The 72089-nt window shown below is 44.9% G+C and overlaps 1 long non-coding RNA gene across 2 annotated transcripts; it reads left to right on the top strand.

The window, feature by feature from the left end:
• Window positions 1-9916: 9916 nt before the first annotated feature.
• LOC311598192 lies at window positions 9917-39575 on the top strand. 2 transcript variants are annotated; one of them, XR_014779513.1, is made up of 4 exons: window positions 9917-10021; window positions 17587-17677; window positions 37970-38052; window positions 39362-39575. It is a non-coding gene; the product is annotated as an uncharacterized lncRNA (long non-coding RNA). The 2 variants fall into 2 exon arrangements; XR_014779514.1 differs by lacking the exon at window positions 37970-38052.
• Window positions 39576-72089: the final 32514 nt, after the last annotated feature.

Here is a 72089-nt window from a genome sequence, read left to right on the forward strand (position 1 = left end):
GTCTCTGAGTGAGGACTGGCATTCTGATGGCAGAAACCCTGGAACTATTGAACCCTAACATGGAGGGGCTGGGATTGCATTCCACGACAAAGCGACACGGACAATCTGGCTGTGGGTATAAGCATAGATGGTAGAACAGAGGGTGAGAAATGGATTTGTTGTCTTCCTAGGGAAATACTTATATCAAGACCTTATTTTTCAGGAGAAGCAATCATAATTCTGCCTTTGGATCCAGTGGGACTCACTGTATCCTCCTAATTGTCCCTCTTATTTTTGAGCTGCTTTGGAGAACTTGCCTTTCTTTGCAATGATATGATTCCTCTCCAGACAGTGTCTTGAAGTTTCATCGCTTGGTCCCTTATTTCCACTCTAAAACACGGCTTGTGGAATAAAATCAATACCCTGTGTCTGTATTTTCAGCAAGATGGATTTTTGCAACACGAGATTGGCCAATGTGTATGAAACTATTGCTATCCTGAGGTAACCCTTAATAATGCAGTCATTTCTGGGGGATCCTATGTACAAGAATAGAGTGCAGAACAACTCTGTCATAGCAAAGCTTAAGACTATGGAAAAAGACTGGAGATGTAGCTCAGTTGGTGGACAGTCTGACTCATGTGCACAGATCCCTGGGTTTGAAGACAGCGCTGCATAAACTGGGTCAAAGATTAAGGCTTGGAATCTCAGCACTTGGAAGAGGCAGGCTGGAGGACCAGAATTTCAAGGTCTGAGGCCAATGTGTGATACAGAGGATCCTTCAAAAATAAACAAAACAAAACAAAGCACAGGGCTCAGTCTGTTGAGTGCTTGCCTTGAAAGAATGAGGCCTTGAGTTCAGTCTCCAGAACCCATTAGAAACAGCCCAGAAAGCCAGGGGTGCTGGCATGGGCGTGGAATCACAGCACAGCAGCACAGGTGGAGACAAACGATCCTTGGGGCTTGCAGGTCACTCAGCCTTGCCAAGTTCCAGATCAGTGACAGGTCTTGTTTCAAAAAACAACCAAGGTACATGGAGTTCCAAGGAGTAACAGCCAACTTGTCAGCCCTCCACACAAGCCTGTGCACATGTACACACACACACACACACACACACACACACACACACACACACACACACACACACACATTTTGAGCACATATACACACCAAAGAAAAGAAAATTGAAATATGTTTTTTTGAGAAAAGATTTATTTTATTTTTACTTTTGTGCATATGTGTGTGTCGGTGTGTATATTGTATATGCATGTGTAAGGACCTTTGGAACCCAGAAGATGGCACCCAATCTCTGGACCTGGAGTTACAGGCAGTTCTGAGCCTCTGCATACTTGTCTGGGAACCAAACTATTTTTTGTTTTATGTTTTCAGGACAGGGTTTCTCTATGTAGCCCTAGCTGTCCTGAAACTTGCTTTGTAAACCAGGCTGGCCTTGGACTTAGAGATCTGCCTGCTTCTGCCTCCTGAGTGAAGAAAGCACTCTTAACCACCAAGGCATCTATGTCTTCAGTCCCTGCTGTTACACTAAATAAATATGTTATTTGTGTCATATTTGTGACATAAATTTGCATCCCTTAAGATACGTTTCTGAAACTGGACCCTTGCTAATTGTGTATCTTTTGTGATATCACTAGTGCTTTCTCTGGAGGGGAATTGCTTTGAGTTTCCCTTTATTTAATTTGATGTTGGCCATAGGCCTGCGGTAATTTGCCTTTACTATGAGATATGTCCCCTGTATCCCCAAATTCTCCAGGACTTTTTGACATGAAGGAGTGTTGGATTTTGTCAAAGGCCTTTTCTGCATCTGATAAGATAATCATGTGATTTTTTTCTTTCAGTTTGTATATGGTAGATTATATTTACTGCTTTTCATATATTGAACTATCCCTGCATTTCTGGGATGAAGCCTACTTGATGAGTTTTTGGATTCAGTTTGCAAATATTTTATTGCTGTTTTGCATTTATTTTCATAAGGGAAATTGGTATGTAATTCTTTCCTTTTTTCTTTGAGTCTTTACATTGTTTGAATATCAGGTTGACTATAGCCACATAAAATGAATTGGGTAATGTTTCTTCTCTTTCTATTTTATGGAATAATTTGATGAATATTGGTGTCAGCTCTTTTGAAGGTCTGGTAGAATTCTAGGGTAAAACCATCTGGCTCTGGGCTTTTTTGATTGAGAAACTTTTGTTTTGTTTTGAGACAGGGTTTCTCTAATTCCCTTGGCTGTTCTGGAACTTGCTTTACAAAGGCTGGCATCAAACTCACAGAGATTCCCCCAAGTCTGGGACCTGAAGGCATGTAGGACCACACCTGGCTTGATTGGGAAACTTTTAATGAGCGCTTCTATTTCCTTAGGGGTTATAGGCCTATTAGGAGTGTTTATCTGATCCTGATTTAACTTTGGTAAATGGTATGTAATGAGAAAATTACCCATTTCTTTTAGATTTTTCAATTGGTGAAGCACAGGGTTTTAAACTATGTCCTTATGATTTTCTGGATTTCTTCAGTCTGTTGTTATATTCTTTTTATTTCTGATTTTGTTAATTTAGATCTTCTCGCTCCCTAGATATTTAGTTAGTTTGATAAGGGTTTGTCTATCTTGCTGATTTTCTCAAAGAACCATCTCTTCATTTCATTGATTCTTTGAAGTTTTCTTTTTGTTTCTACTTTATTGATTTCAGCTCTCAGCTTGATTATTTCTTGCTACCCTTTTGTGTGTGCTTACTTCTCTTTATTCTGGAGCTTTAGATGAGCTGTTAAGTTGCTAGTAGGAGATCTCTCCAATTTTTTTTTTTTGTTGTTGTTAATGTAGGCACTTAGTGCTATGAACTTTCCTCTTAGCACTGCTTTGGTTGTGTTCCATAAGTTTAGGTATGCTGTGCATTCATTTTCGTTGAATTCTAGAAAGTCTTTAAATTTTTTTATTTCTGTCCTGACCCAGTTTTCATTCAGTAGAGAGTTGTTCAGTTTTCATGCCTGGTGTAAGCTTTCTGTTGCTTCTGTTGTTGTTGTTGTTGTTGACATCTGGCTTTAATCCATGCTTGTGAGGTAGGATGCAGGGATAGTTTCACTTCCCTTGGATCTGTGGAGACTTGTTCTGTGTTCAAGTATGTGGTAAATTTTGGAAAAGGTTTCACAAGGTTCTTAGAAAAAAGGGTCTATTCTTTTGTGTTTATGTGAAATGCTCTATAGATGTCTGTTAGGCTCATTTGGTTCATAGCACTGATTAGCTTCAGTATTTCTTGGTTTAGTTTTTGTCTGGGTGATCTGCTCGCCGGTGAGAGTGTGGGATTTGGGTGGCCCTCATCAGTGTGCGAGGGCCAATATATGATCTAAGCTGTGGCATCATTTCTTTTATAAACTTGGGTGCCTTTGTATTTGGGCATAGACGCAAAGAATTGAAATATCATCTTGGTGGGTCTTTTCTTTGGTGAATACCAATGTCCTCCATCCCTTTGATTAGTTTTGAGGTCCATTTTGTTAGATATTATGGCTAGACGGGCTTGCTTCTTGTGTTCATTTGCTTGGAATATCTCTTTTTCAACCCTTTTTTCTGAGGTGATGTCTGTCCTGAGGTTGAGGTGTGTTTCTTGGATGTAGCATAGGAGTGCATCCTGTTTTCACATCCATTCTGTTAGTCTGTGCCTTTTTTATAGAGAAACTGAGATCATTCATATTGAGAGATATCAATGACAAATGACTGTTGATTCCTGCTATGTTGTTGTTGCTGCTGCTTCTACTTCTGTTGGTGGTGGTGGAGGGGTGTGTGTATGTGTGTGTGTGTGTGTGTGTGTGTGTGTGTGTGTATGTGTGTGAATATGCACTTCCTTCTTTAGGTTTTGCTTTTATGAGATTATTCATTTTCTTTGTTTTCATGGGTATAGTTAACCTTTGTAGATTGTGTTTTTTCTTCTAGCACCTTCTGTAGCCCTTGATTTGTAGATAGATATTGATTAAATTTGACTTTATCATGGAATATCTTACTTTCTCCATCTGTTCTGACTAAAAGTTTTGCTATTTATAATAGTCTGGCCTGGCATCTGTGATCTCTTAGAGACTACAGCACATCTGTCCAGGCCCTTCTGGATTTTAGAGTTACCATTGAGAAGTCAGGTATAATTCTATTGAGTATGCCATTATACATTACTTGGTATTTTTCCCTTACAGGATTTAATATTCTTTCTTTGTTCTGTATGCTTATTGTTTTGATTATTATGTATTTGAATTTATTTGGTGTTCTGTATGCTTCTTGTACATTTCTAGGCATCACCTCCTGTAGGTTAAGGAAATTTTCTTCTGTGATTTTGCTGATAATGCTTCTTGCCCTCTGAGTTGGAGTTCCTCTCCTTCTTCTATTCTGATTATTTTTAGTTTTGGTCTTTTTATACTGTACCAGATTTCCTTGTTATTTTGTGTCATGAATTTTTTAGATTTAACATTTCTGACAGGTGTATTAATTTACTCTACTGTATTTTCTACACCTGAGATTCTCTGTTGCATCTCTTATATTTTGCTAGTGAAGCTTGCTTCTGTAGTTCCTGTTTAAACTCCTTAAATTTTCATTTATAGTTTTTTTAATTTATAAAAACATTTCTTTATGACAAAAACATGTCACAATGTTTTCTTTATTGCTTCTATTTCCATTTTTAGGTCTTTAACACTATTATTTGTTTCCTTCACCTGTTTGTATTTTATTAGCTTTCTTTAAGGGATTTATTAATTTCCTCCTTAGGAATCTCTATCATCTTTGTACAGGTGGTTTTAAGGTCTTTCTTGTGCTTCAGCTATGTTGGAACATCATCCAGGGCCTTCTGGAGCAGGATAGCTAGGCTCTACTGCAAACACATTGCCCTGCATGTTACTGATTGTGTTCTTACCCTGGCATCTAGGCATCTGGGATTGGGATGATTGTAGGTCTTGGGGATGATCTTTGGGCTTCTGTTTCCTCTCTGGAGTTTCAGAGAGTGTGATGGCTGAGTGTTGCCTGTTTTATTGGCTTGCTTAGTTGGTGTGCTCACAGAGAATGCTTGCTGGTGTTGGAGGATGGGGTGCAGGGGTAAAGGAAGGGAGAGAATTTAGGAAGGGATGGTCTGTGGGAGGCACAGGGGATGTGGGCAGGCAGGGGAGGGAAGCTGAAGCTGGCGATCTGCTGCAGTGCTAGAGACAAGGCTAGGCCAGCGGCTCTCAACCTTCCCAATGCTGTGAACCTTTAATAGAGATCCTCATGCTATAATGATCCCAGCTATGAATTAATTTGTTGCTACTTCATAACTGCAATTTTGCTATTGTTATAAATTGTAATGTAAATATGTATTATACAGTGAAAAGGATGTTAAACCCCCAAAGAAATTTTGACTCATAAGGTTGAGAACCACTGGTCTAGGGGAAGAGAGAGAGGGGGAAGAGGAGGAGAAGGAAGGGGTGGAGGATGAGGAGGTACCTGCTGGAGATGGGGTCTGGGATACAGTGACAAATGAAGGAAGGACCTTAGAAGGAGATGTTTAGTGGGATCCACAGGAGATGTGGGCAGGAAGAAGAGAGGATACAGCTGGTGATCTGGTGCAATGCTCAAGTAAACTATTTTTTTCATTAACTAATTAATTTATTTATTTTACATCCTGATAAAAACTTCCCCTCCATCATCTCATCCCAATCCCTTCCTCTCCCCTCCCCTCATCCTATGTCCCTTCCCCTTCTTCTCAGAAAAGGGGGGACCTCCACGGATATCAACCAGCCCTTGGCATATCAAGTAGGACTGAGAGCATCTTCTATTGAGGCTAGACAAGGTGATCCAGTTAGGGGAAAGGGATCAAAGGCAGGCAGCAGAGTCAGAGACAGCTCCTGTTAGAGGTCCCACATGGGGACCAAGCTGTCCCATGGATGCTTTCTGGTCAGTGCGTCAGTCTTTGTGAGCCCCTTCAGGTCCAGGTTAGTTGAAATAACCCTGTTCCAAGAAGATGAATTTCCAGCCTCAAAACAAACAAACAAACAAAAACTGTAATATAGTTCTAGCCATTTAGAATGTCTCTGGACTTCTTATTACATTCATAAATCATAAATATTTCAGACATAGCTGAGAAAATGACACCTGCCATTAACCCCAGCACTAAGGAGGCAGACTCAGGTAAAGCTTAAGGCCAGCCTGGTCTATACAGAGAGTTCCAGGTCAGCCAGGGCTATGTAGTAAGACCTTATCTCAAACAAACAAACAAACCAAAAAGAAGAAGAAGAAGAAGAAGAAGAAGAAGAAGAAGAAGAAGAAGAAGAAGAAGAAGAAGAAAAAGAAGAAGAAGAAATAAAGAAACCATAATTTGAAGTGCCTTAAAACACGTTGAACACTCAATATACAGTTAAAAGTAAGCGAAATAAAAGCATGAAGAGAAAAACAAGAAGTACCCTGATCTCAGGAAGGAAATCTGCGCAGTATCCAGCGGGAGGAAACGACCCCATGAGCTGCAAGTGTGCAGCGCCGCAACAACTTTCTTCCTGACCATGGTGGAGCAAATGCCATTGAGAAAGGCCGCTGATGGTGATCTTCCAGGGAAACAGCTCTGATGTGCACCTCGGCATAGTTGAGGTTAGTGTTCTGAGCCAGTCCTTGGCAGGTGAAGATGCTCATGATCCAGTGCTGCCATTGGAATTGTAAAGGTTTTACTTGCTGGCTCAATAATGACATGATTTGGGCCTCTGGGATTATGCCTTGCCAGCTTCATTTGTGAATTTAATTTTAGTTCAGAGATGAGTGGAATAAAAACTGATGCTTAGGCAGTCAGTGCTAAGAAAGCATATGGACTCCCACACACAGAACACACACAGTGTTCAAGTGTTCACTAGGAAGACATTGCTACATTTTTTGGCAAAGTTTACTTAAAATTACATTTTGTGTGCTAAAGGCCTTTTTCTACATACAAAATAATGTCCCGGGACACCCACTAGACAATTTCTCTAATTTTTACCTTCATATGTATTTTATCCTTATTTTATGTTTGGGGCAGGCAAATGAATACATCTGTACCACGTGCACATGGGTGTGTATGGTGGCAAGGCTTCGGATTCCACGGAACTGGAATCACAGGTATTTCTTTCTTTCTTTCTTTTTTTCTTTTCTTCAAGACAAGGTTTATCTGTGTAGCCTTGGCTGTCCTGGACTCCTTTTGTAGACCAGGCTGGCCTCGAACTCGCAGCGATCCACCTGCCTCTGCCTCCTGAGTGCTGAGATTAAAGGCGTGTGCCACCACACCTGGCTATTTTTTTTTTAAAGATTTATTTATTTTTTATCATGTATATAGTGCTCTGCTTGCATGTACACCTGCACTCCAGAAGAGGGCATCAGATCACATTATAGATGGTTGTGAGCCACCATGTGGTCCTGGGAATTGAACTCAGGACCTCTGGAAGCACAGTCAGTGTTTTTAACCTCTGAGCCACCTCTCCAGCCCAAGTTACAGGTATTTGTGAACCACTTGATGTAGGAGCTGGGAACTGATCCCAAATGCAAGAGCTGGAACAGCAAATGCTCTTAACCACTGAGTCATTTTCCCAGCCACTACTCTGTGTGTATGTGTATGTGTGTCTGTGTGTGTGTATCTGTGTGTGTGTGTGTGTGTGTGTGTGTGTGTGTGTGTGTGTCTGTGTGCACATGAGTGCAGGTTCCCTTGAAGGACAGAAGAAGGTGTTGGATCTCCTGGCACTGGAGTTTTAGGCAGTTGTGAGCTGTTCCATGTGGGAGCTCAGAAGTGAACCTGGGTCCACAGTCAGAGCAGCAAGTTCTCTTAAGCACCACGGCATCTCTCCAGCTCTTGTTTTTGTTTATGTCTTCAAGTTTTGAGAAAAATTTTGAGCTCTGGGCAGGGATGGCAAAAGCCCATTCAAATGGCTTATTTCTGAAGACTCAATGCGGCAGCTCAGTCCCTGCCCTGCTCAGATGCCCTGATTCTTGAGGTTGCTGTGTAGCTGTGTGGTTTTGGTGGTCTGAGGCTTGAAGAACACAGTGCTATTTGAAGTTTGGTAAAACATCAAAACTGTTTTGAACACTTCCTCAAATGTCTTTTCTGATCCTGTGGAACTTGAGTGTACCCCAAGAGACATTAACCCTTGTGTCTTTGACAAGGTTGTTCTTAAATCACGAAGTGGTTGCCCTGAAACAATTAATTAATGGTCAACAGTCGATTAATCAAGCCATTGCTTAGTCTTCTGAATCATTTAATAAGTCACTGTAAAGTCTTCCTTGCACCCAATTTTCTTTCGTCTGACCCAAATGGCAACAGCATTAAGTGAAAGCCAAAGTTTTGGCAGGTGTGGAATTCATACACATAGACAGACACACATACTCATAAACAAATATAATAAAAGCTAATCTTTAAAAAAAAAAGTACGGAGGCAGGACTTGTACCTCTGGTGAGCTCAGTATTAGCAAAGATGCTAAGCTTAATTTTAGATGGTTTTGTTCTCTTGGACCTCCTAATGGAAAGGCCCAGATATAAGCACATAGTTAAGAATGCAGTCCTAACATGTCTGAGAATTCTTAACACAGGAGAGGCTGTTGCCTACACTGTCATAGATAGCCTCCTCCTGGGAGAAGGCATGTGAAGTTGTGACAGCTAAGGACAGACCCTTATTTTTTACTTTAACACCTCTCACATCTGCTCCCATCTTACCTCCCCCATGGACAGTTCTCAGGCCCTGCAGACTTACAGGCTTAGATAGAATTATATTAACCAGCTTCTTGGCCTCTAGAATTATCTAAGCCAATTCTCATGATAAATTTTATACGCCCCCTCTCTACCTATCTACCTATATCTATCATCCATGTATCTATAAATCTATCATCATCGTAGACCACCTATTTTTTTATGAGTGATGGTTAATCTTTCTTTCTTTCTTTCTTTCTTTCTTTCTTTCTTTCTTTCTTTCTTTCTTCCTTCTTTGTATGTGTGGTTTGAGACAGGATTTCTCTGTATAGTCCTGGATGCTCTAGATTTTGCTCTGTAGAGCAAGCTGGCCTCAAATACAAAGATAACTAAACCTCACTCCTGAGTGATGGACTTGAAGATGTGCACCCCCAAGCCCAACTGAGTGATGGCTAAATTTTTTTTCTGATGAGTGTTTGTATTGAATACACAGCCTTATGCATCTGCTTATGTAGGGATAATTCTCTGTTATTCAATTCCCAGGTCTTTGGCTAGTTAATCTTGCCTGTTGGCTTCATTGGATTGAAAAATGTCTATATGGCAGTTCAGTACATCTCAATGTGTCTATGACAACACTGAGGGCATTTCCAGAAATGCCTGGATAATGAGGGCTCTCACCTGGTGAGTGGTTTCATCCACTGATGAACTCAAACATGAGTGGCCTATTAGCAGGGTGGAGCTGTGGAAGGTGGGCCTACCTGGATGAAGGGGTTGCTGAGGTATGACTTGGCCTTGCTTCTTGGTAGACTCTGTTTCCTGGGCACAATAACAGGAGAGCCTTTGTTCCTTTATGTTCTCTGTGTCATGGCTGCTCTCATCTCAGGCCAAAGGACCATGGGTGCAATCTGAAGCTGAGAGCTAAAAGTAACCTTTCCTTCCCATAAATAACTTCCCTCAGGTGTTTGCCCCAGCCACAAAAGGTTTCACAAACAATACATGATTGGTTCTTGTGACTGAGTTGATTAGTCCACTGCTGGCCTCAAGTAGTCTCAGAAGCCAAAGTAACATCCAAAGAGCCATGTGGTAAAAGAGGAAGAGTTTGGGGATCTAGGATACAGAACAAGGCACAGAGGTATCAGGGCGATATTTCTCAGGTGTGGTGTGGCTGCCTCATTTTCCTAGAAAAAGCCACAGCCTTTAGTGCATTGCTTTTAGAACACAGACAGTGGATACTACCAGCATGCCTGGGCATTGCTGCTGTGTGAATCACTCTCTCCTGTGTCTTGCAGGGGGTCAGGAGCCATGCTGCCTTGTCTTGGTGGTGTTTTCATTTAATCACTGTTCTGGAAAGCCTTAGCCTGCTTTTGCTTCAGCCTGTGTCTGATGGGAACTGGTGAGTTCAGCTCTGGCCAGTCACAAACACTTGATGTGTATGAGTGAAATCAAACTGCCTGTGAAGGCTGGTGTACACATGGGAACAAGGCCACAGCCCAAGTAGCAACTGTATTTACAGGGAAACAGTAACAACAGAACAAGTCTTCAAACAACACTCACACTCTCCGCTGCTCTCTGTCCTACCCAGCTTTCCGAGTCTTTGTGCTGAGCCCCATGATCTCTTTGTTCAGAGTTCAGTTTATCCTGGGAACTGTCACAGCAACTTGGAATTGAGAGCAAATTGATACAACTTGAGCCAGGAGTGTTAAGTTCCCTTTGTCTCTAATGGGAACAACTGTGTGGTGGGGACATAGGCACCATGGGGACAGAGGGATGATGTCATCATCTTGAGGCACTGGCTTGGCTTCCCTTTAAAACTGGGTCAGTCCCTCATCACACAGTTAAAGGTGAAAAAATCACTTTGGAGTTTTGCTGTTTCCCTCTGCAGCAGCCTTGATGTGTCAGCTGAGGACAGGGGAGGTCTTCCTAGGGTCCCCTCTGTTTTGTGGGTCTCCAGGTCGGAAGCGTTACATGGTGCTGGTTTACTAAACAGACAGTGCATGTTGACGCTGGAAGGAAGAGCAGAAGCTCCTTTCTGCCTGGGTTTGCTAGAATGCTCCATCTCCGCTGTGCTGTAGCGTGTGTGACGTCAGAGGGCTTTGGTCAGAGTGTGTGCTCCTTATTCCTGAGAGACAGATTGATAAAAGCTGGTCTAAACAGTTGCTGGCAATCAGGATTTAGTTGGCCATGGGCTTAGGTTTTTCTCCATATGGTTTAGGTTTTGCGGCCGTGTTTCTAGCTCTGAGCAATTGCAATAAAATGAAAGATTGAGAAAATAAAAATAAAATATGATTTGAGAATTCCATCCATCCAATTTCTGTAAGCAAACATTTTTTTTTAAAAGAAATTAAGAGTATGCCCGAGGCCATGTCAGTATTTGCAGGCTCATGCTGCTGCTAAAGGCCACACTGATCTGAGTGGCCTGTGCAGCCACCTGATGCCACAGTAGATGCCTGGCCTATGTTGCCACTGAAGGCCATGTCTGGGTCTCTTGTCCTCCTGCAGCCAAGGTCTTTGTTAATGTCCATGGCCCATGTCACTACTGAAGGTCACGTAGATGTCAGCGGGCTGTGCTAGAGCCTGAAGCCCATGCTGCTGCCAGGGCCATGTTGATGTGAGGAGCCCACACATGTTACTAGAGCCCATGGTGATGTGAGGAACCCACACATGTCACCAGAGCCCATGGTGATGTGAGGAGCCCACACATATCACCAGGTCCCATGGTGATGTGAGGAGCCCACACATGTCAACAGGGCCCATGGTGATGTGAGGAACCCATACATGTCACCAGGGCCCATTGTGATGTGAGGAGCCTACACATTTCACCAGAGGCCATGATGATGTCTGTGGTCAGGGAAGCCTCTGAGTACCTTGTCTGGGTCTATGGTCCTGCTGCAGCAGGGGGCCATGTTTGTGGTCTGTGCTGTCTCCAGAAACTGAGTGGAGACGCATGATCTACCCTCCCACTGACTGGGAAGCGCAAGGAGGTGTGATACTGATGACTGCTGATGCACAGTTGAGAAGGAGGGACACGGAAGGTTTCTGTGACAATCCCCACCTTCTCCAACAGCTCTCAAAGTACCAGCCTAGACAGGAAACCAACCAACAAAGAGAACTCTTAAAAAGTGACAGAGATACATGCAGAAGCTCTCCACAGTTGATGGCTTCTCCCAGAGGTGCGGGGCGGAGAGGACTCAGTTCTACTTAAAGGGCAGGGCACTGAAAGGTTGACAGTGCTCTAGTGAGTATGTAGATAGCACGAAGTTGGCTTCCTTCCTTCCTTCCTTCCTTCCTTCCTTCCTTCCTTCCTTCCTTCCTTCTTTCTCTTCTTTTTCTGGGGAGATGGGCTGAGGCCACAGCTGGGATAGACTGGAAGGACTGGGAAGGGTTGTGATTGGGGTGAATGATGTGAAACTCCAAGAGAATCAATAAAAATGTGCTATGAAAGAAAATAAATCAAGGGTAAAATATATTATTCTAGAAGGTACAATAAATGTTCAAACTCGTACAGAGGCACACAAGATGAACAAGCTCCATTTTTGAATGTATGTTCAGTAGAGAATAAAGATTGCTCCGGTTCCACTCGAGGGATACTCTGAAACAAGTAAACGAAAAGGAGCAGGACAGAGGGACAGAGGGGGGAGGGCAAGAGGAAGAGAGGTGAGGAGAGAGAAGGCAGGGGAGGGGTGGGGGAGGAGGGCGGGAAGGGATGGTAGAAGGGGGAGGGGAGAGAGGGAGAAAGAGATGGGAGGAGACAAAGAAGAAGATGAAGGAGAGGAGATGAAGGGAGACAGAGAAACAAAGGGAGAGGAGAGAGAAAGAAAGGGAGGGAGGGGAGAGAAAGAGAGACAGAGACAGAGAGACAGACAGACAGAGAGGAGGGGGAGAGAGACACACAGAGAGAGAGACAGAGAGAGACAGAGACAGAGAGACAGACAGACAGAGAGAGACAGACAGACAGACAAAGAGAGTCAGAGAAAGAGAGTCAGAGAAAGAGACAGACAGACAGACAGACAGACAGAGACAAAGAGAGAGAGACAGAGAAAGAGAGACAGAGAGACAGAGAGACAAACAGAGAGAGAGAGAGAGAGAGAGAGAGAGAGAGAGAGAGAGAGAGAGAGGGTGGGGGTGGGGGTGGGGGGGAGATAGAAAGACTAAAGAGAAGAGAGGAAGACAGAGATTTATCATAACTCAGACCACGGACTCCCCAGCTGAATTCTCCCTTCTCCAGTACTCAATTGTTGGTTTGTAATTACACCAACTTTTAAAATGTAGGCAGGTGCAGTTGCAAATACAATTTGATGCATAATTGCCATTATTATGCTTGGCATTTGCAAATTTAATTCTAATTACAAAATTAGCTGCTGTATTGTATCAGAAAGAAAAGAAAGTGTTTTAATTTAACATTTTAATAGGGAGTGTATGCATATTTACTAACTTCATTATAAAACTATCATCAAGCAATTTTTGACTATCTATGCCATGAAACACAATGAGATTTTTTTTGATGGAAGATGCTATAGTCTTATTTTAATAAAAGCATGTTTTAGTCACAGCAAGCATTCTTCATTTAGTCCTTGGGTGCCCTCTAGTGGGCTTGAGTACTAAGTGACTAGTAAAGTAGGTAAAAGCAACCTGGGCTTTAATTCCTTCTGAGACAAAAATGTAGATTTTTTTTCTTTACTAACTTAAAGCAATGAACACACAATATGTCATGCATATCATTTTCTTTTTCTTTCTTTCTTTCTTTCTTTCTTTCTTTCTTTCTTTCTTTCTTTCTTTCTTTCTTTCTTTCTTTCTTTCTCCCCTCCCCCACTTTCTCTCTTTATCGACACAGCGTCTCACTATGTAGCCTTAGGTCAGGATTACCTCGCAGAATCCACCTGCTTCTGCTTTCTGAATGTTGGAGCCACTGTAAGTCTGGCGCCACTGTGAAGAGAAAAATGTCACATAGTATTATAGATAAGAACCAGATAAGAGATATGATGAATGTATAACATACAAACATATATTTGTTATATCAGAGGGAGTAATAAGACATTGTGTACCCAGGATGCCCCTCAGGACAGGAAAAGCACCAGCTGTTCTTGCCGAGGTCCAGCGTCAGATCCCAACACGCAGGATGAGGGGCTCACAGCTGCCCGCAACCTCTGCTGTAGCATCTCTGGCGCCCTCTTCTGGCCTGAGGACGCTGTGCTCATGTGCGCGCATCTCACCTCCCTGTCATAATTAAAAACATATTTAAAAAGAAACATGAAAGAAAACAGAAGCATGGAAACAGAATAAAAACAAAGCTAGGTTTGTGTTTGAGTTAGTCTGTCATCCCCCCCCCCCCACACACAATGGCAAACTACTCTCCAAAAGTCAGAGTAAGAGAATTCAGCACCGTGGGAATGGAATCCAACCCTCAGGCTCCTAAGCAACCTGCCGGATCTAGTGCTGCTAGGGCCCCACACCAGCTGGTCAGGTTAGCAGGTCCCACCAAGGCAAAGCAAAGCAGCTTTCACAAGGCCTTGCCCGAACTGCACGCTCAATAAATATTTATGCTACAGTCGTCAACAATCCCCATGCGGCTTGAGCCTCTGGAGAGATATCCCGAGGAAAGATGAGCTCTGTGTGTCCGCAGTCAAAGGAAATTAGCCCAAAGCACTCCCAGAGAGAGCCACCTCCTTCTACCCTAAAAAGTAAAGGCAATCGTTTTCTCAAACCTCATTGGCTTAAAGATCTGCTTCTCCCAGCAACAGCAGCTTATACACAATTCTGAAGCATCTTGCTATTTTACTGGAGGTGATGTGTGACTCTTAAATTTGTGGAGGGTCATTCTGTATGTCAATGGCCTCAAATTCAAATCCGAATCACTAACTCGATCTAGTTCTGATGCTGTAAATGGAAAAAACTTTTAAAGTACTCAGAACAACACAGATGCAACAAGTTTCCCCCACAAGATGTCACTATGTTACCAAGGAAATGCAGTGACAGGTGCATTTCTCTGTCTGTGACCTTATTTTAAAAAAAATTGATGCAACGACTTTCACACATAGGGATATGATCTTGGACCTAAGGGCATCTATGACTTGATTTAATGTATAGGTATTCAATAACCCTTAATCCTGTATGCGAGCAAGTACCTGTTTAGCGATATGGCAAAAACCTTAATTGGATGAATCCAAAGGGAAATAGTAACCGGTCATGTATAAATACACAGAAGCCTGTGTCTGAGACTATTTGTCGGAAGCATTTTCTGAGGGTGGTGTCATGTTGCTGGCAGCATGGCCATCTCCCTGGGTATGTGGGATGCTCAGGCCGCGTCTGTAGTGGACTTAGCAGTCTAGCAAACCAGGATTGGCCACATTCTGAGGGATGTCTGATCAGAATAACACGATGTTTATTTGTTCTCTGTTTCTGCTTTTAAGTGAGCCCCAGGCAAAGAAGAAGACAGTAAGGAGATCAGAGCCCAGATTCCACCTCAGTGACTGCGGTAGTATCTGGCAGATGAATTAACCAGTGTGAGTGAGCTTGCCAGTTTGTAAGTGTGGATGCTGACCCCTTATGCTTTGTGCTGCAGCAAGCTAAGACCACAGATGTAAAGCAACTAGATGGAAGAGACTGGGCTAGAGGACCGACTCAAGGTGCTCTTCCAGAGGACTCGGGCTTAGTTCCCAGCGTCCACAGGCTGCTCAGAAGGGAGTAACTCCAGTCCCGGGGAACTGATGCCCTCTTCTGGCCGCTTTAGGCACTGCATGCATGTGATGTACAGACACACAGGCACACAAAACAGCCACAGAAAAGAAAAGATTTAGCAAACAGTGGTGCTTCTTGTTAATCAGGGGAGGGGACTGCAGATGAGAATCACATCTAATGTGTTGAATACAGTCATAAGCGTATGATAAGGCTTGAGTTGGCTTCACAGAGAATTCCCGCTTTAAAAGGTAATAGGTACAATGATTTAAGCATTAGGAATAACTGATAGTCCATAATGGCCTTGAATCAAGATTCTGTTTGTTAAGCTCAGCTACTTGCTTGAAGAATAAGCAGATGTGGCCCTGCTTTGGTGGCGATTCTCCTCAGCAAGTGATTGGAACTAAAACTTGCCTTAAGTCTGGCAGCAGCACCCAGTTAAGTAGCATTTGGCCAATTGTTGCCAAACTGGGATTTCCTCGCACCCACTGCTCCTAATCTGGCTGTGCTGCCTCGTACACTTCTCCTGTTTTTGAGCCCCCGCTAGCTCCCCAAAGCTCCCTGGATAAACTGAAACAGGGGTGACATCTGCAGCTTGCCCAGTGAGTCGAATCAGCCTGAAGTACAGAACCAGGGTGCTTTCCCACCAGCTCAGCTGCTGGTTTTCATGAAAGGAGGATCTGAGTGCCCAGAACCTGTTACAATTCCTCAACACAGCGCTTCTCCGGAGGTTCTGAGCCAGGGCCACAAGCTAGTCTCTTTGCTCAGTTCTGGGTCCGGTGGACTCTGGGCCACTTCCTTCCTCCCAAGTGCTCTGAAGACCGGACAGGCTTCACCGGAGAACCGCGGAGAGTTCAGGCACCCAAAGCGATCCGACTTGTGTCTGTACGATGATTCCACAAGGGTAGAGAAACTTTCATTTTTTTTTTTAATACTTTAAGACTAGCTTAGTTTTAACCTTTGCCAGCAGGGTCTAGACTGCAGCCGAGGCAGGCCTGAAACTCGCTATGTCACCAGCCTGGCCTTGACCTTAACTTTGATCCTATTGCCTTTTGCCTCCTGAGTTTTGGAACGGCAAATTTGCACTGCCATGACTGGCTTTTCTAGAATTCTGTAAAGCATGATGATTAAGTACAATAAAAGAGTTCAATGTTGTTAATAATTTTTACATGGCTCCTGGGCCCTGGGCCACTGCGAGGCCTCAGTCCTGTCAGCAGACAGGGACCAAGACCATGTTACACTAGCGTCTTGGTACTTCACAGTGCGCCCTGGAGCACGGCAAATATGTCCCACTGAGGATCTGGTTGGAAACACAGACTCTTAGGCCTTATCTGTCCAGACTTCCTCAGCTGGGACCTGCATTATACCAAGAGTCTCGTGGCTCTTGCATGAAGGGGCACTAAAGTTTGAGGAACAATTTTCCCTTGGTTGTGCTGGATCAAACCCGGGGCCTTGCATGTGGTAAGCAAATACTCCACTACTGAGGTTCCGTTGAACTCAGCTCCTTAGCACTGAGGAACACTTCCTGAAGCTGTGTGGCAGAGAGCCTTCTGGAAGCAGTATGCTGAGCTGGTCTTTGTTGATGATGCACAGCTCGGGCGCATTTCCCACACGGAGCTCTGAAAATGAAGATCTCCTATGCTTCTCTTGAAAGTGTGTCAGCTTGAGTTGGTTTGACAAGACCTTCCTTTTATAAAATGAGATGGACAAAGTTTCACTTGATTATTATTTTTAATTTAGGAATATATCCACTGGTGAAAATTCGAAGGACTCATTTAGCAACAAGGAAATATTTTGTCAATCGAGAGAGATTGACACTAGCTTACCATTTGGTCTGCTGCATTCTGGTTGTACACATGTGCACACATGAAAGTAATACATCCACTGGGTTAACAAAAAGAGAGGGATCTATGTAGAACACTTGGCCCAGGTGCACAGTGACATTTTCAAGCTCACTTACTAATTTTTCTGTTTCCTTTCACAGAAGTTTACATATTCTTTTAAGTATGAATATGTATAATTTCTCAATGTAAATCCAGTTTTGCACCTATGTTTATGTTTATGCAATATTAAAAGGTCCACAGCCATGATAGATTTTGTAAGTTGCTTTTTTTTTCTTTTTATTTGGCCCCAAGCTTTCAACCTGTTTTTTCAGAGTTTTTGTAAGTGACCAGAAATATTTGTACATCTTGATAATTATAAACTTAACAAGTAGGACTTATTTTTCAAATTTTAGCCCCTACATCCAATTACAGATATTCTTGTGATAGATTTTTTTTTTTGCAGAGAATCGCTGCCCAGTGGGTGCTGTATAGAACCTGGGAGGCATACTGAACAGACTTCGGACATGTCAGGGCACCCGACACTCTCTCCTTTAGTAAGCCTGGGCTTTCAGTTAATTTTCAATTTTGTCAAACCACTCTGTAATCTACTAATATAATCCCTTTTTGGAAACACTAAGGAGGCATTTATAGTTTGCAACAAATAAGACTTAATCACCACACACACACACACAAAATAAAACAATGAGAGAGAAAGAGAAGATGGCATTTCCATCTGCTTAGGCGACAGGTCTACATATGGTAGAAAGGAATGCAATCCTCTAATGAGGAAAGTAGAAGCAAAAAACACCACCTAAAACCAAGAAAATGACAAAGGTTTGCCTATGAGAAAAGAACACTGAAGTGAAGCTGGTTCTCACTGCCCGGGGTGGGGGTGGGGTGGGGGTGGGGGGGGCAGGGGGAAGCGGGGAGGGGGGAAGGGGAGGGAAGAGGAGGGAAGGAACGCATTCCAGAGAAAAGCTTCCAAAAGGCAACTGATTGAGGAAAAAAATTCATGGAGAGGAGCATTGGTCCACCTTCCATCTCCAAAGCAACAAGCTGTGAAAGAACCAAATAGAAGCATCTTGTTTTGATTTTCTTTGCTTTTCGAGACAGGGTTTCTCTATGTAACCTTGGCAGTTAAGGGTTAAGGACTCGCTTTGAAGACCAGGCTGGCCTTGAACTCACAGCCATCTGCCTGCCTCTGCCTCCTTCTGAATAGAAGCTTTCTTTATGAGACACACTTGGGGTTATATTCAAACCAGACAGACTCAGGTGTTGTGGCTTGACTGCAAACATGGCTGAGGGTAGGAGGAGGCCGGCCTCTGTAGTACAAGGAGTTGAGTAAGGATGACTCAGAATTACAGGAAACACAGAGAAAATTGAAACCCTGACACTGTAAAAGCAACTTTTATTCACCTGATGGAATTGTCATCTCAGAGGCTTACTCCCTCTGTCTGCTAACCTAGGCTTAGTCCTGGAAGCTTCTAGCCTCTGTATAATCTAAACTAGGCCTAGAATGTTTTTGGCCTTTGAGACCTACTGCTGAATAAGCTCATCCTTTCTAGTTTTTTCCCCCCTGAACTCTGGTTGGTTGGCTCAACTCAGCTGTCTGGCTCAAAACTCCTCTCTAAGCTAACTGGCTCAAACTAACTTTACCTTTATTGTTTGAGATTAAAGATATGCACTAAGCACATGTCTGCATTCCAACTGAATCACACGGATCTAGAAGGTCTTTGGATGTGATCAGTGTGTGTAATACAGTGTGTTACTGGATTGAAATCCCTCTCCATGACATACCTGAGGAAGGTCCTTTTTTGAGGTAAGGATTGGGTGAACAACACTGAATACTCCTTTCAAGCAAGGTAGAGCAATCAGTCTTTTTAAACTCAAAGTTAAATTCAGTTTCACGGAGTCAGTTCATCAAGGTTTCAATGAAAATTAAAGCCTTGATTATTTGTGATAGGCTCCAAAGTGAGGGGAGGACGCTCAGGAAAGATCTGGACATTGCTGGACTCGTGTCATGACATAGTTAGCAGCTAGCACACTGAAATGGCAGGACTTGGAGGGTACCATCAGAAAGAAGTTCAAGTGCTTTCTCACTATCTCACATGGGCCTGGATCTTCCGTTGCTGTGAGTGGGTGCTCACTCATTTTCAAAACATGTTCAAAGGTTCAACCTTTGTAGAGAAACCAGCTATCCTTTCAGACTTTGTATTCTCAGTCTTGTGAAATACAAGGGAGCCATCCCTCCAGCCCCCGAGTGCATTTTTATGTTAAAGCATTTGAGTGCTCTTGGAGATTTAAACCTTTAGCTTAGAAGTCTTCATTTTTTTCCAAAGGGCGGGGGGAAACTAGCCACACTGTTTCCTAGAGGAATCATGAAATGAAATGTCACAACTGAGGAGACAATTTAGCTGGAGATTTTGTATGTATGTGTACCTTTCTATGTGTCTGAGAGATAAATCTATAAGGGGAAATGCCATTTGGGGACTACATTTTTACGTTCTGGAAAAATGGTAGAAGTGAGATGAATAATTGACCCTGGCCATTTTCTGTTTTCCTTGCTTTCTCATGCTGCCAGGGACCAAAAGGCCTGAGGCCGACTCCCACCCATTCAGTATTTGCAGCAAACATCCTGCTGGGCCACTCATTAGGTATGCAAGGCATCCGGCTTAGTCCTGAGAAGACAGCGATCTGATCCTAAGATATTCACAGAGACATCCTGCTTTGTCTCACCTGAAAGACCCCTCCCCTTGCTAATGTTCCCGGGGCTCAACCCAGAAGATTTTGTACTTTTCCACTACTCTCCTTGCGTACCCCCGCCCTCACTAAAGCAGGTTTTAAAAAGCCTGCCCTTACCTTTAATAAACGAGCTCTTGACAAGCAATTGTTCGCTTGAGCTACTGTCTCTCTCCCGCCCATGTCTTTATGTACAGGTTGCGACCCCCCTCGATCCCCCAATAACTGACCAGCTGGACTGGTTGGTGGACTAATTATCGTTACATGGATTAATTTCATCTGGCGACCACGAAGGGACTCGAGGTGCGGGTTTCTCCCCGAACGGATTAAGGGACCGGTCCACAGGAGTTTTCATGACCAGCCGAGCTCGCCCGGCCGGCTTCGTCATTAGGTGAGTCATCCGTTCGCATATCTCAAGAATGGGCCATTCGCTGTCCAAGGAAGCAAAGTTCATAAAAGGCTTAAAGGACGTACTCAGAGAGAGAGGTATTAGGGTAAAAAAGAAACATTTGATTGAGTTTTTTGTTTTTATTGACCAGACCTGTCCCTGGTTCATGATTGATGGACCTACTATTCATTCTGAAAAGTGGCAGAAGGTGGGGCGTGAGCTTAATGCACTTATTAAAAAAGATGGTAATACAGCGGTGTCGAACAGTATTTTTTCTTATTGGGGCCTTATACGGGACATAATTGAGTCCGGCGAAAACGAAAGCGGAGAGAGGCAGCTCCTCTCCGTGGCTGAACTCTGCCTGCGCGAATCTCTCCCTCCTTCTCGTGTTCCTTCCTGTTCCTCTTTGCAGGGTTCCTCTCTTCCTACATCCTCGGAGCCCTTAAAAAATCTTTCCCCTGCGCCTGTGTCCAAGCCTTCTCCTTCCTCCCGCCGTCTCTATCCGTCGCTTCCTCCCACCCATGAGGACCCCATTTCCGCTATGGAACGCGGGTGTTCACCACTTTGTGCCCCTGTTTTTCCTCCAAAAAGGGCACCCTCTGTCCGATCCGGTCCGCCAGCCTCTCCTGTTCCCCCTTCACGCGCCTCCCGCCATTCCGCCATTTTCCTTTCTCAGGCCCCAGATGAGCCCTTGGATCCGGATGCTGCTGCTGAGAAATTATAAAATTATAAAATGTAAGACGCTTGCTTGCCCTGCCCAGAGGCTTCTCCCAGTTCTCGTTACTACTAGCCTCAGAGTCCCACCCTAGTTCCCAGAATAGCTACATGCGAGCTCCCGATATCAGAAGTCCCATATGGTTTCTAGTAACCGCCCTAGGGACCCACACCCAAGTCCCCACAAGAAGTCTCCCACTGCCAATGTCCATATGGTTTAAGCTTGATAAGGAACCCCACGTGCTTTGTGGTTTTTGCCCTTAAAAACTAGTCTGTAACAGCTACTCGGGGTCCTTCACCTCCCGAGGCTGAAGGGACCCTGGCGCGTCAGTAAAAACAATAAACCTTTGCTTTTGCATCAGTGTGTTGTGCCTCGCGTGGTCTCTCACGGCGACCCCCCTTCCCGAGTTGGGTGTTAGAGTCCAACATTTGGTGCGTTGGCCGGGAAGTTGAGGTCGCCCGAGACCCCCGACTCACCCACTGAAGGTTCCCCTCCCCCCGGCCCGGGCCGCCGACGGACGACTGAGACGTAAGTGACTTTTGTTTCGTATTTGTCTGTATTTTTGTTTCTCTGTAGCGCGCAAGTCAGTAGCAGGGACGAGAAGTAAGGGCAGACGTGCTGAGCACTCTCTCTCCCTCACCCTAGAGGACGCTCTAGGTGGTTTGGTATCACCCTGGAGGACGCTTCAGTGGTGTTCTGGAGGAGCCCTGACGGCGACACCGTCAGTCTCCTCAAATCAGTAGGCGAGCGTGTCCGCACGCCGCCGTCAGAATCAGTATTTTTGGTTTGGCGTCGATTCAATGCTGCGCAGCGTGTGTTCGCTTGTCTACTAGTTGCGTTTGTGTGTGTTATAGCCCTCTTTGTATTTGTGTTGACTGAAGCGACCAACGCTGACATGGGACAGACTGTGACCACCCCCTTGACTCTAACGCTTGACCATTTCAAAGATATACGTGCCCGCGCACACAACCTCTCTTTAAGCGTCCGCAAGGGACGCTGGCAGACTTTTTGCTCTTCGGAGTGGCCCGCCTTCAATGTAGGCTGGCCACCCGAAGGGACCTTTGACTCACTGACTATCACTAGGGTAAAATCCATTGTCTTTAGTCCAGGGTCGCGTGGCCACCCCGATCAGGTACCCTATATCTTAATGTGGGAAAGCTTGGTTTCAGACCCTCCCCCCTGGATCCGCCCATTCCTGCCGCTGAAGCCTCAATTGAAACCTGACACCACCCTCCTGCCGGTAACGTCCTCAGCTGCTGGAGATCAGGACCAGACTTCAACTTCCCGCGATTCGATTTCTCGGCAGTTCTTGAAACCTGTTATTCCCCAAGATCCAATGCAGGACCTTCTCCATCTGGACTCCCCTCCTCCGTACCCCCTACCTCTAACCCCACCAACTTCGTCTCTACCCTCTACCACCTCCGTATCTACCCCCTCCACTGTCTCACCCACAGCACCTCCTTCCCCTGACCCTCCTCTTACCCCAGCACCCGCTCCCTCCCCTCCTCGCCTCCGCCTCCGCCGGGGCCCCACTGAAGACCAATGGCAATCTTCCCTCTTTCCTCTCCGTACAACCAACGGAGAAATCACTTACTGGCCTTTTTCAGCCTCAGACCTTTATAATTGGAAAAACCATAACCCCCCTTTCTCCCAAGACCCTCAGGCACTGACATCTCTGATAGAATCCATTCTGCTGACACACCAACCCACCTGGGATGATTGCCAGCAGCTGCTGCAGGTGCTCCTGACGACCGATGAACGACAGCGGGTCCTCCTAGAAGCCAGAAAAAATGTTCCTGGCCCCGGGGGCTCACCCACACTCCTGCCCAATGAGATTGATGCAGGGTTCCCCCTCACCCGTCCAGACTGGGACTATGAAACCCCAGCAGGTAGGGAAAGTCTCCGTGTCTATCGCCAGACTCTGCTGGCAGGCCTCAAAGCAGCGGGCAGACGCCCAACCAATTTGGCCAAGGTAAGAACCATAATTCAGGGAAAGGATGAGAGCCCTGCAGCCTTTTTGGAGAGATTATTAGAGGGGTTCCGAATGTATACCCCGTTTGACCCCATGGCAGCTGAACACAAGGCAACAGTAGTCATGTCCTTCATAGATCAAGCAGCTCCTGATATTAAAAGGAAGTTACAGAGACTGGATAACATTCAGTCCTTCAGCACCCAGGATCTTGTGAAAGAGGCAGAGAGGGTATATAATAAAAGAGAAACAGAGGAAGAGAAGGAGGCTAGGATAGCAAGGGAACAAGAAGAACGAGAGGACCGTCGAGAAAGACGTAGAGGCAAAGAATTAACTCGGATCTTGGCCACAGTGGTAGCTAATAATTCTAGGTCTAAGGGGCAGGATAGAGAGGGGGGAGATCGGAGGCGGCCCAGGGTAGAAAAGGACCAATGTGCTTATTGCAAGGAGAGAGGCCATTGGATCCGAGACTGCCCTAAGAGACCCAGAGACCAGAAAAGGGTTCCAGTCTTGGCCCTAGGCGAAGATAGTGACTGAAGGTGTCAGGGCTCTGAAGCCCCCCCCGAGCCCAGGCTAACTCTTACAGTCGGGGGGCAACGTACCACCTTCCTGGTGGACACTGGCGCCCAACACTCAGTCCTGACCCAGCCAGCTGGACCAATGTCATCAAAAACTTCCTGGGTCCAAGGAGCAACTGGAGGCAAGTTACACCGATGGACTAATAAACGGACTGTTGACCTTGGCACAGGTATCGTGACCCACTCCTTCCTAGTAGTTCCTGAATGCCCTTATCCCCTGCTAGGAAGAGACTTGCTAACCAAATTGGGGGTCCAAATACATTTCTCAGAAGAAGGGGCACAAGTACTTAACTCCATGGGAATGCCTGTGCAGATTCTTACTGTCAAACTGCAAGATGAGCACAGACTGTTCGAACCCACCCCTCAAGGGCCTCTTTCAGAAGATAACCCATGGCTCCAGCAGTTCCCTCAGGCATGGGCAGAGACTGGAGGGCTCGGACTAGCCCACACACAGCCACCTATTATTGTGACTCTTAAACCCTCGGCTGTACCAGTCTCAATCAAACAATACCCAATGAGTCAAGAAGCCCGGCTGGGCATTAAAAAACATATCCACCGATTCCTGCAACTAGGAGTCTTAAAGCCTTGTCAATCTCCCTGGAATACTCCACTCTTACCTGTAAAAAAGCCAGGGACGCAGGACTATAGGCCCGTGCAGGACCTCAGAGAAGTCAATAAGAGGGTGATAGACATCCATCCCACAGTGCCTAACCCATACAATCTACTGAGCACTCTAAGGCCGGATTTTACTTGGTATACTGTTCTAGACCTTAAGGATGCCTTCTTTAGTCTGCCCTTGGCCCCCCAAAGCCAATTGTATTTTGCCTTCGAATGGAAGGACCCTGAATTAGGACTCTCAGGACAGGTGACCTGGACGCGCCTTCCTCAAGGTTTCAAGAATTCTCCTACCCTGTTTGATGAGGCCCTGCACCAGGATTTGACTGACTTCCGCACCCAGAACCCTGAGGTGACACTCCTGCAGTACGTGGATGACCTTCTATTGGCTGCTCCCACCAAGGAGGCCTGCATCACCGCCACCCAGCACTTACTCCAAGAACTAGGTAACAAGGGCTATCGTGCATCGGCCAAGAAGGCCCAGATCTGCAAAAAGGAGGTAACATATTTGGGTTATGTCCTGCATGAGGGAAAAAGATGGCTTACCAAGAGCCGAATTGACACGGTGGCCAAGATTCCCCCACCTCAGAGCCCCAGACAGTTAAGAGAGTTCTTGGGGACAGCAGGCTTCTGTAGATTATGGATACCAGGCTTTGCTGAATTGGCTGCCCCCTTATACCCTCTGACACGGGGCACTGACTCTTTCCAGTGGGGGGCCCCCCAGCAACAGGCCTTTGAAGCCATAAAGAAGGCCCTCCTGTCTGCCCCAGCCCTGGGATTGCCAGACACCACGAAGCCATTCACCCTCTTTGTAGATGAAAAACAAGGGATCGCCAAGGGGGTATTGGCACAAACTCTGGGACCTTGGAAACGGCCTGTGGCCTACTTATCTAAACAACTAGACACTGTAGCCGCTGGATGGCCTCCATGCCTGCGCATTATGGCTGCCACTGCGCTGTTGGTTAAAGATGCCAACAAACTGACCTTGGGACAATCCCTGACCATAGTCACGCCTCACGCATTAGAGGCAGTGATACGCCAGCCCCCCGATAGATGGGTAACCAACGCCCGTCTCACTCACTACCAAGCTCTACTCCTAGACTCCGAACGTATCACCTTTGGCCCTCCAGTTACCCTCAACCCTGCCACATTGCTGCCAGCCCCAGACCAAGGACAAGAGACTCCACATGACTGTCATCAAGTGTTGGCTGAGACACATGGAACTCGAGAGGACCTCCAAGATCGTGAACTTCCAGAAGCCGACCACACTTGGTATACAGACGGTAGCAGTTATTTGGACTCAGGTACCAGACGGGCCGGGGCAGCAGTGGTGGATGGGCAGAAAGTCATATGGGCCCAGGCCCTTCCCTCGGGGACCTCTGCCCAAAAGGCTGAGCTTATAGCCCTAACCAAAGCCTTGGAACTCTCTCGAGGCAAAAAGGCTAATATCTACACTGACAGCCGGTATGCCTTTGCCACTGCCCATATACATGGGAGCATCTATGAACAGAGGGGCTTACTAACATCAGAGGGCAAAGAGATAAAAAACAAGCCCGAAATTAAAGCCTTGCTAAAAGCCCTCTTCTTGCCTGCTCGAGTGGCCATCATTCACTGTCCTGGGCATCAAAAAGGACAGGACCCCATTGCCCTGGGGAACCAACAGGCAGACCGAGTGGCAAAACAAGTCGCCTGTATGGAGGCCCTAACACTGGCCCTAGAGGCTGATAAAGCCAATCAGGCAATCAGCCAAGTAGAACCATATATCTACACTTCAGAAGACCAAGCCAAGGCTCAGGCCTTAGGGGCCTCATTAGACTCAAAACTCCAACAGTGGATCAAAAATGGCAAGACTGTGCTACCAGCCAAAGAGGCAACTGCCATGATCCAACAGATGCATGCCTGGACCCACCTAAGATCAAAAAAGCTTCGACAGATCCTGGACAAAACAGAGTTCATCATCCCTGGAGCCAATGCCCTGATTGACAAAACTGTAGCCAATTGCCAAGCCTGCCAGCAAGTCAACGCTGGAAAAAGCCAAGCCCCAGAAGGAACCAGGGTCCGTGGGGACAGACCAGGAACTTACTGGGAAGTTGACTTCACTGAGGTAAAGCCCCCAGCTGCGGGTTATCGATACTTATTGGTCTTCATAGACACTTTTTCAGGATGGGTAGAAGCTTTCCCAACCCGACGGGAAACAGCACAAACAGTAACCAAGGCTATCCTAGAAGACATCTTTCCTCGGTTTGGACTCCCTAAGGTAATTGGGTCAGACAATGGGCCAGCCTTCATCTCCCAGGTAAGTCAGGGATTGGCCAAGATCCTGGGGACTGATTGGAAATTACATTGTGCTTATAGACCCCAAAGTTCAGGACAGGTAGAAAGGATGAATAGAACCCTAAAAGAGGCCTTAACTAAATTGACCATAGAGACTGGCTTAAAAGACTGGAGACGCCTCCTACCTCTGGCCCTGTTTAGGGCCAGAAACACCCCTTCTCGTTTTAATTTGACTCCATATGAGATTTTATATGGAGGGCCACCTCCTCTGTCTACTATGCTCAATTCTTATCAGCCCTCTGCTTCCAAAACTGATTTGCAGGCTCGCCTAAAAGGACTACAAGCAGTACAGGCCCAAGTTTGGGCCCCCCTTGCTGAGATCTACAAGCCTGGCCACAACCAGACAGGACATCCTTTCCACGTCGGTGACTCAGTCTACATTCGACGACACCGGTCCCAAGGACTCGAGCCTCGGTGGAAGGGACCCTATACAGTCCTCCTGACCACACCCACCGCTCTCAAAGTAGATGGAATTGCAGCTTGGGTACACGCCTCCCACGCCAAGGCCGCTCCTTCTCCTCCTCCAGACCCCGAGCAACGCTCCCAATGGCGCCTACACCGCTCCGGAGATCCTCTAAAGATAAGACTCACCAGATCTGGTCTTTAACTGTGCTCTTCCTCATGCTGGCCCTAGGGACAGTGGCCTACCTCAATCCCCATCAGCCCATGAAACTCACTTGGCAGGTCCGATCCCAACTGGGGGATGTGGTCTGGTCAATATCCCGAGAAGCCCCCCCCCATACCTGGTGGCCTGATCTAACCCTAGACTTGTGCCTCTTAATTGCTGGCTTAGATACTTGGGATATCCCAGAGAGAAGTTATAAAGAGTTACCCATTCTTTCTGAAGCCACTCATTACCAAAGAACAGCAGCCTTAGGTTGTGCCAGGCCCTGGTCAAGATGCCAGTTACGACTGGCTCCTTTTTATGTTTGTCCTCGAGATGGTAGATCAAGATCAGAAGCCCACCGATGCGGAGGGCTGGAAAGCTCTTATTGTGCTGCCTGGGGGTGTGAAACGTCAGGCTCTGTCTATTGGAAGCCCTCCTCGACATGGGACTTAATAACTGTATCCCGCAACCACTCTGGCACTACTAAATGCCCTCAGCGGGGACGCTATCTTCCTAGCTCCCAGGCTACTTGCAATCACAATAGCCAATGTAATCCCATAGTTATAAAATTTACAGAAAAAGGAAAAAAGTATTCAGATTGGGTAACAGGGCGACAGTGGGGCTTAAGATTTTATGTAGAAGGCACTGACCCAGGACTTACTTTCTCCATTAGATTAAAATTAGAAAAACCCCTAAAAATGTCTATAGGCCCCAACCCCGTCCTTGCTGACACTGGAGTACAACCCCCACGCCCCAGGCTCCCGACTATTGCCCCAACTCCTCCACCCACTACCCCAAACACAGAGCCACCCTTACCCAAGACTGGAGATCGGCTCTTTAATCTGGTTAAGGGGGCTTTCCAAGCCCTCAACACCACCAACCCCCAAGCAACCCAGTCCTGTTGGCTCTGCATCACCCCAAGCCCACCTTATTATGAGGGAATTGCTACCTCAGCCACTTTCTCTAACACAAGTAATCATTCCTCCTGTGACTGGGGTCAGCACAAAAAGCTCACCCTGACGGAAGTTTCAGGTCAGGGGACCTGCCTAGGCACTGTTCCTCCTAGCCACCAACACCTCTGTAATCTTACCTTCTCCATAACTACCACCACCAGTAACTACTTCCTTACTCCTCCCTCTAACCTATGGTGGGCCTGCAACACTGGACTCACCCCTTGTGTCTCCACTGCCATATTTGCTGCAACCCACTATTGTGTGCTAGTCCAGCTTGTCCCCAGGATTTACTATCAGACTGCCCAGGCTTTTGAAGCCAACTATGAGGACACACGTCCTTCCCGTTTTCGGAGAGAGCCAGTCACTCTGACTCTGGCTGTCATGTTAAGCTTGGGGGTTGCAGCAGGGGTGGGGACAGGGACAGCAGCCTTAATACAAGGGACCCAACAATTCAATATGCTTAGAACAGCTATAGACGAGGACCTCCGTGCCATAGAGCAGTCCATCACCAAGTTAGAAGAGTCCCTCACATCACTATCTGAGGTGGTCCTACAAAATAGAAGAGGGCTAGAACTTGTGTTTCTCAAAGAAGGAGGTTTATGTGCAGCTTTAAAAGAACAGTGTTGTTTTTATGTGGATCATTCTGGGGTAGTTAGAGATTCCATGACTAAGCTCCGAGAGCGCCTTGACAGGCGGCAACGAGAACGGGAGGCCAACCAGGGATGGTTTGAAACATGGTACAGTCAGTCCCCTTGGTACTCTACCCTGATATCGTCTATTATTGGGCCCCTGATCCTGCTCCTGCTTATACTCACCTTTGGCCCTTGCCTCTTAAACCGCCTAATGGCTTTTATCAGAGATCGACTTAATGTCACTCAGGCCTTAATCCTGACCCAACAGTACCAAGCCCTTAAACAAGAGCCTCAAGATTGAGGCCAGATAAAAAAAAAAAGGAGGGAATGAGAAATTATAAAATTATAAAATGTAAGACGCTTGCTTGCCCTGCCCAGAGGCTTCTCCCAGTTCTCGTTACTACTAGCCTCAGAGTCCCACCCTAGTTCCCAGAATAGCTACATGCGAGCTCCCGATATCAGAAGTCCCATATGGTTTCTAGTAACCGCCCTAGGGACCCACACCCAAGTCCCCACAAGAAGTCTCCCACTGCCAATGTCCATATGGTTTAAGCTTGATAAGGAACCCCACGTGCTTTGTGGTTTTTGCCCTTAAAAACTAGTCTGTAACAGCTACTCGGGGTCCTTCACCTCCCGAGGCTGAAGGGACCCTGGCGCGTCAGTAAAAACAATAAACCTTTGCTTTTGCATCAGTGTGTTGTGCCTCGCGTGGTCTCTCACGGCGACCCCCCTTCCCGAGTTGGGTGTTAGAGTCCAACACTGCCACCCTTGAGGAGGAGGCTGCTCGACATCATTCCGATGATGGCCTCCTCCGCGCGGCGCCAACCTTTCCCTCCTCTACCTTGCTCACTCTTCCCCCTCCCCTTACTAAGCCCTACCCTGCCTCCCGGCTCCCGCCACCTTGTTCCCTCCCAAACTGCTTTTGCCAAACGGAGGCCCATCTCCAACACCAGATCTCCCATGCGACGAAGATTCTTCAGCTTCAACAACGGCTTTCGCTTTTAACAACGCGCATTTCCTCCACAGCTCCGTTTATTTTCCCTGTCACCCGTTCCCAGAGCCAGCCCGCCCTGAGCGGGGCGAAAACTGAGGCCATTGATTCAGGCGCTGCTTTGGGAGACCCACCTGCCCCTACACCCTCCCAGTCGTCCGCGGCCCTTGTAGATTCTGATAGTGAGCATGATTCCTCAGGTTCGGAGGGAGAACAGAAAGGTGGTGGAACGGCTCCTGACCCTACCCCCACTGCTTATCATAAACTCAAATTTAAAAAGCTAGAAAAACTTAACACGGCTGTCCGTAGTTACGGACCTAATGCGCCGTTCACACTCTCCCTCCTTGATGATTTGGCAGATGGAGGTCATCTAACGCCCAACGAGTGGATCACCACTGCACAGACTGTCCTCACTCGAGGACAGTTCCTTTCTTGGAGGGCGGACTGGGCTGATCGTTGCCGTGACCTTATCCGAAAAAACGTACAGCAGGGACATCGCGATACCCGTGAATGGTCTCTTGACAAACTCCTTGGCCAGGGCAAATATGCCACTGACGAAAAACAGCGTGCACTCCCCTTTTCCTTACTTTCACATTCTAGTTCTGCCGCTCTCGCTGCTTGGAGAACTATTGCTTCCACGGGCTCCGCCCTGTCCCCTATTACCAAGATTCTTCAGGGACCTCAGGAGCCCTTCAGCGACTTCGCTGCGCGCCTCCTGGAGGCTTCAGAAAGATCCCTTGGTCCTGGCCAGACAGACAGTAAATTTCTTACACAATTGGCCTTTGAAAATGCCAACTCAGCCTGTAAGGCAGTTCTTAGACACAAATATAAGGGCAGGGATCTTGATGAGATGATTCAGCTTTGCCGAGAGGTTGATCCCCTAACTGATAAGTTTACCAAGGCCATTATGGCCGTCGGAGCCCTCCCTAGCGGGGCCTCCTGTTACCGGTGCGGCCAACCGGGACATTTTGCCCGCGCCTGCCCAAATGAGCGTAACCGCCCACCCTCACAGGCTGGACAGCCGCCGGTCGTTCCGCCACCCACTGGATCCCGGGGACCTGTGGCCCGGCCCCCCCCTACTACGCTCTGCCCTCGTTGCCGTAGAGGTCGTCATTGGGCGAACACCTGCCGTTCCACTGTTGATGCCATGGGTAACCCTCTCCCCCCGCGTTCGGGAAACTCCTCTGGGGGCCAGTCCCGGGCCCCTCACCCTATCCAATTCCAGCCTGCGTCGGGACCGGTGTCACAGGCTCCCCCCAATTTACAGACCCGCTTCCATCCACAGACCTCCTACCCCACCTCCCAAACCCAACCTCCTCCCATTCCAGCGGCGGCCCCTTGCCCTCCCCCACAGGATTGGACTTCCGTGCCACCACCTCTACAATACTGACGCCCGAGGATGGAACCTTGTCCTTGCCTGTCGCCCTCTTTGGAAACCCTCCCCCTCTTCCCCTCCTGGTCCTCGGCCGTGCCTCTTCTGCCCTTATCGGGCTACTCATCTATCCCCTCGTTTTAAAACACCCGCTCCCTTCTCCTACGCTCCTCCTTGCCGCCGCTACCCAGGGCCCTCTCTCCATCTCTCCTGGTCAGATTCTGGCCTGGGCCCTTCCGTTAACCCTGGCTGACTCTGTTGTCTCTCCTCCCGCCACCCCGACTCCCTCCCTGCCCCCCTCCGCTTTTTGGGTCCAACGCTTAACTTCTGATAGACCCCATCTTACACTAAGGCTTGATGGCCGCCCCTTTGAAGGCATCATTGATTCCGGGGCAGATTCGACGGTCCTGTCCCAATCTTCTTGGCCCTCGTCTTGGCCCTGTCAGCCCTCCCTTACTCACCTTCAGGGCATCGGAATATCTACCAATACCCTTCAAAGTTCTAAGGTCCTTCGCTGGACTGACCCTGATGGCCAGACAGGGACGGTGCAACCGTTCATTGTCCCAGGGTTACCCGTTAATCTGTGGGGCCGGGACATACTCTCTCAGATGGGGGTCTTTATCTATAGCCCCTCCTCTCCTGTCACGCATCAGCTTTTGGATCAAGGCTATTTGCCAGGCCAGGGCCTCGGCAAGCTGGGACAGGGGCGTCTCGAGCCCATTGTCCCTATGCCTAGGATTAGTCGCCAAGGGCTGGGATATGAACAAAATTTTTTATAAGGGCCACTTCTCCCCCTGCACTCCAGGCCGATAAAATTACTTGGAGAACTGATTCTCCTGTCTGGATCGATCAGTGGCCCCTTCCTTCCCGTAAACTGGCCGCAGCCTCAAGGCTGGTGCAGGAGCAACTTGATGCAGGCCATGTTGAGCCCTCTACTTCCCCCTGGAACACCCCCATTTTTGTCATCCAAAAAAAGAATGGTGCCTGGCGACTCCTCCAGGACCTCAGGGAAATTAACAAGACCATGATGCCCATGGGAGCTCTGCAGCCTGGTCTCCCCTCTCCTGTAGCTATCCCTAAAGGATTTCATAAACTTGTTCTCGACCTTAAAGATTGCTTCTTTTGCATTCCCCTACACCCTGACGATTCCAAACGTTTTGCCTTTAGCCTCCCTGTTGTTAATCATGTTGGGCCCTCACCCAGATTTCAATGGCGGGTACTTCCTCAGGGCATGGCCAACAGTCCCACTCTTTGTCAAAAATATGTAGCCCAGGCCATCGACCCGCTACGCCTTAGGTACCCACATTTATATATTATTCATTATATGGATGACATCTTACTTGCTGGCCCTAACACGGCTGAGCTCTCTCTCGTCACCCAGGAACTTGTTAAGAGTTTGGGTCATCTGGGACTTAAAATTGCCCCAGACAAAATACAACTACACCCCCCTTTTCTTTTTCTGGGCTACGAACTTGGGACCTCTTCAGTCAGGACCCAAAAGGTCCAGCTCCGCCGAGACACCCTTAAAACACTTCATGACTTCCAGCAGCTTTTGGGGGACATAAACTGGCTGCGCCCCTACCTTAAGCTCACTACTGGAGAGCTTAAACCCCTTTTTGATATTTTAAAAGGCAACTCTGACCCTTCTTCACCACGCAGTCTCACTGCTGAAGCTTCAGTGGCCCTACAAAAGGTCGAAGACGCCATCTTCCACCAGTCCATCTCCTATTATGACCCTACCCAGCCTTTCGCGCTCATAATTTTTCCTTCCCTCTTTGCCCCCACAGGACTGCTCTGGCAACGGACCCCTCTCTTTTGGCTCCATCTCCCCTCCTCCTCCACTAAGGTCCTTCCTACCTATCCTACTCTGGTTGCGTCTCTCATTCGACAGGGGCGGGAAGCGGCCACCAGGCTTTTCGGAAGGGACCCTCACTCTATTATCACGCCTTACTCGGCCACACAAATAAGGTGGCTTTTTCAAAATTCAGATGATTGGGCGGTCTCCTGTATTTCTTTTTGCGGCCTATTAGATAATCATTATCCCCCAGATAAACTAATTCAATTCCTGCAGCGACAACCTGTCATCTTCCCGAGAGTCACCCGCTCCAGACCCCTCCCCCAAGCTTCCCTGGTTTTTACTGATGGCTCCTCTACCGGGGTTGCTGCCCTTTCTGTGGACGGAGCTATCCTGCAAAAACAAACCCCCCATACCTCTGCTCAGCTTGTTGAGCTGGAAGCTGTTGCACACGCCTTTACATTGCTTCCCCATACTCCCTTTAATCTATATACTGATAGTGCCTATGTAGCATCCTCTGTTCCACTCCTCGAGACGGTTCCTCGTATTAAGCCTGCTACTAATGCCTCTCCTCTCTTCTCCCGTATCCAACAGCTTATTCTTTTGCGCTCTCAGCCTTTTTTCGTTGGTCATATTCGCGCTCACTCTACCCTGCCAGGGCCTCTGACTACACTTAATGCCCAGGTGGACTCAGCCACGCGCCCCCTGCTTTCAGGGCTGGCCGTTCCATCCGCCAGCGACTCCGTTGCTATGGCCAGGGAGGCTCACGCCCTCCACCACCTTAATTCCCAAAGCCTCCGCCACATGTTCTCCATCACTCGGGAACAAGCCCGGGCTATTGTTAAAGAATGCCAGGCATGTGTCACCTTTCTTCCCGAGCCACATACGGGAGTCAACCCTCGTGGCCTCATGCCTGGACAGGTCTGGCAAATGGATGTTACTCATTTCTCCTCTTTTAAGAAACTTAAGTATATTCATGTGTCTATAGATACTTTTAGTGGATTTATTTGCGCCTCTCCGCACGCTGGAGAGGCTACTAGAGATGTTATTGATCATGTTTTATATTGCCTTACTGTTGCCCCCAAACCCTATACCTTAAAGACTGATAACGGCCCTGGGTATACAAGCTCTGCCTTCAAGTCCTTTTGTGCCCAACTGCAGATTAAACATGTTACGGGGATACCTTACAATCCCCAAGGACAAGGAATTGTCGAGAGGGCCCACCAGACACTTAAAACAATGCTTAATAAATTACAGTTTTCCAAAGGAATCCTATATCCCTCTACAGCAGGGCCTCGCCTGCTTCTCAATCATGCATTGTTCGTCCTAAATTTTCTACAAAAGGATGATCTTGGCCATTCGGCGGCCGATCGCCTTTGGCACTCCTCCACCTCCTCCACCTATGCCAAGGCTCTGTGGAAGGATCCACTGACCCACCGATGGCATGGACCCGACCCAGTCCTTATTTGGGGCAAAGGTCATGCCTGCATTTATGATCAGAAAGAACAAAATGCGCGCTGGTTACCTGAGCGCCTAGTCAAACCTTTTAACCCCCCTCTCCCAGGGAACTCCCCTGAGGAAAAGATGTAATTGTGCTCTTTTTTAGGATAAAAAAGATACCGCCGATTCATCATGTTGCTACTCACCGCGTCGCTCCTTTGCCTCTGCCTTCCTGAAGTGATTCTCGCCGCATTCCTGCGCCAACCTCAGCCTTATACAATCTATAATTTTATCTGGGTCATTATTAACCAAGCGGGAGATATTGTTAGTTCCTCCTCCTCTCAGGGCATTAATCCCCAGTGGCTCGATTTACAGGTTGACCTCTGTGCCCTGGCCCTGGGAGGCCCCTCTTCTTGGGGCGTGGAAGACATTTTTTTTTCTCTCGCTCGGTTGGTGGTCCCAGTCCTGGCTGCTGTAATGACCTGGAGCGCATCATGCTCCACAAAACCTTACACCAAGATGGGATTGCTTGGGCCGGAGGGCTCTATGTTTTCCCGGGACCCTCTCATCGCTGTGGTGGGGCCCAAGATTTTTACTGTGCCTCTTGGGGGTGTGAGACCACTGGCGACACGTACTGGAAGCCATCCTCTTCTTGGGACCCTTAAAGACCTTTGCAATGTAGCTCGTTCAGTCACCAATGGCTGGTGCAACCCCCTGACCATTCGCTCCACTGAGCCCGGTAAACGTGCCATTTGGACGGGTCGTGGATTTAAATGGGGCCTCCGTGTTTATAAATCAGAGTACGATTTTGGACTTACGTTTTGGTTACACCTCCTGAAAAAGGTACCCAGTAAGGGCGCTGCAGTGGTTGGGCCTAATCATATTTTCCATCATCCTGTTCCCGTTCCTGCTCCTGACCCGCCCCCCCCCCCCCCGCCTAAACCCGCCACCCCCATGCCTCCCTCCCCTCCCACCCCCTCCCTTCCGACCTACCCTCCCCCTGGGCCCCCCCCCCCCCATTTCGGCTGATGTCATTCCCCAGTTGACAAATGCCTCCATATGGGCCTTAAAAAAAAAAAAAAAAAAAAAAAAAAAAAAAAAAAAAAAAAAAAGAATGACTCCTCCTTGTCATTTCCTGAATGTTGGATGTGTTTCTCCCCCTCCCCGCCCTTTTACGAGGGTATTGCTCTTCTTTCCACCTTGCTCTTTACTAATGTTACCCCACCCTCACCGGCTTAGCTCCCGACAATCGCATTACCCTCCAGCCTGTTTCCGGCATAGGTACTTGCCTCCTGGGTCCCCATATGCTCCCTCCCCCAACCTCTTCCCCTCAGCGACGTTCGCGCCCAGACTGTCATTCCCGACCTCTCCCTCCCCTACATTCTCGCGCCAAATAACACCCATTTTGCTTGTTCCTCTGGTTTAACCTCGATCGTCTATGCCCCTACCTTCCTTTCCTCCAAAGACTGGTGTGTCCTTGTTATTCTTCTTCCCCGTTTTACTATTCATGACCCCGACTCATTTTTAAATTTTTCTGAAAGGGGGAATTTCCCCAACCCTAACCTTGCCTCCCCCTGGCTTACTACTCTTCTCCCCACCCTGCTCGGGCCCCTCGTTGGTGTTCTCCTTCTATTATCCTTTGGCCCATGGACTTTAAACCGTCTTACAGGGTTTGTTAAAAGTCAGGTTGAAGCTGCCACCAAGAATATCCAGGTTCACTACCGCAGCCTGGAGACTGAGGACTCAAATGAGACTTCTATTTCCATCCAGGAGATTTCACCTACGCCTCAGTCGGTTAACTACGGGCGGCCTTTGCAGTTCCTATGGGCGGCCTTTGCAGTTCCCGAGGATGCAGAATGCTGGATGGTGAGCCTGGTTGTGCCCTCGGTGCCTTTGGTAAACCTGTGCAAGCCCTCCCCTATATCTTTTGGCCTGAGCCCACCTTGACCTGACCCGCGATAGTGCCTGGTAAGTCAGAGACGGAGCGATCGAATAAGTCTCGGTTATCAGACGTCGGTCGGTCCTTGGTGGGAGGACAGACCATAGGCGTGGTAAGATTGAGCATCGATCCTCTAGCAGGCTCAGGCCATCGCGAGGCCCCCTCTCCTTGGGAATTTGGCCGGTCCAGAATAACTGTTGTCCTGAAACATTGGACATTAGTGATTCTTAAATATACCGCCATCCTGTAACAATGACTGGTGACCTCCTAAAGGTCATTCGCTGGGCTGTAAGGTCTCCCTCAGGCCAAAGTAAACAAAAGGGGTGAGGATGCCAGGGACCAAAAGGCCTGAGGCCGACTCCCACCCATTCAGTATTTGCAGCAAACATCCTGCTGGGCCACTCATTAGGTATGCAAGGCATCCGGCTTAGTCCTGAGAAGACAGCGATCTGATCCTAAGATATTCACAGAGACATCCTGCTTTGTCTCACCTGAAAGACCCCTCCCCTTGCTAATGTTCCCGGGGCTCAACCCAGAAGATTTTGTACTTTTCCACTACTCTCCTTGCGTACCCCCGCCCTCACTAAAGCAGGTTTTAAAAAGCCTGCCCTTACCTTTAATAAACGAGCTCTTGACAAGCAATTGTTCGCTTGAGCTACTGTCTCTCTCCCGCCCATGTCTTTATGTACAGGTTGCGACCCCCCTCGATCCCCCAATAACTGACCAGCTGGACTGGTTGGTGGACTAATTATCGTTACATGGATTAATTTCATCATGCTAGCAAATAAAAGGCATAAATATTAAAAGCATTCACCCAAACTGCCTTTGGAAGATGTGGGTTATATTGTAATGTGCACACACATTGAACAGCATTACCAAAATCACTCATTACCTCCATCCCCTAAGAATGCTTTGGTGTGGCTCTGTGACATTACCATGTGGGGCTCTCTGTAATTGCTCTCTTGTTGGCTTAGCCCCGGGTAAACCACACTCGGAACAAACTTATACAACTCAGCTTGGGTAAATTTATTCGTTAGATTTGGAGTGTTGTTTATCTAGGCTGGAATAAGTCTTCCTCTTATAGACAGTCATCAGGACTTTGCTCTACTATTAAACTGTCTGCAGTGTGATTCTAAAAGAATAAATTTACACAAAATTGATCCAAATAGCACATTTTCACCAGCCCAGTGTTCCCTCGATGGTTGCTTGTGGGACACAGTATTTTGTAGTTACCTGTGGAGGCCCCTGGGAGGGAGGGACATTAGCAGACCTACTTTATTCAAAGAGAAGACGTACCATATCTTTGAGAATTGGCACAAAGAGCTAGGGAGACAGTTAATGAGAAGGCAGGGGATGTGAGTCAAAAGCAAGTCGTTGAAGATGCAGACAGCATCTTATCTGGCTTTTGTGAATGTGTGCTCCGGGAACCCAGAGGTCAGCTTCAGGTGCTGCTCATCAGGTGCTGTCCACCTTGTTTGGAGACATGGTATGTCACTGGCCAGGTAGGTTAGGTGGCTGTCCACCTGTCTCTACATCTTCCATGCTGGCATTATAGGTTTGTGCCATTGAGTGAGAAAACTTCCCCCACAGGCTCATGTATTTGGATAACTGGTCTCCCAATTTGTGCTGTTACTTGGAGGGTTATCCGGCCTTCAGAAGGTGGAGCCTTGCTGGAGGAAGTACGTCATTGAGGGACAGGCTTTGAAGGTTTACCACCTCCCCTCACTTCCTGCTCTTTTTCTCTTTCTGCCTCCTATCTGCGGATGGAAATGTGGTCAGACAGCTTCCTGCTCCTGCCTCCACGCTTTCTCTGACTGTTACCGTGCCTTCCCGGACACAGCTGACCCTCTCCATCTGGAACTGTAAGCCACAATCAACCCCTTTATCCTCAAAATTGCTTTTGGTCAGAGCATTTCATCACAGCAGTGGAAGGAGACTAGGACAAACACTATGCCTAGTATTTTTAAATGGAGCAGGATCTCAGCTTCATGATTCATTAACAAGTGTTTTACTGCCTGAGCTATCTCCAGAATGCCTTTAAAAAAATTCTTATCCCTATAATTATCCATCTAATACATGTTTCCTATTAAATGATTACTAAGGGGATGTGGGATCTCATGCCTACAATCCCAGCACTTAGGAGGAGAAAGTATGGGGATCAAGAATTCAAAGTCACCCTCATTTACATAGGAAGTTTATGGTCATCCTGGGATGCATAATGTTCCATCCCAATACAGTCAAAGGGGAAAGAAAGATCTCAGGCTAGGGACATAGCTCAATGGTAGAACACCTGCCCAGTGAGCACCAGCTTTGTATTCAAATCCCCAGCACCAGACACACAGAGTGGCAGAATCAAGTGGCACATAGTAGACTGTCTGATAAGATACCAGTTTGAGCTAGGCGTGCAGCTCAATTCTTAGAATATAATTTCTTGTGGGGCCTGAGTTCATTCCCTCTTCTGATTCTGCCTGCCCATGGATACCTTTGAAGATTGTATGCCTCTGCAAAGGCTCATAAATAATTGTCTAGGGTTATTAGATTTGACTCAGTTACTTTGCTGAGATGAGCTGACAAAAAGCAACTTAGAAAAGAAAATAGGTTTTGTTTATTGTTCGTTTTTTGGCTTATGGTTCGAGAAGAAAGACTCCTCATGCCATCCTGGCAGGTAAGGCATGATTGGAAGAATTAAAAACTGGTTGACTTTACTGCACTCACAAAGCAGAGAGACCAGAAGTTGGGCCTAGGCTATAAACACTGGAAGCTCATTCCTAATGATTTGCTTCCTCCAGCAAAATTCCACCTCCTAAAGGTTTCATAGCATTCAAAATGGCTTTTCCAACTGGAAATCAAGTGTTAAAATACATAAGCTTGTGGGAAGCGTAGTTAGTTCACACCAGCCTGAGTATAAAACAAAGAAACTGAGGAGAGCACTCCCCACAGTGGCCATAGAAGCATGATGGGTACTTCTTCTTGTCAACACGAGTCCACGTGGTATATGTTATTTGTTCTTGTCTCTCTTTTACAAGAAACTAAGGCTATCTTTGCTGTAGTGTGATTATGGACATATTCTGTTAATGGATTTTTAAAATAGCTTTCACTAAGATTAAATTAAAATAATGAGCAGTTACCTTCCTGCTCCTAACAAGTAAGTTTCGTTTATTATTCCATTAGGATCCAGCAAATAATGCCAGTTCTTCATACGAGACAGAAAAGAATGGTTCTGCGGAATGATACCATTCCAGAGGAGACTTATGAACATCTTCTTACCACAGATTGGGAAGCAACCACAGACCAAAGTAACAATGATACTAAAGTCCAACTTGGTGAACCACGAATTTATTGGGGTTTCTTATAGAAACTTGAGTGAGTGGGTACTTACAGGAGCACGGGTGACTCAAAGACAGTTGCATCTACAGCTCACCTCAGCACAGATGACAACTCATTAAAGCTGCAGCTCTGGAGCTCTCTTTATTACTTGCTGAAAGCTTGACAGGTTACAGCCTCTCCCTCCTTGACAGCTCTTACTGCTTTTGTAACCTTGGAGAGTGAGGGACTTTGTGAATATGGTGATTTTTAGGAACTTTCTTAGACTTGTGAGTTGTCTACTTTTTAAATCATAATGAGTCTTTGCTCATTGTGCTCCAATTTAGAAGAAATTTCTGTATCACAGGTTTATTCAAAAGGGAAACAAATATTGAGCTTAAAGTACACAAGAAACTTTAGCAAGAAATTAATAAAGCAACATTTTTTTTCTTTCACCCTGCTTACTCCCAAAATAATTGACACAGAGAGACTATAATTTATCTCATAAGTTTTAAGGCACTAGAGCTGGGCAGATATCAAACCCTTAAGTTATTTTGCTGTCTCCCAGCTAAACACCCCAAGTTTCTTTCCATAAGTCATCCTGTCTGGACTGGATCTGCTCCATCAGGTTATAGCGTTTTTCTCCATCTTCTTCCTTCCTTCTCTCTTGCCTCATGGTCCTCTGAGACCCCAAGTTCTGAAACATAAACTCTGCTTCCTTCTGTTCTGCCCAGCCCATGCTGTCAGCAACTTTATTAACCAATCAGGGATAATTGGGGACCAAGGTTACACAGCATCCCTTGGTGAATGTAATCATGTGTTTGTCTGGGATGTAACCAGATCTCAAGTGCTGGTAATTAGCATTAGAATACCTAGCACCAGACCAGCCCCCAACAAAAGCCTTGGTACTTCTGCAGGGAAAGCTAAGCTTCAGTGGAAAGTGAATGCCATGTTGAAAAGAGCCCAGGTCCACGACCTTCTTCCTCTCTCCTGCTCTTTTCCCATTCAAGCACTAAGAACAGACACAGAGAGCCCAGGTCATGTGGTCTCTGGAATAGAAGAGAAATTTTTGGACTGGGAAGAAATGGTTCTTTCTAACAGCTCCATTAATTCAAAGGGATTATTTGCCTTTCAAGGATTTGTGACCATGGCCCCGGTACTACTCCAAATCTGAATCATGTCAGTGTACATTTGTTAACCCAGGGATAGGCTTGCCATGCATAAAGCTGGACATGAAAGATCAGTATAGCTGGAGTTGGAGCTGCCTCCCGGGATACCTAGGCAAGGGTTGGCATTCTTGCCTTCACCTCCAGAGAGGATGAGAGCTCATGGTGAAAGACTTCATTTCAGTACATAAAAAAAAAATCTTTGATTTTTCCAGAGTGGAATTTCAATGGTTTTTAATGTATTCATCAAGTTGTGCCTCCATTATGCCTAGCTAGTTGCAGAGCGTTTCATCATTAGAAAATTGAGTCTTGTACCTGATAGCAATTTTATTATCCTCCCTTTGCTCTAGTGCTAACCACCTCTTAACTATAGGTTTGCCTGTTCTAAACATATCATATATATGAGGGAGTGGTACAGTGTGTGTCCCTTTGTGACAAACTTCTCTCTCTCTCAATTTCATTTCTTTTCATAGTGAATTATGTGTACAGTCTCACATTTTGTTTATCAGTTCATTAGGTGACAGACACGAGAATGGACTCCAGTTTTGACTATTATGAGTCAAGCTGCTATGCACACCTGTGGTGACGCTTTCATAATGCACATCCATCTTCAGTTTTCTTGGAGAATTTGATGACGTGGAGATATTGATGACTTGGAATATTCCTCTAAACAAAAATTACAATACATTGTCTGCTAGGTTTTTCTGTAAGACTAAGACTTCTGTCTGTTAAAACAAAGGTGAATTGACTTTTAAAATGTGCAAAGCATCACTCTTTAAGGTGAATGGTGATTTGAATTTGCTTGCAGAAGGGCAGTGATGTGACAAGAATTTGGCTTTTTCAGCACTGAGGAGAATGAGGTGCAGCCCCATGCTGGGCAGGAGAGCTACCATTTTGCTTTCTTCTGTAGGGCTCTGTGCCCTCCACTGAGTACCAACCCTTGAGTAAGGAAGATACGGCATCCTGTAGGATTAGCGAACCTCCTCTCCTCTTTATTCAGAGACCAGGGTGCAAAGGGCAGGAAAGAGTTCTCTCTTTTAAAAAATTATAAATTATAGAGCAGTAGAGGCTGATCTGAATAAATTAAGAAACACAGATGAACACAAAATAAATTGTTTTTCTATGTAAATTTTAATAGAATGGTTGATAAATGCACACATAGTGGTTATTTATTTGTGTGTTAGTTTATGTATCTATTATTTCTATCTATAATCCATCCATCATTAATCATCTATCTATTTATCTATCATCGTCAATTATCTCTCTCTCTCTCTGTCTATCATCTAAGTGTGTGTGTGTGTGTGTGTGTGTGTGTGTGTGTGTGTGTGGTGTGTGGTGCTGGGGATCAAGTTGCAAATGCTAAGCAATAATAATATATTTCCAAACAAGATATTCTAGAACCTAGAAGCTAGATGAATACAAATGTTGGTGGCCTCACTACTGCTACTAATGTCCACAGAGCCCACTGTGGAGTCGTGTGCATTTCCTGACACAGTGGCTGTAACAGCTAGTCTTTCCTGGCAGTGTGACTGGATTTGAAGTCAGCTGAGAAGCACACGCTAGGTGTGTGTGTGTGAAGGTGTTCGCAAAGAGGTTTAAATGAGGACAGAGATCCACCTTGGTATGGGAGGGGCATCATCCCATGCCAGAGGTCCTGAGAGGAAACAGAGAGACCTAGATGAGTGCCAGAGATCCTTCTCTCTGTCTCTGTCAAGATGTGAAGAGTTGTAGCCTTGTGGTCCCACCACCTTGGACTCTGGGATGCTATCCCTGGCACGAGGGACTAAACCCTTATTAGTCCTGAGCTAACGTAAGCCAGACTTCCTGTGTTTCCCCCTAAGTGTTTTTGTTTGTTTTTATTTTTTCTGGAGCAAGAATAGTGTCTCTTTTTGATAATTTCTGTTGCTGGAATGAAACACCATGACCAAAAATGCTCGGGGAGAAAAGTTGTTTTCATTGGGAAGCTTGTAAGACCCTCACTGAGGGAAGCCAAGGTAGGCACTCACGGCAGGGACTAAGAGGCAGGAGCTGAGGCAGAGGCCATGAAGGGGTGCTGTAAGTGTTGTAGATCTGAAGGGAAAAGTATCCCGGCAGCCAGGAGTCAAGGAATACCACAAAGTCACAACACACAACAAACCTCTCCTAGGAGATTTCTTGGGAGGGAGAAACCTAGGACGGTGGCTGCCTCTGCTTGGGTGGAAACTGGAAGGAACTGAACAGACACAGGCATTATATGGGGTATTTTAGGAGGTAGAACTTTCTAGATGAGGATTGGTGGGATTTCAAGTCCTGAGCTTGGGGGGGGGGGGGAACAGGAATTGGTGGGTTTTTCTGTTCAGGGATTGGTGGGATTTTTTTTCTTGTAGGGTGAGTCCTGGCCACTCTAATTCGTTGGAGCTGAGAAAGACCATTACAGCCATTATAAATTGACAGTGCCTTTAGGGAAGTCTGCGTGCTGGGCCAGCCAGAGCTCCTCAGATAGGGAGGGGCCTGGCTACTTTTCTGCCTTACGAGTTTTCAAAGTTTACAAAGGATACAAAGTTTACAAAGGATGTCCAGGGTCAGGAAGGCTACAGCTGCTGCTCAGTTGGAGTGAGTAGACAAGTGCTGTTTACTGTCTTATCATGGCTTGTTCAGCCGGCTTTCTCACCCCACTGAGGACCACCAGCCCAGAGTGATCCTACCCACAATGGGCTGGGCCCACTCACATCATTAGTTAAGAAAACACACCACAGGCTTGCTGACACACCAAACTTGTGGGGATATTTTCTCAATTGGGGTTCCCACTTCCAAAATGATTCTAGCTTGTGCCAAGTTGACATATATCTAGACAGAATATGTTAAAATATCCTGAGAGGGAAGCAAATATTTAACTTATAAATGGACATTTATAAGTCTCTAGGGGTCACTGATCTGACGAGTAATAAAAGGTCTGATAATTGAATAAGCAACATTAATAATAAGTTCACTTTAAAAGGTATACTTTTAGTTTTTAGCCCTTTAAAGTGACACAAATAATACTGATTTATTTAAGGAAAATACAGAAAAATAATTGTACAAAATGGTGATAATTAATTGTATTTTATGATAAGCTTTAGGGTATGTAACCCCCAAATATGATACCATATGAGACAAAAGCAGAGGCAGAAAGGGCTCCCCCACCTTCTCCCCGCTGTCTCCTGGAGCAAGACATAAAACCTCAAAATACTACTCTGACCTTTTTTTATGTCTTCCCCTCTGGAGGCCTTCATACGAGTCTCATCTTGTGCCTAGAGGGATAGAGTGTTTCATAGGGCCACCAAAGACACGTTCAGTTAGCAGGCTCTTCAAATATCCCCTGGGTTGTTAGTGTTACCTCCTACTTCTTTGCCCTCAACAATGCTTCTTCATGACTCCAGAGAATGCACACATTTTCCAATCCCTTCAAGCCTTCACTTCTGAAGTCTTCCTGTTTAAAATTCACATTGTCAACACAATGTACCTTACATCGGAACAGTAGTTTATTCTCAGCTAACTATGAGGGACTATGGTGCAGGACTACATCCCATCATGGAAGTGCTCCAGGGAGTGTTTCATAGCCCTTGCTCCTCTCTGAGTCTTGGATGGCCTCTACTGCAGACTGTTGTCTCTTTCTTATGGCGGCATCCATACGCTCTCATTCCCCCCATGGGATGCCTGTTAGAAAACCTCCACGCCTTTTACCTGGCATCTGACCTAAAGAGCCCCAAATGCATTTGCTTTTGCAATAGAATCTGGCCTCAATATCCCTCAGATAGCTGGTCAAAGTGACCACCTAACAGCACCCTGGATCCCAATATTACTTGGTGTCTTTAAATTTACTGTGAGCAGTGGGGGAGCAGAAAGAGATTCCCTACATGCACACATTCTCCTACCTCCCCTCCACCCCCCTCTCTCTGCCCGTCCTGTTTCCCCACCCAACTCCTGATAGCTATGAAGCTCACATCCCTCTACCATTTTTGATCCTGCTAACGAACCTCCCCTTATTGGCCTCAACCCACAGCTCCTCCTCTTCTTCAAGGACCTCTGGTCTCTCCTTCTCCAGCTACAGGCTACCCTAATCACCCCTCTGGTGCCCACTTTCAGCCCACTGGCACCCTCAGTCCTCCTCCTACTGTGTCTGCTCCCCCATGGGACCTCTTCTGCTTCTCCCTGCTCAGTCTATTTTGGCCCTGGTTCTCCCGGTACAGGAGGTTGCTGGAGTGCATGGCTTGGTCAGGGTGCATGTACCCTTCTCATAAGTGAACTCTTTCAAATAGAAAAGAGACTGGGGTCTTATTCCACCTTCGTTAAGGAATTCCTGACCTTACAACCTCAGCTTCTATGACATCTACATGATCCTCACTAAAAGCCATTTTCATAAGGAAGACCAGAAAGTCTGGGCACTGGCTAGGGCACATTGCAGGGAAAGTCCACCAAACTAATGATGCCCACCCAACCAGGCCTAAGGTGGTCCCAGCAGGGATCCTGAATGGAATTACAATACCTTCATGGGCATTTCAGCTAAAGAAAAATTTATAACTTGCCTCCTGGCTGGTCTCTGTGAGGCCATCTTTTTAAAAAAAGTTTATTTTTTTATTTAATTTATTCAGATTACAACTCAATTGTTAGCCCATCACTTGTATCCTCCCATTCCTCCCCACTCCCGCTTTCACCCTATTCCCGTCCCGTAGGTCTGTGACCGAGGGGGGCCTCCTCTCCCACTATATGGCCATAGGCTCTCAAGTTTCATCTTGGTAGCCTGCCTGTTCTTTCTTTGAGTGCCACCAGGCCTCCCCACCAAGGGGAGGTGGACAAATATGGAGCACCAGAGTTCATGTCAGAGTCAGTCCTCGCTCTCCACATAACTGTGGAGAATGTCCTGTCCATTGGCTAGATCAGAGTAGGGGTTAGATGTTTACTACTTGTGTTGTCCTTGGTTAGTGCAATAGTTTGAGCAGACCCCCCCCTGGGCCCTGATCCACCCATCACAATATTCTTCTTCTAGGTTTCTGAGACCCTCTGGATCCTTCTATTCCCCCATCTCCTATATTTCTTTTACCTAGAGTCCCAGTAGGATGTCCTGTGAGGCCATCTTTAAAGTAGTAAATTATAAAAAAAAAATTCTAGGAGGTCATCCAGGACAAAGACAAAAACCAGTCTCAATTCCTAGACTACCCTACACAGGCCCTCTTACAATATATCAATTTGCATCCCAAGACCTCAGAAAGAAAATAATTCCTCATAACCTACTTTTACCAGAGTTTCCTTGGCATTAGGGCCAAACTTAAACACCTAGAGAGGAGAGCCCTGACTCCACAGCAGAAGTATCAGTGGTTTTCAAGATGTATCTGGGAGAAATGAAAAAGCACCAAAACAAAAATACTAAATACTGCCCAAAGACTTCGAGCTGGCCATAGCAGGCTCCTTTGCCTCCCAAAGCCCAGGGATCTCTGAGTCCCTGTCTCAAATTCATTCAGGAGGGGCCACTGGGCCTGGGGCTGCCTGAACGCTCAAAGCACCCTGACCATGTTCAGGGTGCCATCAAGAGGGACACTGGACTGTTAACTGTTCTCATGTACCTCTCAACATTAGAACATCAGACCTAGATCGCCCTTCAGCCAACCTCCTAAATGTGGCCATGGATGACTGAGGGGACCAAGTTCCCTTGGTTTGACCACTGGCATTTCAAAAAGGGAGCCCTGAGTAGATAGTATTCATGGTATTGGGTGTCAGAGTGATACATCTCCTTTCTTTTGGAAACCTGGGCCTCTTACTCAGTCCTGAAAGAATTGTGGGGACTCACCTCTCCTCATTTCTGAATTGTTAGGGTAGGAAACAGCCTTACCAACCTCCCCAAACCCTACTACACAGTTGTATCTTTAGAGACATTCTCTTTATCCATGCATTCCTAGTAGTACACCTGCCCCACCTTCTTGCTGGGATGTTACCTGCTAGCAGTAGGAGACACCTAAAACCCCTCTCTAGCCAACAACAAACCTCTTTCACCATCCAATTGCAACACTGTACCAGTACCAATTACATCACCCAGGGCTGGTCCCACTCTCTCTTCCAAAGTCTTAGGGGACATCAACTTCCTATCTCTGGCCTATTAAGAAAACCATTTTGTACCCTACATTATTTCCCCCCTTAGCACCTCTACACTCACAATGATGAGGTGGTTGAAGCCACAGCTCTTGGAGGCCTGGGTCCCTCTCACATGCCACAAGACATTCTCACTTTCTCAGACACTCAACAAATTCTATTGTATCTATACCAGCTCTTTCACCCTAGTAGCCAGGCTTTGTCTCCTTTTGTCAAGGCTCGTTTACAGCCTACCTCCAAGGATTTGCACGTCTTTATTTTTAATTTATATATTTAGATTTTCACTTTACATCCTAATTGTAGACCCTCCCTCCTCTCCTTCCAGTCCCACCTACCCTCCTTTCCTTTTCTCTCTATCTCTCCTTCTTTATCCTTCAGAAAAGGGGAGCACCCCCATAGTAACCCACTGCAGCACATCAAATCACAGTAGGACAGAGTGCAGTACATCCTCTGCCTCACTGTCCTGGCAAGGCATCTCTGCCAGGCATAAGTGATCGAAAAACAGGCAACAGAGTCCATGTCAGTGACAGCCCCTGCTTCCCTTACTAGGGGACCTACATGAATCCCGAGCTGACCATCAGACACACCTATGTAGGGGGTCTAGGACTAGCCCATGCATGATTCTTGTTTGGTACTCCTGTCTCTGCAAGTCCCCCTTGGCCCCAAGTTAGTTAACTCTACTGATCTCCATATGGAACTCGTGTCCCCTCTGGGTTCTTCTATCCATCCCCTCACTCTTCCACAAGGCCCCCAATGTTCCACGCAATGTTTGGCTCTGAGTCTCAGCAGCTATTTTGATCCCTTGCTTGGAGGAGCCTCTTAGAGGACAGCTATAGTAGGCTCCCAACTTCAAGCATAGCGGCATGTAGTTAGTGTCAGAGGTTGGCTCTCTCCCATGGAGTGGGTCTCAGGTTGGGCCAGGTATTGGTTGGACATTCCCTCAATCTCTGCTCTATCTTTATCCCTGTGCATCTGGTAGGCAGGGTAAATTTTAAGTCAAAGTTTTTGTGGGTGGATTAGTGTTCTCCTTCCTCCATTAGGAGTCCTGTTTAGTTAGAGGGTGGCCTCTTCAGTTTCCATGACCCCCACTACCCACTACCAGGGGTCTCAGCTACCATTACCTGCATATTCTCCCAAGAGCCTACCCTGTTATAGGTCTTCAGATTGTCATAGTGATGCCCCTGCCTATGGTTTCTGTTGTTTTTGCAAGACCTCTGTCCTCCCACACCCTCTGTCCCCACATCTGATCCCCATCCTTATTTCTTTCCACACCTTCCTCTCCTATTCTATTCTGTTTCTTCAACCACTTCCTTTGTCTATTCTATTTCACCTTCTGAGTGAAATTCAAGAATCCTCCCTTGGGCCCTCATTAATACCTAACTTCTTCACGTCTATGAATTGTAGTATCCTGTACCATATGGCTAATGTCTGATTATAAGCAATTACATACCATGTATGTTTTTCTGGGTCTGGGTTACCTCACTCAGTGTGATCTTTTCTAGTTCCGTCTTATTTACCTTTAAGCATCACAATTTCCTTGTTTTTAAAAAACAGCTGAGTAGTATTACACTGTGTAAATGTACCACATTTTCTTTATCTACTCTTCTGTTGAGGGACATCTAGGTTGTTTCCAGATTCTAGCTATTATGAATAAAGCTGCTCTGAACATAGTTGAGCAAGTGTCATTGTTGTACAGTACAGCATCTTTTGGGTATACGCCCAAGAGTGGTATACCTGGTCTTGAGGTAAAGCTATTTCCAGTTTTCTGAGAAAGCACCAGATTGATTTTCAAAGTGGTTGTACAAGTGTGTACTCTAACCAGCAATGGAGGAGTGTTCCCCTTTCTCTACATCCTTGCCAGCATGTGCTGTCACTTGAGTTTTTTTTTTAATTTTAATCATTCTTACATGTGTAAGATGGAATCTCACAATCATTTTAATTTGCATTTCTCTGATTAATAAGAACATTGAGCATTTCTTCAACTGCTTCTTGGCCACTCGATATTCCTCTGTTGAGAATTATGGGCTTATCTCTATACCCCATTTTTTAATAGAATTATTTGATATGTTGATTTAATTTTTTGAGTTCTTTATATATTTTGGATATTTACCCTTTGTCAGATGTAAAGTTGGTGAAGATCTTTTTGCAATCTGTAGGCTGCTGTTTTGTTCTCTTGACAAGGATTTGTCCTTCTTAAAAGCTATCACTGCCTCTAGCAAGATCTGTCTGGCATCTAATCCCAACTTTAGTTACTGTTTGCCTCTCTTTCCCCACTCACTAGGCAAGGGCATCTCTCCCAGGGACATACTGGCAATTCAATTTTACCCACATGCTCACTGTCAGGTGAATATGATACCTCCTGGTTCTGGTGGACTCCTTTTCAGTGTGGGTGGGAGCATTCTTCACCACCAATAAGAGGGCTCAAATAGTCATGGATTGTCTCCTCTGAGAGAGCATCCTTTGCTTCAGAGTCTCAACTTCCCTTCAATCAGATACTAACCATGAGCATCCTTCTCAAATCTCTCAAACTTTATCCAAAACTCTCAAGATCCCTTGGTATTTCCATATCCCATGTCACCCACAGTCCTCAGGAAAGGTTAATCATTCCATCAAAAGCATGCCCACTCAGTTTTCTCAAGAACTTCACCTAGATGAGGTAAAGCTTCCACTCTTAGCTCTCCTAGGCTGAAGGCCCTCCCCAAACAGCCTCTCCCCATTTCTCCATTTACTCCCCTCCCCTATGACTGTGACTGAGGGGGACTTCCTCCCCCTGTACATGCTCATAGGGTATCAAGTCTCTTCTTGGTAGCCTGCTATCTTTCAGGAGATGTGGTCAATCTTATGTATGAGTTGATCAAATAACCTGAGCTGCACTCGTCTTCAGCTAACCAGTGTCATTTCACCTATCCCTGGATGCAAGCAAGACATTGCCGGCTGTGTGCTTGGCCAGAGAGGAGTCGAGCATGCTGATGTAAAACACGCAGCTGCATACCACAGAGAATTTTGAGCATGTTTACTGTAGCACTGTTCATAAAAGCCAAGAAGTGGAGCCAGCCTTGATGTCCATGAAAGATGAATGGATTATTTGGAAAGCTACTAAGCTGCACTCCCGGCAAACTCAGATAATCAAGTTTACTCCTTCTCACATCTCTGAGCGAGTTGAAGACCAGGTAGCTTAGTTTTACAATGAAGCTTAATTGTTTAGGGTTTAAGATGTTTTTAGGTCTTGATAGGTGTTCTAAGTTGATAATGACAATATGTGATGGAGATTGATTTACATTCAGAAATTTAGATGCCCCAAGGCTGTCAAATACAAATAGCCAAAACACTAAGAATGTAACATTTATACAATTCCTGATTTGTCATGTTTCTTCTTGTATATATGTGTAGTAATATAAATGTATATGTACAAAAATAAAATAATTTAAAAAAACATGGTGTGTACACACAGTGGAGTATTATTTAACTGAAAAGAGGAACACAATAATAAGATTTGCAGGAAAATGGTTAGAAGCACAGCTTGTTGTGTTAGATTAAATACGAAGCAGACCCGGAAAGATACAGATCACATGATATGAAAGTAGAAAGAAGGTTTTGAGAGGAAGGAGGGGGAGTGAGGAGCGAGAGATAGCAAGGAAACACACAGAAGGGAAAGGAGGAAGCAGGGGAGGAGATAAAGAAAGCAGGGAATGGGCAGAGGTACCAGAGGAGCAAACAGACTTGCAGTGCAATGAAGTGTCACCAGAAACTAAGAACTCTCCATAGCAGTGGAGAACAGCAGAGAACAAGGCACTAGACACCACACGGAGAGCATGGAAGGTCACACATCAAGCATCCTCAAAGCTGAGGCGTGAGCTGGTTTGGGGAGGGCAGAAGCAAGGTCACATTCTCCATCCTTGTTCTCCTTGACACAGTTTTGTGCACTCTGTGGTCAATGTAACAACTGCAACAGCTGTGTGTTAGTACATTTAGATTCGTCAGATTTGTCTGACTTGTCAGGGTTCAGTCGAGCTAGTGTGTATTGCAGGCTGCTACAGACCCTGAAGGGGACTGAGGGGTGAGACAAAAGCTAGGCCAATGTGGGCCGCATCTGCTTCTGTCCTGTGCTGCTTGCCTCCACTGTTCCTGGATTCTTGGCTGGTCCAATGGAAGAAGACACAGAAGGCTGTGGCACTGTGTGTAGTCCCTTCTTGATGAGATAAATCCCACATGCAGGCATTTCACATCTACTGCTTGAAATGATTAGAGTAGCACAGGCTTGTTTAAGGCAAAACCAGCCATGGCGTCAAGAACCAGGAAATATGGAGTTTGGACTAGGAAAATTTTGGTGACCCATGTTAAAGATGGCAATGTAAGGATGCTTTATAAATGAAATCATATTGTATATATGGCCCTATTTGTCTTATATATGTCATATATCTGTATATATATGTCACACACACACACACACACACATATATATGTATATACATATATGTCATATTTGTCTTTTTTCATATAGTGGTCTAAGAGATCATGTCCCTGGCAACAGATTTGAATTGCACTCCAAGGATGAAGCTGGTAGCTCTTTGTTCATTTCTTCTTTACCCAGTATCACCCACTGTACAATTTTCTTTTCCTTGTGAGACAGTCATAATTCTGTTTCCTGCTCCGTGGAAGGTAATGACACCCATTGTTTTTAAGATACAAGAAGAAAATGTTAGGGAAAATGTGAGCCCCTGGAAATGAGTTTTGGTGGGAAGTGCATAGGAAGGGGATCAGAAAGCCAAGGGGACACAGAGCCAACAGAAGCAGTTCCTCAAGGGGAGACAGGCAGAGAAAATGCTGGCTTTCCTTACCCTGGTACGTGTGTGTGTGTGTGTGTGTGTGTGTGTGTGTGTGTGTGTGTGTGTCTGTATATGTCTGTGTGTGTGTGTGTGTGTGTGTGTGTGTGTGTGTATTTCAAGTTCCAGATAACATAAGGGTGCAGAGACAGCACACTAATTGAAAAGGAACACAGGAAAGAAGTTTTCCTCTCTGTCTAGAATATGAGGTCAGAAGTTAAGGATCACTTATGGATGGTTGTGACGAATGATTCATTCAAAGACGCCATTTATTCATCACCCCCACAAAAGCAATACACTTTATTTTAGGGCTGCTAAAGTCACAAGAGAAATGCATACTAATTAGAGCACAGAGAAAGGCGGGGGAGGTCGCCATTAGTCTGTTATTCACTTACATTAACAATTTCTCTCTCTGTTTTTCTCTGCTCACTTTCTCCATCTGTCATCTGTTTTCACCTCTTGACTGTGTTTTCATCAGTTGCATTACAGCTCGTCTTCTATCTGTCTGACCCTAAAAGTAACGACTGAGAGGAGGGCCACAAACTCCAGCTGCTGGGTGTCCTCGGTTACTCTGAGTTCCCAAATGCTCCATCTATTGCTACAATTCTATGGAGAACCCAGGACCATTTCAGCACAGTCTTTCCTCGGATAATCCATGGAGTCCCTTTTTGGCATTTGACACCAAATAAAGGGGAAGGGGGGCTGGAGAGACAGAGCTGTGGTGAAGAGGATGGACTGCCCTCCCAGAGGATCATAGTTTGGTAGTGGCCGCGCAGCTTCTGCCAGGAGCAGAGTGTAAGCTGATGGGACCCGATGTGGCAAGGCCCGCTTGGCAAGGACCTGTGGTGAGGTTTGGTGGACTCTGTGCTTGTTACCTAGATCACATGAGCTACAAGCTCTGCTTGCTTTTGCTATGTTGTTTATCCTCATAATGATACTTAGTTTCACTTTGTCTGTCACGGACAAGGACGGGGCCATGTAGGCTGAACGCCCTGTCCATGTTTCCCACAAAACTCTTTTGAGGGATAAAGCCTTCGTCTCCTCCATCTACCTCTTTTGATTCTCCAGATATGACCATTAATCCTGGGTATTTTGGCATACATAACCATGTCTCAAGAGAAACAGCCATAGTCACGCGTAAGCCTGTAGTGGTGTCTCCACTGCTCTGGGGGAGCTGCGTCTGATCAACAGACTTAAACGAGCAAGAAGCTGTGTGTGATCAATAAAAACTAAAAAAAAAAAATCATTCTTGCAAAGACAGTATCATAAATTGATGGGCGTGGGGATGGTGAGATGGCTTAGTGGTTGCTCTTTCAGAGATCCTGAGTTCAAGTCTCAGCACCCACATGGTGGCTCATGACTATATGTAAAGGGATCTGATGCTGTTTTCTGGCATGCAGGTGTTCATTCAGACAGACCACTCATAGATTAAATATATATTGAAAATAAAGGAATTGGTAGGTGCATATCAGGGAAGGGTGCTGGGTACAAAGCACATGCCTCTGTCTGGAGTTAAAAAAGTATTATGACAAAGAGGCGCCCTTTGAATTCTAGACTTACACCCACAAATGGCTAATTTGTCTCTCACCCTACACAACTGTGTAACCTCATTTGCTGCCAGCTGAGTATGTGCTCATGTACACAGGACATGCCTGACTAGACATTTATTTTTGACTTGGTGCAAATGCACTTTGGAGTGCAAACTACAGTTGGAGGGTGACCTGGTAGGGGTGGGGAAGGAGGAAGGGAAACTCTTCTCTTGGGGGCTTTTGCAGTGATGAAGCATTTGTAATGCTGATGTTAGAATTTCTTTGAATAAAAAAAAAACCAATAATAACTGTGCACAGGCAGGCAGGCTTTTGATTGTATAAATAAAGATGCCTCAAGCTATTCAGGGCCGCTTGCTTGAATATGGACACGTGGCCAGTGTCTTCATTCTTTCTCTGACACCACACATCCATCAAGTTCTGCTGAAGCACTAGTCTCAGGCAAGAGCTCCCTAGCCAACATCCGTGTGGGTGTGGCTCACAACTGCCTGTAATCCCAGATCCCACAGAGCCTTCTTCTGACCTTTGTGAGCACTTCACTGTGTGCAGAGATTCACACACAGACACATATACAAACAAAAATAAAATAGAAGAAAATAAAACGGAAACAGAGCATACTGGTCATTGTCTGAAGGAAGACAAACACCATGCTCCCAAAATTATTTCTTTAAACTGTCTGCATTTTAAAACATTCTCAATTAAGCAGTAACAGAGTCTCTATCCTCTCCAAAGGAAAGCAAATGCTTTTTAATAAAATCAAAGTGTCAATAAAATTAATGTGAAGGCTGTTGAGATGGCTCAGTGGGTGATAGTGGTCCCTGCTTTTCCAGAGGACATAAGTTCTATTCCTAGGACACAGGCTGAGTGGCTCCTAATGGCCAGATGCCATGCAGCCTGGGTCTTTAGGGAATGAAGAAAGTACAGACTCATAAGCATAAGTATACACATATAATAAAGCTGGGAGTACGTGGAGGTCTGCTGCTACCACAGCCCAGAACCCCCATATGTCTATTAGGTACATAGGGAAGAATTGGCTTGTGTCAGTAGGGGGTTTTTGTAGGGGAGAAGTTTCTCTGAGGGAGTTGCATTTGCTATTGTTTGCCTACAGGGATCAATTGATTGTTTATAAACACTTAGACTCTCCAAGAAGGCGTTGCTTTCCATCTTGAGCCTGGCCTATATGAGGAAATGGCTTTGTCAGTGGCCCAAGGGACTGGGTGCAAGGCTGGAGTCCTTGAAATGGCTGTGCCCCGTTCAAAACACACATTTGCTCAGGACTTAACTCCTTCACTCACTTCCTCCAGTCTCTATACATAGACACCTGTAATGTCAGCTGCAGGCTCTCTGATGCCCTTCCCTGGCCTTTGTGGGCCCTTGCAATCATGTGCACATCCACATACATACACACATAAAAAAGCACATCTTTAAAAAGTACATTTCCAATTGCCACTTCAGAAAGGAGATAGTTTTTAAAAACTCAGTTCTTTTAGAAACCATTTCATATTTCTTTTCCAATTTTATTAAAAACACCTAGAAGACAATTCTGAATCCAGCTAATCTGATGATAAAAATTGATGCACTGAGTCTTCAGAGGTGAGTCAGTGCTCCCTGAAGGCAAAGGAAACTTCTAGGGGAAAAGAGCATGCTCATATTCTTGCACATCCTGTGTTGAGCTGGGAAGCTAAATTCGTTCCTACAATCATTGTAGGAATTACAGATTTGCTTTTCATGCACTGGGTCTTCATGAGACTGCCTGGGGTTGGCCTGTTTCCTCATCCATTAATTTCTGAGCTTGGTACTGCATTCACTGCTAATCGATGTCCAGAGTTCACTGAAGAGCTAAGGGATGCTGATCCATTCCTTTCTCTCAGTCCCTCTGACATCTCCGCCATTGCATTAGGTATGTTTAGAGTCAGGTGCTCATTGCAACAGAGGATTCACTGAAAGTAGGGAGTCCACCAAAAGTGACCACAGACTTGTGACCATCCACCGGCTTTCAGCAGTGATTGTCCCCACTGGGCTTGACTCAGGCAGCACTATGGAGAATTGGAAAGTTTTAGAATATGGACAGGTGTCTGTGGAGTTCACTTCCATTCTTCTCCAAGATAGACAACGAGCTGGGCGTGAGGCTCAGCTAGCAAAGTCTTCGCCTTGGATGTGCCAGGCCTAGGGGGTGATCTTCAGCACCACACGAGCCTGGTACGGTGGCACACACCGTTAATACTTGTACTATGGAGACAGAGTCAGGTGGAGATGTTCAACGTTATCTTTGTATACATAGGGAGTTTGAAGCCAGAGTGTGGTAGAAATCATGTCTCAATAAAATAAAATAAAACGAATATGATAAAACAACATGATAATAATAGACCTAGTGAGGTCTCCGAGGGCTCAATACCTTCCAAATAGGATGAAGAGAGAAGCGTGGTCATGGAATTCTTTGATGCTCTGTGCTAGGGCACAGGATGGGAGTCAGGAAATGGAACAAGGGCGGGAGGCGAATAAGGTTGGAGAGGAGATGGTACTCCAGGCAGCGCCCCACGGAGTCGGGAGACAAAGCAGAGCAGACTGGCTGTACTTTATGCTCATCCTTGGTCATGATTTTGATGGGGTTGCCTTCCCGTAGAGCAGTTGTTCCGTTCTGAAACTCTCAGGGAGTCTCAGCTGATTTCCCAGGGCTTCATGCCTCCCGAGTTTAAACAGTTCAAGGGGAAACAGTCGATGAGTCCAACAGAATCACCAGTAAAAAAAAATAGGAAAACTTCTGAGTCAGTTAAAGATAAAAGCTGAGTTTGAGGCTAGAAGCAAGATGAAAATGGAGCGAGAAGATGGATTTTTTTCCCTTTCGGAATACCCACGGGATCCAGTCATCTGTGCTCCGTTTTTCAGTTGCTTTCTTAGATTCATGGTCCTGCATGAGCGCCTTCTGTGGGCCATTGTGGAAACAGGCAGCATGGTCTGGTGCACATGCCTTCCTTGTTAGGTGCTTTTCTCATCACTGCAACCAAATTCCTGCCAATAGGCAACCCATGGGTGCTTCCCTTATCTCGTGGTTTGAAGAAGTAGCCACCGTAGTGAGGAAACCACAGCAACAGCATCCAGCTGCCGGTTTGCATCTCTGCCGACCGGAAGGAAGCACAGAAAGGGACATGCCAGTGTTCTGCTGGTTGGCGACCATCCGCCTTTTATCCATTCTGATTTCAGCTCAAGAGGCAATGACATGCACATTCGAGGCAAAGCTTCTTTCTCAGTCCTCTGGAGATGTCCTTGGAAACACGTGCGGAGCAGGATTCTCTGATGCCCTTCACATTTGGAAAAAAAAATCAGGTTGACAATGGAAACAAACTACTGTACCATCGCACTGAGTATGTAAGCGAAGGGGGTCAACTCGACCCTCAGTGATCAACTATCAGAAAACTTGGCTCTGTAATTGCACCAAAAGTAATTTTAATTCAAACAAAAAATTTTAAAAAACACATAACTTTACATATAGAGTTGCTCCATAGTTGGCTGAAGTTCAGAAGAAATCCAAATATTTGAACAAGGTATTTTGAACATTATGGGAAATTTATTTGGCCACAGTCCCTCACCAGCTGCTCCAAGAAAGCGCATTTGCTAATTCCTGGTTTCCTTCGTCTCCCCTCAACAAGGCACTATGGTCACAGACCCTCGACTGCCCTGTGCTTACATCTGATGCCTTCCCTTATTTATAATATGATCTTAGATGTATATTTAGTTTAGCATATCCTTGACCCTCCCAGTCAATCCTCCATCTTCCTGTTTCTTTCCCTTCTTTTAGTCTCTTTGTTCTGTATACAATTTCACTTCTATTTTCATTTAACATATACATATTTGATTGTTTTTGGGGTGGCAGTTGTGAGGCAGGGTTTCTCTGTGTAACCCTGGCTGTGCTGGACTTGCTTTGTACACCAGGCTGGCCTTGAACTCACAGAGGTCCACCTGTCTCTGCCTCCCTAGTGCTGGGATTTAAGGTGTTGACCACCCTTGCATGCCTTGATTGTGTGTGTGTGTGTGTGTGTGTGTGTGTGTGTGTATGTGTGTACAAATTCAAGAGACCCCAATGATAGAACACAAACAAATATGGGTTTTTTGACAACTTAGTGAAGGAACCACACAAGTGTAGTGTAGGCCCTCTTTTGGGCGGAACCCCCTATTATTTGTCAACCACAAGAAAACAGATTTCAGAGCAATGGGAACTTTTATGTAGCTGTTGCCACAGCTCCCAGAATGCCAAGAGATGTGTACCAGAGAGTAGAATGGGGAAAAATTCTTTTAAATTATTTCTTATCTGTTTCACTCAGGAAAATGTAGCCACTCTGTGGATACAGCTCAGATATCTCCAGACTAGGTGTGGAGTTTGAGTCGCAGCGAGACGTAAAAGGTGAGACTGAGGCAGGATCATAAGGACTCCTCTAGAGAGCAGCAGGGCTCTGCCATACATGAGCTAGACAAAGGCCATTCCACAGTAGTGCATCCTACACTGAGAGAGCTGGAATCCACAGCAACATAGAGGGAGCTGCTGGCTTTACATGGAACAAGTAGAAAGCTGGGTGCAGCCAAAAGCTGAGCTCTCTCTAGAGGGCATTGCAGGACACTCTCTGTGGATGAATCCTTAAGCTTGGAGCGTGTAGAGAAAAATGAGTGAAAATAACTTCCAAGAGTTGCATACCACCTTGAAAAATCACTCCTCCCTTCTAAGATGCCTGGTTTTGGTTTGGCCTTTTCTGAAAAGTCACGTTGACCGTCCCACCATGCCAGCTAAAGCTCTTTGACCTTGAATTTTGGATTAGCTTATTCTCCTCCTTGTTTCTTCTTATTCTAACTCCATGGGAGGAGGGACTTTCCCTCTATCCTAGTTAGACAGCCCCGTCTATGTGACGGAACACCGAGCATGTGGGTTTATTATGTTTTTACTGTTGTATATCCCTGGATGCACAGGACACCATAGAAACAAAGTGAAGTCTGGAAAGATAGAAAAGTTGGTAAAGTATTTTACCAGCACCGGAGCAAGAGGACCCAAGTTCAGTCTCCAGAACCCTAGTGAGAAGCTGAGCTTGGTGGTGTGTGCTTGTGAAGCCCCTGCTGGGAAGGCAGAGATAGGCCTGGGGCTCATGGACCAGCCAGCCTGGCCTAATGGGTGAGTTCTAGGTCATCAACAAATAAAGAGGATGCCCTTCCTGTTTTGATGAATGACGTCTAAGGTTGTCTTGTAGACTAAACATGTGCGTGCATGCACAGCACACACACACACACAAACACACACAAACACAGGGAGAGCGAGAGCGAGAGAGAGAGAGAGAGAGAGAGAGAGAGAGAGAGAGAGAGAGAGAGAGAGAGAGAGCGCACACACACAGAGATAGATATATGAGAGAGACGGGGGGGTAGGGAGAGGGAGAGGGAGAGAATAAATCATCTAGTGCAATTTGAGAATTGTGGATAAGAAAAAGTACAACCCTTTCTCCGCTATTTCAAGGCTTATGACTAAAGCACGTGTACAAAAGGATGACCAAGCAGGTAAACACACAGGTACTTAACGTGTGCTGTAAATGGCAGCCATGTTTCCAAAGAGGGAAACAGGGAACCCTGTGCATTGTTATACCCAATGCTATGCAGAGCTGCGTCATCAAGAGGCCTATGGCCAGTAAACTAGGGGGACCTTAGCAAGACTGTGTGCTCCAGGTATTTTCCATATCTGTTCTTCAGAGCAAAGGACATTGTTTTCCTTTTGCCACAGAAGGGCCTCTCTGGATGGTGTCATCATGCCCTACACTGTGGAATGACAGCGGGTTTTACAGTCTGCTTTTGGGGAAAGAAAGGATGAAGCAAATATGATCTTCCAGTGTTTGTTTCTCAAATGTCAGCGCATTGTATGGGGTTATAGCATGCCCTGACCACATTCAGACCTTATATCTTATCTCAGCCAGGGAAGGACGGCAGAGGCAGGTGTGTGTTCACCTGTGGGAAACAGATCTTTCCTGGAAGAAATGAATGTTCCTTAGAGGAACTCATGGGAGATACAATAGTCATGAAAAAGTTAGTGTCGTTTTCTCTCTTTTGGCAGAGATGAGCTGACTTTATCGTGGTTGATGCTAGAGCTTGCTTTTGGAGAATCCCTCTTTCTGTGAGGGGCACCCAGAGACAGACATTTACTCATTATTTTTATTTCTCAAGTGCCTTCACAGCAAACCAACCTCTGCATTACCATCTCGCTGTGTGAGGCACACCCTGCACTGGGACATTTCTGTGTAACAAGTCTGCACTCTTTTCTGAAAGGTTTTTTTTCTTTTCTTTACTTTTTTGGTGCTGCCACTAACATTTACTTTTCTATTATTTAAATGTATGTGTGTGTATGTATGTATGTATGTATGTATGTATGTATGTATGTAGTTATGTGCACTCTGTCTGTGGCTGGCCATCTTTTCCCGGGTTTCACATCTCTGCCAAGCCTACACTGCACAAGACATCACTTTCTAAAATTACCAGCCAGTCCTTGGTAGCTACCTAGGTGAGAGTTAGCTGGCTGAAGCTCATTGAGAGTGAATGTATTTCACATAATCAGCTTTGGACTCCAATTTCCACCTCCCTAGCAAACACACCAAATTTAAGGAAGGGGAAAGGTCACACTTTTGCTCCTCCTTCCGATTTGTAATAACATGTAAAAGATGAAAGAATAATCACAATTGTTCCTTACTTAAGATCTGAGAAGACACACTGGGGTATGGTGGTACACATCTGTAGTCATAGCATAAAGGATACAGAAGCAGGAAAATCAGGAGTTCAAGGTTATCTGTAGCTACATGCTACATGACACCAGCCTACCCACATGAGACATCATCTTAAAAATACATGCCACATACAATACCAACCTGGCAGACAAGATATGTTTACTGGTACAATAGTGATATGTTTATTCTGGGCATTACCAACCACTTTCTTGTTAGATCTTAGGCCTCAGATGTTAGACTTTATGGCTACAGGCCATAGGCCCCAGTGGGGAATATATTGCTGTTTTGCTAAATCAGATATTTAGTTAAAGTGTCTCTGAAACATTTTTCTTTTAGTCATAGACCAGTGTAGGTCTGGCAATGGACTAGAGAGACCTCTTTTGGCAATGGGCAATGGGCAATGGTTAAAGCAGAGATGCATAGTGCAGACAATTAGTGGGTATTGAGTACTTAGCTCTATAAGGGACATCTTCATCATCCCCTAAGGAGTGAGTGGGAGTATTAAGAGCCAGAAGGTGGGCAGGACTGCTATGCAGTGCTGATTTCTGGACTTGATATGGCCTCTGAAGTCATGAACACACAGAAAGTTTGGCTGTCGGCACAAGAACTAAACATGCGTGTGACTGTGTTTGCATACAGAGAAAGTAGAAGATAAAGATAACAGAAAGAGTGAGAGGGAGATAAGAGAGCATTGGGTGTAAATATATATGATCATGATGCATTGTATACAGATATAAGATCATCAGAAATTCAAGATTATGTATATTTTAACAGGCGAGATACTCTTTTTTCTTTTATTGAAAATATATGTTTAAATATAATATATCCTGATTACAATTTCCCCTCCGTATATTCCTCCCAGTCCCTCCCCACCTCCCTTGCCATCCAGATCTTCCCATTTTCTGTTTCTCATTAGAAAGCAAACAGGCTGCTAAGGGATAATAATGAAACAAGATAAAGCATATCAGAATTGGACAAAACAAGAACCCAAGAAAGGACACAAGAAATAGATAGAGATGAAGAAACCTACTGAATCCCTCACTCAGGAAAAAAAAACCCAAAACAAAAAACAACAACAAAAAAACAAAATCAAACAACACTAAACCAGACACTATAATATATACATAAAGGACTTATGCGGTTAAAAAAAAAAAGGACAGAAAAGTAAAAGTTAAAAAGAGAAAATTAAAGAAAGAGAGAAAAAAAAGAAAGAAAGAAAGAAAGAAAGAAAGAAAGAAAAAAAAAGAAAGCCCCCTGACATGACATAGTGAGATGAGGAACCCCCCACAGATGCCACTGAGTCCATTTTCTGCTGTTCATCTACTGGTGGGCATGCAGCCTGGCCGGAAGAGAAGTTTGTTTCCCCAGTGAGACCCCTTGGGGAAAACTAAGCTTCATTTGCGAGTGGTTATTAACTGTAGCTGAGTTCTGCACTAGGGATGAGAGCATGTGTCTACTTCTCCTTTCTGGTCTAGGACATCATCTGATACAGACACACGCAGGCCCTCTGCATGCTGCCTCACTCTGTGGATTCGTTTGTAGGTCTGTCCTGCTGTGCTTAGAAGGCCGCACTTTCTTGGTGTTATCCGTACCCTCAAGTTTTTAGACTTTTTTGCCTCCTCTTCCACAGGTTTTTCTAAGGCCCAACTGGAGAGATTAGATGGAGACATCTTCTTTAGAGTTAAGCATTCCAAGGTAGGTCTCTCGCTCTCTGCATATTGTCTGGCTGCGAGCCTCTGCATTTGTTCTCATCTACTGGCTCATCTGATGATGACTGAGCAAGACACTGACATCTGAATGCCTTTGTAGCAATTTTATTATTATATTCTTTTAGTAGAATAGTAGAATTTTGTTTTAGTTTAGATCCCTGAGCTATCTAGTCTCAGGCTTGGGGTCACCCACCCAGCATTAGGTATGGGTAACATCTCATGGAATAGGCCCTCAGTAAAATCTGATATCGGTCGGTCACTCATACAAGTTTTGTGCCACCATTACACTGCCATACCTTGCAGGCAGGACTCCATTGTAGTTCAAAGGGTTTGTGGCTGGGTTGGTGCTTACAGCTGTCTTTTGGTAGCATGCAGAGTGCTTCCAGGACAATGAACATTAGCCTGTAGGGGTGACGGGTCTAGGTAGGCACCGGCTAAACATCTCCTTGTTCAATGATTGTGCGGGTGTTGTCTTTAGCAATAGGGCCTTGCCATCAGTTTATAGAGAACAACCAGTATCCTTGGTAACAGCCTGGGTTGTTTGGGAGTTCCCATGTGACTCTTTTGACCAACAACTCAATTCATGGTACTAGAAACCTTATTTGGTGACAAGAAATGTCCAGTTGGGGCCCCATCTCCCTGGTACTTGGCAGATTCATTCAGCTTACCTTCACATATGTATGTATTTTGGGAAGTGTCTAGTGCACTAGGTTTTTCACTACATCTCAAATGGCCTTAATTTTAGCTGTCTCTCCTCATACTCCCTCTCTCCTCCCTCTCCTCCCTCTTCTCTTAATCATTTCATTCCAGCCCCCCATCCCTTTAACCGTAACTTTCTATTTTTTTCCCCTTTCCTAGGAAGATCTAGCAGTTACCGTTTGTCTTTTACTTTGTACCTAAATTATGTGGTTCTTGCCACATTATAACTTGCATATCAATGATTTAACAGCTAATATCCATACTTCTTTGCTTGTAAATGCTCATTGTAAGGACTTGTTGGTCTGGTATAAGGTCTCTAGTCTATGCTACACTATCAATATTGGAACCTCACTGGGACTCTTCTCAGATATCCTGTTGTTGACCTGTGTCATGGAGACCCTGTAGGTTTGGATCTGTAGGAACAGCTCCTTCACATACTCTAGCTGTTCATCAATGGGGGTAGGTGTTGGGGTGGGTCAACTCAAAAGCCTGGACCTGGACCTGAGAGGTATCTGGTCAACCTGCCAGGTTTCCCACACCCACACCATCAGGATGAACTCTCCTGCCCTGTCCCAGCTGGCTTATCCAATGCTGACACCAGCAAAGGCAGAGCCATCTCCCTACTTCATACCCTTAGAGATGGCTCATCTGTGCCCATCAGAGTCAGCAGTACTGTGCTGCCCACGTGATATGTAGAACTTGTACTCTCAAGTGCTGCAGCAGGCAAGAAATAGGGCCAATTCTCCAACTCTCATGATCCCAGGGCCAGATCTCCCACCTGCCATAAGTAGCAAAGGATGAAGGAGGGGAAGAGAACATCTTGCCTTCATTGTACAACTGCACATCGGACAAGAGTCAAGGTTGGCTCACACCCTCAGGACTGGCTTGCTGACACCTCCACTGCTAAGATTAGCTTCACTGTGTTGTCCCAGCAATGTGCAGAACTCACTCTCTCTAGTGCTGCAGCTGGTGAGGGGCAGGGACAGCTCTCTTCCTCTCCTGGCCCAGGGCTGGGTATCTTACCAGCCACAGGAGGAGAAGGTTGAGTCAATTAAGAAACAAAAACTGAGAAAACCTTGAAAATGGAAAAATTAGAGAAGAGATCAAGAATCAAACAGATAAGTATCACCAATAGAATTCAACAAAGGGAGGAGAGAATCCTAGGAGCTGAAGGTAAATTAGAAGAAACTGATACATCTCTCAAAGAAAGTACTAAAACAGAAAAATCTGTGACACAAAACATCCAAGAAATTAAAGACACCATGAGAAGGCATGACTTCAGGATTATAAAAGTAGATTAAAAGGAAGATCCCAGGTTCCAAGGTCCAGAAAATGTTTCAAGAAAATCATAGAAGAAATTTTCTCCAACCTAAAGAAAGAGATACCCTTGAACATACAAGAGGCTTACAGAACAGCAAATAGTGTAGGCCAGAAAAAAATGCCTTCTGCCACATAATAATCAAAACACTAAATCTGCAGAACAAAGAAAGGATATTAAAAGCAGCAAGAGGAAAAGGCCAAGTAACATATGAAGGCAGACCCATCAGAATCACACTTGATATCTCAACAGAGACTATGAAGCCAGAGGGTCTGTGTTGATGTCATGCAGATACTAAAAGACCACAGAGACCAACCCAGACTACTATATCTAGCAAAACTTTCAAGCACCATTTATGGAGAAAACAAGATATTCATGAAAAAAAAACCCCAAATGTAAACAATATCTATGTACCTATTCACCTCTATAGAAGATAGTAGAAGGAAAACACCAACACAATGAGGTCAACTGCATCCAAGAAAACATAGTTTATAGATAATCAAACAACAGCAAAAGTAAAACAGGCACAGCCACACACAATCACCACCAACTCCATAATTAAAGCATCCAACAAACATTGCTCACTAATATCTCTCAAGATCAATGGTCTCAAAACCCCAATAAAAAGTCACAGACTAAGAGGATGGCTGAAGAAACAAGATCCAACACTTTACTGCATTCAACAACTGCACCTCAGGAACAAAGATAGACAGTGCCTGAGAATAAAGAGGTGGAAATAGATTTTCCAAGTAAACAGGCTCAAGAAACAAGCTGAAGTAGCCATTCTAATATCTAATAAAATGGATGTTTAATTAAAATTAATCAAGAAAGATGGAGAAGGACACTTCATTCTCATCAAAGGAAAAATGCACCAGGAAGACATTACCATCCTTAATATCTATGTAAAATAAGGGCATCCATATTCATAAAAGAAACACTTTTAAAGCTTAAATTTTACATCGATCCCAACACATTAATAGTGGGGGACATTAACTCCCCACTTTCACCAATGAACAGATCATCAATGCAGGAACTAGAGAAATAATGAAGCTACCAGAGGTCATGAATCAAATGGATCTAACAGACAGCCACATAACTTTTTACCCAAACATCAGGGCATTCTCCTTCTTATCAGCACCACACAGAACCTTCTCTAAAATTGATCATATAATCAATCAGTCACAAAGCAAGCCTCAATAGATTAAAAAAAAATAGAAATAATCCCCCATATCCTATCAGACCACATGGTCTAAAGCTGAACTTCAACAACAGAATTAACTGTAAACACATGAAAACTTAATAATGAAAAATTATCTTTTATTTGCCTGATTCTGTCTGCTAACCTGGGCCTAGTCCTGGAAGCTTCTAGCCTCCATGCAATCTAATTTAGGCCTCTGAGACTTACTGCTGAATAACTCACCCTTTCTAGCTTTTTCTGAGCTCTGTCTGGCTTGTTCAACTCAAGTGTTTTTGCTCAAACTGTGCTCCAAGCTGACTGACTCAAACTGGCTTCTCTCACCTTCTGACTGAATTGCTCTGCTTGGTATCAAACTAACTAGCAATCTGTTCTAATCGTCTGGCTCTTTCTTGTCTTCTGACTACTTATGTCTTCATTTGTGGTTAGCTTGTTTTCTCTTCAGCCTGTCTCTGTAAAACTTTCCCAGTAAAACAGCCTCCTCTCTCTGTCCCTCTGTGCTGCTCTCCCCTGCTGTTCTCAGTTGAGAATATCCTATTCTGTCAAATCTTTCTCTCATTTGTCATTTTATTTGCTTTTCAAATTAGAAATTACTTTCAAATAGGGGTACTTTTTCTACAAACTAACTTAACCTTCATTGTTTGGGATTAAAGGTGTGATTATATTTCAGCCAGAAGTATTAAAGGTATGTGCTAGGGACATGCCTGTTTTTCAATCAGAATAGCTGCTGGATTAAAATTCCTCTACACTCAAGTGTTTATTTCTGCCTTCTTTACCAAAAATCAGATTATTATAGGAGTGTGGACTTATGTTTTGTTCTTTAGTTCGATTCCATTGATCAACATGTGTGCTTTGTGCCAATACCATGCTGTTTTTATTACTATAGTTCTGCAGTACCATTTGAGGTTGGGGATGATGATACCTCCAGAAGTTGTTTATAGCTATCCCATCTCTCTCTCTCTCTCTCTCTCTCTCTCTCTCTCTCTCTCTCTCTCTCTCTCTCTGTGTGCATGCACACACCTTCATATGAAGGTGGAAATTGTTCTTTCAGGAGTTGTGAAGAACTGTGTTAAAATTTTCATGGGGATTATGTTGAATCTGCAAGCAAAAACAATTTGGTTTTGGTAGGATGGCCATTTTTACTCTATTATTACTGATCCATGAGTATGGGATATCTTTCTATCTTCTGGTATCTCTTTCAATACCAAAGCTTTTTTCACACAAGTCTTTCACTTTTTTGGTTTAGTAACCTCAAGATATTTTATATTGTTTGAAGCTATTGTGATAGATGTTTCTTTGATTCTATCTCAGTTCTTTGTGACTTGTATATTGAAAGGCTACTGATTTTTCAGAGTCAATTTTGAATCCTCCCACTTTGCTGAAAGTGTTTATCAGCTGTAAGAGTTTTCCCCTTTGGAATTTTCAGGGTCACATATGTATACTACAATATCATCTGCAAATAAGGGTACTTGGACTTCTTCATTTCCAATTTATATCCTTCTCATCTCTTTCAGTTATCTTATTATGCTACTTAAGACTTCAAATACTATATTAAACAGGTATTGAGAAAGGGGAAAACCTTGTTTTGTTTCTGTTTTTTTTTTTTAAGAATTCCTTTGATTTTCTTTCTGTTTGTTGATGTTGTCTATGGGCTTACTATAAATAACATATGTTATGTTGAGGTTTGTCTCCAGGACCTTTATCATGAAAGGATATTGGATTTTGGTCAAAACCCTTTTCTACATCAAATGAGATGATCACATGTTTTTTTGTTCTTCAGTTTGTTTATATGGTAGATTATATTTATTGATCTACATATATTGAACTGTCCCTGCATCTCTGGGATGAAGCCTTTTTGATTGTGATGGATGGTCTTTTTTATGTGTTCTTGGATGTGGTTTGCATGTATTTTGTTGAGAAAATTTGCATCTATGTTTATAAGGGGAATTGACTTATAATTTTCTTTGGTCTTTATGTGATTTGGGTATCAAAGTAACTGTGGCCTCATAAAATAAATTAAGCAATGTTTTTGTTTCTATTTTATGCAATAATTTGAGTAATATTGGCATTAAGTCTTCTTTTAAAAATCTGGTCTAATTTTGTGCTAAAACCATGTAGATTTTTAATGGCTGCTTATATTCTAATAGGGGTTATAGGTCTGTTTAAATTGCTTAACTGATCTCAATTTAATTTTGATATTCAGTAGGTATTTAAAAATTATCCATTTGTTTTAATATTCCAATTTGGTGGAGCACAGGTTTTAAAGCATGATTCTTTGTATTTCCTTGTTTTTTGTTGTTGTGTCCCTCTATTTTGTTAATTTGGATCTTATCTCTTTACTTTTTATTTATTTTCTTTATGCACATTACTTTCTCAAAGAACAAACTCTTTATTTCATTGATTCTTTTTGTTTGTTTGATTGATTGATTTTAGCCCTGAATTTGATTTTTTTCTACCTGCTCCTTTTAGATATGATTTCTTCTTTTTTTGTTCCAGAGCTTTCAGATGTGCTGTTATGTTCTTAGTGTGAGATCTCTCCAGTTTTTTTTACTGTAGGCATTTAATGCTATGAACTTGCCTATTACAACTGCTTTCATTGTGTCCAATAAATGTGGGTATTTTTGTTTCCATTTTCATTTAATTCTTGAAAGTCTCTAATTTATTTCTGGATGTCTATCTTCATCCATTTTCTGTTCTGAAGTGAGTTGTTCAGTTTCCATGGGTTTGTAAGTTTTCTGTTGGTCCTGTTGTTTATATGCGGTGGTCTGATAGGATGCAGGGTGGTACTTCAACTTCCTCATATCCATTGAGACTTGTTTGGTGTCTGACTATGTTGGTCAACTTTGAATAAAGTTTCATGAAGTGCTGAGAAGAAGGTATAATCTAGTGTGTTTAGGTGAAATGTTCTGTAAAAGTCGCTATGCCCATTTGGTTTATGACTTCACTTAGCTCCAGCATTTATCTGTTTAGATTTTGTCCTAATGACTGATCTATGGGTTGTGTATTATAGTCTCCTACTGTCAGTGTGTGAGGGTCAGCATTTGATTTAAGCTGTAGTAGTAGTATTTCTTTTACGAACTTAGTTGTTCTTGTGTTTGGTGCACAGATGTTAAAAATTACAATGTTCTCTTGGTTGATTTTTCCATTGATGAGTTTATAGTCTCCTTCCCTATATCTTTTGATTAATTCTTGTTCAAAGTCTATTTTGTCAGATATTAAAATGGACACAGTGGCTTGTTTCGTAGTTCCATTTGCTTGGAATATGTTCTTTCGTCTTTTAACCTGAGGTGATGTCTTTCTTCAATGTTAAGATGAGTTTCTGGGATGTAATTTCCCTTCTTATTTTTTTTTTTTATCTGGGATTACTTATTCCTTGTATTCTTTTGGTCATGGCTAACCTTTTTAATTTGGACTTTCTCAGCTTGCACCTTTTGTAGTAGTGAATTTATAGATAGATATTACTTTTTTTGGCTATAGTAGTCTGTGTTGGCTTCTGTGGTCTATAATCTATTTGCAGAAAACCTGACTAGGCCCTTCTTGCTTTTAGACACTTTGAGAAATTTGGTGTTATTCTAATAGGACTGGTCTGCCTTTATATATTAATTGGCCTTTCTCCCTGGCAGTTTTAATATTTTTTCTTTTTCTCTATGTTCAATTTTTTTGACATGGTTTCTCTGTATAACCTTGGCTGTCCTGGAACTCACTCTGTAGACCAGGCTGGCTTTGAACTAAGAGATCTTCTTGCCTCTGCCTCCTGAGTGCTGGGATTTAAAGTGTTTGCCACCACAGCTTGGCTAAATGTTTTTTATTATTATGTGCCAATAGAACTTTCTTTCCTGGTCTAGTCTATTTGTTCTGTCTGCTTCTTGCACGTAGAAGGAGAAGATTAGGGAAATTTTCTTCTATGACTTTGTTGAAAATATTTTCTGTGCCTTTGACCTAGGTTTCTTTTTCTTCTATCCCTATTATTTGTAGCTTAGTTCCTTTCATAGCTTTGCAGATTTTCTGGATATTTTGTGCCTTGAGTTTTTCAGATTAAACATTTCCTTTGAGTGAGGTGTCCACTCTTTTCTATTGTGTCTTCAATGCCTGAAAGTCTGTCTTCTATCTCTTGTATTCTGTTGATAAGATCTGCCACTGAGGTTCTTATTTGATTTCTTAAATCTTCATTTCCAGATTTCCCTCAGCTTGGGTTTTCCTTATTGATTGTATTTCTATATTCAAGTTTTAAACTCTTTCATTGTTTTCCTTTCACTTTTTGTTAGTGTTTCATAGATGTTAAAGGATACATTCATGGCCTCTTTAAGAACCTCCATTATATTCCTAAAGGCTATATTAAAGTTCTTGTTTTGTGCTGCACATATGTTGCAATTCTTAGTGCCTATTGTGATAGGTTTACCACATTCCAGAGCAGACATATTTTTCTTGTTCTTTATTGTGTCTTAAGTGTTTTGGGTTTGGGTTGATTGTAATTCTAGGTGCTGATGTCTGTTCTTGTTTTTTTTGGGTGATTGTTTTGTTCCTTATTTTCTGCTATATTTTCTTGTTTTAGGAGGGTGTGGTGGCTGTGTTTTGCCTGTTAGAAATTTCTTATGGGATTCTGCTAGGTGTAAACATTGGCGCCCCTGGAAAATTGTGCTTCTATTTTTGGGAAGTGTTGCTTAGGAATGTGGATGGGCTAGAAATAGGATGCCTGAGAGGGGTCACAGGAGGGAGGAAAGCAGGGTGTGCAATAAGGGTCCGCTTAGTCCTCTGGGGAAGGAGACCAAGTGAGGAGAGTCCACAGCAGGTAGTCTGCCAAAGACTGTGGAGTGAGACTGGGGATTTGGTTTGGGGGAGGGAGGGAGAGTGAAGATCTGAAGCTAACTTCCTGCTCTGCTCTGCTGCCTTTGTGCTTCTCTGGTAGCCTGGGTTCTCAGGGTTTTCAGGAACTCCCTGCTGCAGCTGAGGCCTGGGGTAACAGGATGAGTAGCAGGCAGGAAGCTGAGGGGAGGTGGGCATTTGGAAAAGAAGATATGTGTGATCCACTGGAGAGGAAGTTAGGATTTGGGAGGCCACAGGAGGTGGTTTGCTGCAGTCTGGGGGAGCAGATTTGGAGGAAAGGAAGGAAGGAGAAAGTCTGCAGTTAGCTTACAGGCCTATATGGCTAAATGAGAACATGTTGAAACATCTTCTCTTCCACCATGAGTGTTACAACAAGAAAGTCTTTATTTTATTTTATTTATTTATTTATTTATTTTTGAGAAAAGAAATTAGAAGCTATACCCATGTATCTAAGATCTCAAGCAGGAGCAAAATTGCAAAGGATATCCCCCATGCTCCCTTTTTTAAAAAATTAGAATCTGTGTCTTCTAAGCCTTGACTTTCACACTGAAGGAAGGACGGTAAAGGTTTGAATTGAAGCTCAGCTATGCTCACCTCAGCAGCAGAGAGAAAAAAGGCATTGAAAAGCCCATACTGAAATGTGCATCCTAGCAGGCAGAGAGGCACATATGTAGATCCAGTGCTCATGGCCTGAAGGAGGATGGTTAGGAGTTCAAGTTCATTTGCAGCTAAGTGGTTGTTTGAAGTAAGCCTGAACTATAGGAGCTCTCGTCTCAAAAACAAACAAAACAAAATTAAAAAATAACGCACCAAACAAACAAAATCCTAAAACCAAAACCAAAACACAACAAAGAAAACAGTTAAATGGCAGTTCTACACCAGAAGTGTAGAAGTAATACAATCCATGAATAAGGTTTCTTATTTGAATTAAGTCAGTGTTATTTAAAAACTCAGAGATAGGCCATCGAAGTGGTGCAAGAGGCGCAAGTTTTTGCTGTTCAAGTTTGGCCACCTGGGTTCCATTTTTGCTACTCTTGGTAAAAAGGGAGGAATGAATCCTGAAAGTTGTCCTCTGATGTCCACACATACTTTATCAAGTGCACGAAACACACACACACACACACACACACACACACACACACACACACACACAGAGAGAGAGAGAGAGAGAGAGAGAGAGAGAGAGAGAGAGAGAGGACGCTACATCATCAACTACTACTACTGAGAAATAAAAATTTAGCGATGTAGCTATTTGCACAGCAGCCCCACCCTGAAGCAAGACTGAGTGGTCTATGCTGAAGATATCTTGATTTCTCACACATGGTGTCTGCCTTGAGTCTTGTAAAGGCCACATTAATAACGTGTGGAAAGCAATTTTCTGGGTCAAGCTCTGCTTTACAATAAATATGGATTCAACCAGGAAAGTGAGCCTTAAATTGCTTACTCTTTTTTTTGTAGCATTTTTTGCTGTGGCCCAGATCGTTACACAAGCAAATAAATCCTTTTAATTGGCCCACTCCCCCAGGGGCAAACAGCCCACTCCAGCAAGCCATCATTGGGAAGAGTGGAGGCTGCTCAAGTGGGGTGCATCCTGCTGAACAATTTTTTTTGCTTTTATTTTACCAACTGATTTAAAAAGGCGGCATTGTAATTTGGCATTAAATATTTAAGAATGATATTAAGGTAAGATTGATTCATTTAGCAGGCGTAATGGAGTGGGAAAGCCACATGGAGTGACTAAAGGGCTTCACAGTGGGAAATCTATGCTAGCAGGCATCAATCCGCACCTGGTAATGGCCAGGAATAGGCTCGCCCTCTTGCTATTTAAATAAATTGATGTGCAATTCATCTGCTGCTTAGAGCCTCTGGAAAGGCGCTGTAGCAACGCTGTTCGTTGGCAAGCATCCCAATGAAGTGCCGGGGCCATTCATCAGAGTGCCGAGCGTTGTTCAAGTTGTTGCCAAGCTTCCACCATTTACCAAAATCGCAATTTGTTCTCAAAAGGGCTCCAGCGGGTGGGCGGGGACAGCAGGACGTCATTAAGGGAGTGAGCTAGAGCAACTGCAGTTCAAGGCCTGACTTCTCCGCTGATGCAGATGGCGTCGACCTACACCCAGACTGTTCCATTATCTTTGCAATGAGAAGAATAACATGCCCATTTGACTTAGCCGAAGCCAAGACGAAAACGAAAGCACGTTTCACTTTAAAAGTGTTGTTCCGATTATGAGTTATCTCTAAGAGCACGACTCTTGCAGGGGTGCGTAAACGCGAGCCGTTTATCTTCCTTAGTATTCCGCACTGGTCCCTCTCCACCCACCCCCGTTTTGGTCTTGATCAGCCCACGTTAGAAGGTGGAGAATAAAAGTGTCCACCTTTTAAAAGCCTCACACCGTGTGAGTTACATAGGTTTGTATTTCTTGGTGCTAAAATGCTCAGACAAATCTTGTGGTTTTATTAGCCACTTCCTGGT

This window comes from Acomys minous, assembly GCF_964271855.1.
Source record: "Acomys minous genome assembly, chromosome: 5".
Lineage (NCBI taxonomy): Eukaryota > Metazoa > Chordata > Mammalia > Rodentia > Muridae > Acomys > Acomys minous.